General features: G+C 42.6%; 1 protein-coding gene and 1 pseudogene across 1 annotated transcript; both read left to right on the plus strand.

Annotated features, from left to right (window-relative positions):
* Window positions 1-17,775: 17,775 nt before the first annotated feature.
* LOC125932604 (28S ribosomal protein S21, mitochondrial-like) lies at window positions 17,776-18,190 on the plus strand. Its single transcript, XM_049644993.1, has one exon. The coding sequence runs from the start codon at window positions 17,804-17,806 to the stop codon at window positions 18,065-18,067; it is 264 nt and encodes an 87-aa protein (XP_049500950.1). The 5' UTR covers window positions 17,776-17,803; the 3' UTR covers window positions 18,068-18,190.
* A 13,511-nt stretch (window positions 18,191-31,701) lies between these two features.
* LOC125933101 (nitric oxide synthase-interacting protein-like) lies at window positions 31,702-57,858 on the plus strand (annotated as a pseudogene).
* Window positions 57,859-72,020: the final 14,162 nt, after the last annotated feature.

Consider the following 72,020-nt stretch of genomic DNA (forward strand, 5'->3'; position numbering starts at 1 on the left):
GTTTCTCTCTGCTTCTATTTTCTGAAATGGATTGTACAGAATTGGTATCATATATTTTTTAGGTATCTGGTAGAATTACCAGTGAATACATCTGGGCTTGGCACTTCCTGTTCTGGAAGGTTCTTAATGCTTGATTCAATTTCTTTAATAGATATAAACCTATTCAGATTACCTAGTTATCCTTGTGTGGGTGTTGGTAGATTGTGCCTTTCAAGGGTATGGTCCATTTCATCTAGGTTATCAAATTTGCAGCATAAAGTTGTTGATAGTGTTCCTTTATTACCCTCTAATATCTATGGATCAGTGGTTGTGGCCCATCTTTCATTTTTGAGATTAATAATTTGAGTCTTCTCTCTCTGTTTCTTAGGTAAAACATGGCTAAAAGCTTATAAACTGTATTGATCTTTTTAAAGAACCAGCTTTTAGTTTTGTTAGTCTTCTCTACTGAGTTTCCATTTTCAATCCAAGTTCTTAATTCTTATCTTCAACCAAAGAAGTGAAAGGCATTTTTATTTACTTTGATGAAATTACTATCCCTACTAACGCTAATCCCATAAAATCTACAGTCATTTTAAAACACAATAATTGGTAATCTGACGAATGGGACAATAATAACCATCAAAAGTAAAAACATTTCCCTGAGTGAGTGGGAAGCACTTCAGCTCATCCAGGGCGATTCTGACTCTCTTATTCTCCTCCCCTCACCCTCCCCACCCTCCACACACACAGGGTAAAAGCAGTGCCTGAACACTCTTTGATAAGCAAGGATGACTGGACACAGGGTAGTTCAATGAACTCTGTTTCATTGTTTTCTGATTATTGTTTGGCACACACAGGCGAAACTTAGCATGGGAGAATTCATCGCTCATAGTCCAAGACCGGACCATCAGACCTGGGAAGTGGTACTGTTCCGTCAGAATGTCCGGATTCAACTTTTCCAGAATCATGTGGAAGGTCGTAGGAAGAGGAGTAGTCAGCAAAGCCACTGTGGGGGCAGATGTGACACAGTCTGCAGATGTGTTGCAGGTGTGGGAGGAAGATGTGAATCTCAAATAGAGGCAAGCAGTTCTCATGACCAACCAAGTACTAAGTCCCAGATTTCTTACTTAACTGGTAAAACACAAATGTCGGAGAGCATCTTTGTGAGGAAAATGTTCTCTGGAGGAAAAGAAACTCTGGTCAAACGTGAACTCCCACAGGATGTGTGGGATCCAGGAAATGGGAAGCCTAAGGAACTCCGCTGCGACCAACTTAGTACTGTGGCAGACGGTCCCTGTTCCCTCAAGAAATATTTGATGATGGTGACAGTATCTGGAGAAATAGGCACTTCTCTACGGGGGCCATGAACTAGCATGAAATGAGCGTGGTCCCTTCACAGGTCGTTGGGGATGTCGGTGGACGGGAGACCAGGAAGATTCTGTGGCCTTCCATTCAATATGGTGGCTGCGTCATCAATGTGGATCCACGCCGGAGGGGTGGGGCATGGGATGGATCCTCAAGTCGGGCTCTCAGACTTGCCAGACTGTGATCCCTTTTGCCCTTAACGCCCAGAGCCCGTTGACCAACCACTGCTCTGATTGTGAAGTGCTGTGCAGGAAAACTACCATGGGCTGTTTCACTAAGCGTGTGGCCCACCTACTCATGCTCCCCCCCCGCCCCCAGGTGAAGAGGCTGCTTCTAAGGCAACAGAGCCCCTCTCTGTGGTCAAAAGAACAGCTGCTATCCTGACTCATCTCCCTGAAACATCCCCAGAAGACAGAATCCATTTCGGTTCTTCTTACCTTTTCTTCCCTCAGAGAGAGAGGTTCATGAATAAAGATTAAATTCTCTTTTCTCTCAGCTCCCTTTGGAGCTTACAGGAGATCGGATTCCAGTCAGCACATAAGTGTTTGCCACGAGACACCTTCTCTCTCAGGGAGAGAAAGGTCTCTTTTCCCAACCATTGTTTATAATTAATCAGCACTTGCACAGATTAAAATACTCTTTTGATACCGGATACACTGGACCCATTTTTTACTGCAATTTTTTTTCTCGGCAAGCATAGTTCTTCCCTATTTTACCAATGAAGAATTAAAGGTATTTGGGAGAAAACAGGAATCCCAGATCAAAGATTGAGAAGAGGCTTAAGACATGCTCAAAATCAATACGGGTAACGGCCTGATTGCTAGCTCTTCTGTGGGGCTCTCTTAGCTCTAGTATCTAATGATTAAATTGAATCCAATCTGAGCAGTTAGAAAAGGCCAGCTAGGAATGGGGAGAATTTGAGTTGCAGATCATTTTAAACTGAATTTTTCTTCCATATTATCTATCATCTCAGGAGCTTTTGGCTCATTACGTTGCTGAGCCTGTTCTAATGAAGGTGTCGTTTGCACATTCTTGTTTTTTGTAGGAAGGTGAATCGCTGACAATTCTTTAAAATACATTCTCAAGTGAAAACTTTCCCATCATGGTCTCGCTTATATCCTTAAAGTCACACGGGATAAGGCAAACCTCAGTCTGGCTGAATCATCCTGCCATTCCAGATTAGTGGTTCTGAATTAATGAAACTGTAGGGTGATTTGCAAAACTCGGCGTGCTAATAAATGTGTCTTAGTCCCAGTGGCGAGGCAACCATGCCCCCACTCCTTCACACTGTAACTAGGATTCTGCAGGGCTCTGGAGAGAACACGGGGTCAGCTCCCAGAAAATTCATGCAGAATTCTTCCAGCCACAAAAGGTGAGAGGAGATCGGAGGGAACACCAGTGCATCTTTCCAGTACACGTGCGAAATGCGGAGCTCAAGGAGGGGACCATCCCTTGTGTTCTATGGTGCTTCATGCACAAGGCTCTAGCATTTCTCTTCCAGAGCTTTTAGGCCGACCTGGTTCCCAGTGAATCATCTCCTACCCCATCTGTTCACACCTCAGACCTCCCCCACTCTCGGTGCTTGGTACCAGCTCTGTCCCAATTATTCCCCTCTCTTCCTTTGAGCTCTAGGCTCTTCTTAATAAATCTGGCTTCTAAACAGTCATGGTGTTCTTCCTGTTTCTTCTCCCTATTCCTCAGTCATTTGCACAGTAAAATGGGGAAACCGATATTTTCTCCAAGTGTCTGACAAGACTGTTGCAGGGATTAAAGGGGATAAGAGAAGTGTGAAGCGGTTCTTTTGTGTACAAGGGATTCTTTTGCTTCATCAGGTATTTATCTCACTGTGACACCTGGGAAGCCACATTTTCCAGTCACTGTACCTGCCTTATAGACAGGGGTGTGCCGGGGACAACTGTGTTTCTAGGAACGAGAGGCCTTCACGTGTAGCTTTTGTTGATTTCCAGGCATCAGTGAGTTCTCCAACTATAGTTGCTTGTAAGCTGCCAAGGTGAACTGCACAGACTGGTAGAGTTCCTCCTGAAAGTATCTGACAATCAATGCTCGGGAGCCTGTATGAGCCAGCTCCAGCTCACCCCTGGATATGGCCCAGATTTCAGGGTCATGAGCACCGAATGGTTTCACTGTCCAAAATCGTGACCTGCTCCAGCTTCCTCATCCCAGACCAACTCTGCTGCCTCCTCTGACAATGACCCTCATCATCCGGGGCTGCTCCTCTGGACACACTTGTCCCTTACCTACACCCCAGCTGCGTACACTGTGGCCTGGACAGGGTTGAGGGGTCAGGAGGAGGGGACCCTGCTCGGCTTGTGCCGGCTCACAAGGACACATCGTTAAGTAATGAGGAATCCTGAAGCCAGATGTGAAACCATTGGTAGCTTGAAACAGGCCACAGTGGGAGTGTTTGTACCAGAGGCAGTGGCAGATGCTAGAAAAATCAGAGCCTTCCCTCTACCGCCCCCAGAGTTAAGTTCGTCTCTCTGATTTACTGTGGCTCTCAGATCTCCGGCTTTAACCTCTAGAAAGAACTGAGCAAAGAGAACTACGATACAGAGCAAGTCTTCACTTGCCACAGAAGGCCACAAGCTCAGCCCCTCACACTGTCGGCTCTCCTCTCACTTGCCTTCCTGCCAGGAGGGAGGGGGCTCGCTCCTTTGTGGCCGGAAGGGCACGCAGTATCTCCGTGACTCAGATCTCTTGCAAAACTGATTCCAGCTGCCACATAAAGGAGGACGGGTTTCCTTTTTTGTAGTCTAACAGTGGCTCCTGAGTCCTCATTTCCTGGCACAACAGCGACTTCTTTCCAGGACAAATGATGGCGCGAAACATTCCCCCTCAGGAAAACTGAACCCACACCGAGGGCTGTTCTAACAAAGCAGCCCTGCAATAACCAGACCTCCTCCACACATGCCATCATGCTGGAGGCAGGCAGCCTGGGCAGCCCCATTCTGGGAACAGACTGGGCAGCACCTACTTTAGTACAAGTCCTTCGGAGTCTTTATAAAAGGTTTTTTTCAAAGAAGTCTCTGTCTTGTCTTACATAGTGTCACCAGATCATATATAGCTATTCGAGGCTTTGGACACATGGCTGTTGTGGTTTTACAATGCCACAATGGAACACAAGAAATATTATTACCCACAGAATGAGGCTTGGTGTCAAACATCACGGGCTCTGTGCGCCCCATGCACGATGGGAAACACGCAGGAAGAACAGGTGTGGAGCCCCGAGCCAGTTTTCACCATTTCTGGAAAGTAATCCAGGCTTGCAAGACACAGGAATTGCCCCTGTGATGGACTTCCATCCATCTCCCAACTCCTCTCTAGGTCATTCGATGGCAGCGTAAAATCTCACTATTAGACCTTCCGCCTTTCGCCCCTGCACTGAAGGCATCTACAAGGCAAAGCCGAACATACAGGCGTGCTTGCTCTCTGCAGTGATGAAAGAATCTGGGAGGAGGGAGGAAGGAGGAAAAGTGGAGGAAGGAATACATGAGGGAGAGCAATGTTTCCAAGGCCGAGAACATGTGAAAGGGAGGCGTGAAAGAGGAAGGAAAAGGCCATGAAGCAACTGGGGACCGAGTTGCAGAGCCGGGCAGAGGCGCTCAGATGCTGCCGCAGGTGGGTCCCCACCTCTGAGAGCAGCCGCCCCGGACGGTGGCCCTCAGGAGAGATATGCGGATGGGCTACGTGGCAGGAAGGGGCAGTGAAACCCGGAGAAGAACCAAGCAGGTAGGTAGGTGTCTTATGCTGGATTTTAACGATTGTGTCCAAGTGTCCTCTAACTTCTCATGCCCTGGGCCCGTTGGCCAGTTTAAATTAGCATGGCTACAATAAATTCTCCCAAATCATAAATGCTTATGTGGAAAGAGCCCCGGGCACCTCTCCCTAAAGGAGCCTAAAGTGTCTGCAAGTAATATCTATCTGACATCCCTTAAGGCACACAAAAGCAAAGCAAGCTGGGGCAATTATTGTTATTTTCCATTTTTCATTATGGAAACTGTGTCGTAAGAGTCTGGTGTATTGTGGAGGCAGGAGGAACAGGAATCTTGAATTACTGACCATTCATTCTACAACTTCTTGGCATTTCCTCCATGCCAACCGTGGGCCTCGTCACGTCCCATCTCACGACAGTGAACCACCTTGGGATGGAACACGGAATGGACGTGCGCTTTCCAAAGCCAGCGGCAGCCTTTGAAGCCAGCCCGCGAGAGCAGGTGGCAGGTGGGCGTCAACGTAGCTCTTCTTGCTGCCAAATCTAATGGTGCTGGTTAGGGGGGAGTTGGGAGGGCTGCGAGGCAGGGCATGAAACTCACCCAACAGAGACCCCTACCCCTTCACTGGAAAGAGCACCAAGTACGACCTTCCTAGGTCACTTCTATAAGGTAGGAAAACATGTTTTTTGTGGCCGTGGGGGGAGAGCTGCCTAGCAGGGACTCACAAAAGACTGTCCTCTCCCTGACAACCACGTTCTGGCCCAAACCAGTCCCGTGCGGCCTTCAGAGAGATACTAAGTAGAGTATCTGTATCTGGCCTCTTTGTAATGACTGTGGCTCCTCGACTAGGATGATGAGTCACTGTGCACAACTCATCCTGTTGGTAAGAGAGACCATCTCTGAATGTCCGTTCAGGCTCTACTAACCCCCCAGGTACCTGGGGACTATGATGCCAAAGAAGAGGGAGGAAGAAAAGTGAAGGGAACCACCATCCACTGACTGGACCCTATGCTTGCCACGTGTCTTACGTGGACCATTCATTTGGTCATTCACTCCACGGAGACTCCCCGCGCACCTCCCCTGCGTGAGGCCTGGGCTAAGTGAGGCAAGCAGGGGCACGGCGGCGCACGGCTCTGAGGAAAGTCGGGTTCAGAGAGAGTAAGCCTTGCGAGAGTCACGTCATTACCTAAATGGGTTTCCATGGGTCAGCATGGAGTCGAAACGTGGCCCCCAGGTTAACTTCTCAGGCCCTCTTCTTCCTCACAGGCTGCTCCTGCCTCTGAGAACACATCTACCAGAGCTCCTTCCTTCACGGAGAAATGAAATGAACCAGGCCTGAACGCATCTTACTCTGCAGTGTGCCTGCTGAGCGGCATTGATGCTCACCTGGGAGGTGACGGCTCTTGAGGGAATGCAGGGAGAGTGATGTCCCAGTCCTCGGGATGACATCACCGGTACAGGCACATATACTGCCATCTGGCCCATCGTATGTCTACGGCTTTCGCACGCGCAGGAAAAAGGAGACACCACGGAGTTAGAAATGCTTTAAGATTACCCCGATACCAACATCAAGAAGAGAAACTGCAGGAGCCCAAACGATGGGGTCAGTAAAGCAAGACTTACCAGCATCACGGAGCAACTGAGAGCAGTCACTCCTGCCCTGGTCTCTGAGGAGGGGGATCAGATGTCCCCACAGCACCGAAGTCCGTGACTCTGCCTGCCCTGGGAGACGGCCTAGGCTGCCGGTGGGAGGTTCTTAGCAGAGGAGCTGGGACCAGACGGCCTGTGTTCAAATTCTGAGGTCTCTGCTAGTCTGACCTTGAAGCTGAAGACTCCATGCTCCTGGTTCACCACTGTCAACCGAGGACAGTAAGAGCACCCAGCTCGCGGCCTAGTAGCTTAAGCAGCTAATGCATTTCAAGCACTGAGACAGTAAGCTCTCAGCAAATGCTGCTAACACTATTCTACTACTGCGAGCTCTTGCTACAATTAACTCTGACCTTTCACCCAGGGATTTGAACGTGAGAGCACAGACACTACCAATCCGACTGAGTCTTAGAACATAACCAAGTGTGTCTACAACTTTCTCTTCAAAAAAGTGCCACCAGTCTTTTCCTTTTAATTTTTTTAATGTTTTTTTTTTAATTTATTTTTGAGAGAGAGAAAGAGAGAAAGAGAGAGACAGAGCATGAGAGGGGGAGGTGCGGAGAGAGAGGGAGACACAGAATCTGAAGAAGGCTCCAGAGTCTGAGCTGTCAGCACAGAGCCTGATGTGGGGCTCAAAACTCGTTTACTGAAAGATCATGACCTGAACTGAAGTCGGAAGGAAGCTTAACTGACTGAGCCACCCAGGCCCCCCACCGACCAGTCTTTTCTAAAAGGCTTAGTCTAAATTATTAAGGTCACTGCTACTTTGTAAAGAAGTTTTGTTTTTTTTTTTTAACAAACCTGTGATATTGCAATTTACAATAAGAGATATACATTTGCTCTTGGTTTCTGGCATAGAACTCCTAAAACCCTAGGAGTTTCCTAAGTGATGGGAGCCAAAAGGTTTCCTCTGTTACGTTAATGAAGTGACTTCTGGAAAGTACCTAAGGATGGAGGCCTGTTGCCAGAGGAGCCAACCATGTGAATAGAGGGTGAGAACTTTCAGGCCCACCCCACCCCACTCCTGAGGAGGAGAAGAGGGAGGGGCTGGAGCTTCGAGCCGGCACCCATGACCAATGATTTAATCAATCGTGCCTCTGTACTGGAGCCCTCCATAAAAACTCAGAAGGAGAGTACTTGGGGAGTTGCTAGGTTGGTGAACACATGGGGATTTGGGGACGATGGCCCACTGGTAGAGGACATGGGGCTTCTGAGCACCCCCACTCCCAGACCTTGCCCTACGCATCTCCCCCATCTGGCTGTTTCTGAGTTGTACCATTTTCTAGCAAACCGATGATCCAGTAGGTAACACGTTTCTCTGATTTCTGTGAGATGTCCGAGCAAATTCATTGATCCCAAGCAGAGGGTTGTGGGGACTTCTGATTTCCAGCCGGTCAGTCAGAAGTACAAGTAACACCTGGACTTGGTACTGGAGTGTGAAGTCCAAGGAGGGGGTCATGGAAACTCTTTCTACATTGCTGGTCAGTCAGAAGCACAGGGAACCTGGGCTGGTGACTGGTGTCTGAAGGGGATGTGGGAAGCAGGCTTGTGGGACTGAGCCCGCGGCCGATGGGATCTGATGATGTCTCTGGGTCGACAGTGTCAGAACTGAGTTGACTCTCGACGTGCTGCTGGTATCTGAGAGGTGCTTGTTGGTGTCCAGAAGACCCCACCACATGTCAGAAGTGGTCTCAGAACGCTTTTAAAGTCTTGTAATACCGCCATATACTTAGGACGCCCTGGACTGTGGCCGGGCTGCCTTCAGTCCTCATTAAGGCCACATGAAAACAGCACCTGTGTCAGAGGTGAGTGTTGGAGGAGAAGCTGGCTGAGAATGAGATGATGATGATGACAAGAAATCAGATGAAACAATTCTATCGACCAGCCCAGAAAGGGGCTGGAGAGTATGAGTGCCACCAGGTGAGGAGGGGACACCGCGCTGGCATTTTAGACCTGGTGGAGATTGGTCCCCTCCTCTTGATCACCAATGATCAGGGCGGGTGCCCTGAACTGGCCCTCCATTCAGGTCCAATTTCGTAGATCCAATTTCTCAAAACCCCAGTCGTTGTTGTTGTTGTTGTTGTTACTGGATTTCTAATGGATGCTTTTTGGTAAACTGGTCACACTGCCCAATGCCTTTGCCCAATCACATCATTCGGTTCTTTAGAAAGTACCTGAAAAGACTGAGCCCAACGCAAGGCATTTCAGGAAGGACTCAGGACATAAGGAAAATACAGATGTTGTGGAGGGTGTAAGTCAGGTTCTCCAGAGGAAGAGGAGAATACAGAGACAGATATGTAAGAGGAGAATTACCATGAGGAATGGCTCACACAATTATGGGAACCAAGAAGTGCTATTATCTGTCATCAGAAAGTTGGAGACCCAGAAAAATCAGCGGTGTGATTCAGTCTGAGTCTGAAGGCCCCAGAATCAGGAGCACTGATGTCTGTAGGCAGGAGAAGACGGTAGTCCCAGCTGAAGAAGAGAGCGACAATTCGTCCTGCCTCTGCCTTCCTGTTCTATCAGGCCTTCTACGACGAGTCGGATGATGCACACCCACATTGGTGAGAATGAACCTACTTTACTTAGTCTACAGATTCAAATGCTAATCTCTTCCAGAAATACCCTCCCAGGCACACCCAGCAATCATGTTTTACCAGCAACGTGGAGATCCCTTCACTGAGTCAAGGTGATACATCCAAGTAGCCACCACATAGGTAGCGTGCTGCTCAAACGGCCAAAGGAGGCAGGACAGGGCCGGCCACCTGTATGGTGGCAAATGGCTTGGGGAAAGGTTTCTTTCTTTTCAAACCTCTGCTAAGTAATAAAAGGAGCAAGCCGTGCAGAGCACATGGGGGTGGATAAATCACACTGCAGCAAGGCAGGCACGGCCCATAAAGCGTGCCACCTTATGGCACGGGAGCCACTGCTAGCCTTGCTGACTTATTACTGCCCGTGCCAGGAGGCACTGAGGACGTGTGGCTGGGCCGCCTCTGAGGCAATAGATTCTGCGGCAAGTGACCCGTGGAGGAACAGAAACGCACAAACAGCCAGATGCGGAGTGTCAGGGTGGCTCCGACTGAACACAGATCTCACCTTCTCTATTCATATGTAACGTATAATCAGTTTGCCAGGCTGAAAGTTCCAGTGTGAAACAAGGTGCAAAATCATAGCTGGCTCTGGCCTTGGCACATTTTACTCAGAAGCAGGCTGTGTGGGATTCCGAATCGACGGGAAATTCAAAGAGAAGGGAACAAACTAGAATTTCTGCATCCCCGGGGCACCTGGGTGGCTCAGTTGGTTAAGCACCTGACTTTGGCTCGGGTCGTGATCTCGTGGTCTGTGAGTTCGAGCCTTGCATCCAGCTATGTGTGGACAGCCCAAAGCCTGGAGCCTGTTCCGGATTCTGTGTCTCCCTCTCTCTCTTTGCCCCTCCCCCACTCATGCGCATGCGCTCTCTCTCTCTCTCTCTCTCTCTGAAAAGTAAATAATTTTTAAAAATTAAAAAAGAGAACTTTTGCATCCCCATCTACATTATGTAAAGTTATGACTTTTATTTCTTTAAGGTGAAATAGTTTTAAAAAGATACAACGAAGCTCACACAAAATTTGACTATTCTTTAATGTTAAATTACAAGGTGTGGTTTTCCTGCTGTCCCGAAAATTTGAGACAAATAACAATTTGAAACATGCTCACCCCAGCAAGGAAAACAAAGTGCGCCTCGCTCTCAACACCTGTGTTGTGCTCTTGCAGAGCCACTAGAGGGGGCACACGCTAACTAACATGCCTTGTCCCCAGGCCCAGGCAGCTCTGAGGATGCTCGCAGTTACATTTGGGAGGACGGAACGTGCCTCCATCTTGGCATCTGTTCTGCAAAAATACTAAGCAAACTGGAACCGAACTCAATCGTAAGACTGGGGGAGAGTGTTTCCCATTAGAGTCTCCTTTGCTCCTGGAAACTCCAGGCACAACGAGTAGATACGAAGATGCAGTGCTTGCTCCTAGTTAAGGAGCTTTAGGGCAAGAGTATCCAGAAACACACACACCTCAACAAGGGCCTGTTTCCGACTCTCCTTCCCTGAGCAGGAGTAGGGGCTGTGAGTTCTTTGATGTCGGGTCCAGACAAGCACCCGTGGAGACAGGGGTGATATAGAAAGGGGGGTGTGCGTGCCTGCGTGTGTGTGTGTTTCTAGGGCAGGAAACAGATTCTGATTAGTCAAATTCTTTCCACTCTGTTCTACCAGATCAGGAGCTGGGAATCCTAATAACCTGAAAGAGTTTTCCAATGAGGGCAGCAGTAGGGAAGCCTTTTTTGTTTTTAATTTTTATTTTTTAAAATTTTTAAAAATTTTATTTATTTTGAGAGACGGAGCACGCACGCCTGCAAGCACGAGCAGGCACGGGGGAGGGGCAGAAAGAGGGAGAGAGAATCCCAAGCAGGCTCTGTGCTGTCAGTGCGGGGCCTGACGGGGCTCGATCTCACAAACTGCGAGACCATGACCTGAGCTGAAATCAAGAGTCAGACGCTTAACTGACTGAGCCACGCAGATGCCCGTTTTTCATTTTTATACGAGGTTCATAGGAAGTACTGTCCACACTTGTTTAGTGAAATTGATAAGTGGTTCATTTCTCCCCGGAAGATGACAGAACGTCTGAGTTACATTATCACTTTCTCATCTGTTTTCTAGTAAGGAGGATCCTCCCTTCTTTGGGCTCAAATTAGACTACAGAATACCTCAGAATTCCCTAAAAGGATTTTGATGGATTAAAGAAGGGAGCCTCAGAAAGTAACATTAAGGGGCAGTATGCATCCTGGAAGGAATTGTTTCATGTAGTCGTTACTTTTGGAGCTCTAACATGCCAGTTAGATACCGTGCCCGCCAGGAGCCAGGGGGCTGATAATTCAGTGGCACGGAAAGTGTTTTTTGGCACATGATAGACTCTCTGCAGATGTTTATGAAGTGGACGCATTAATGAAGAAGCGAATGAGTAACAGAGGGAAGTACAAGCTGAGGAAATCATGAAAAAAAGGGACACGTAAACCATCCTAGAGGGGTGGCTCGGGGACAGGAGATGCTGGGCGGGATTTGGGGAGGACATCTCAGAGAAGATCAGGCCTGAGCTGAGCCCTGTAAGACGGCTGAGAGGCAGGGGGTCAGGGAGTAAGAGGGGGCAGCAGGGCTGGGAAGGGGCATTCTGAGCACCAGGAGAAACACGTCCAGAGATGCTGAGCTATGGAAGGTGAATAAGCACACTGGAGAACTGCAGGCAGCTTAAGATGATGGGGCATGGAGTTCAGCTGGAGATTACTCAGGCCTCAAGTATAAAGTTAATTGTATCAATTAGGAGTGAAATATCAAAACTTATTAAATTATATTTTATTAATTAATTTTATCTTAAGTTATAGGTGATTTTGAAATGTGATCAGCATTAATAATAATAACAGCCAGCAGCTAAGCCCAGTACTAAATGCCTTCTACATAACACATTGAGTCCTTACGACAATACAAGGCAGGCTACTCTTATTTCTTATACCCATTTTACAAGGGAAGAAACCAAGACGCAGAGAATTTAAGAAACATGAACCAAGTCACGTGCACTAGACGTGTTACTAATAGGCACTTAAAGATACTTCAAGAACTCCAACAACCTGGAAGGACTGTATGACAAAGAGATGTTCCTATAGTCTTTCAGAAGCTTTCAAAGGTGAGATGACTGGGCCAATCATTTGCCCAAGTCCAGCCTCACTGGTATTTAGTTAGAGAAAAATTCTACGAGTCATTCCAAACAAAGAAGACCTTCAAATCTTACGTCAAGTCGTTTTCTGGAACCAGAGTCTTTAATGGTGGAGGTATAACATTACATATGACTTATTAACTCATTCGGAGTACTAACAGTACCAATTCAAAAGGTGGTATACCTAAAATTCTCAAGCACTCAAAGAACAGAGTTGGAAGAGAGAGGACTAATATTTAGATTTAGCGAAGCTGCTTAATTCTTAGCAAAAACATATACATTTATATAATATAAAATTAGACTTCCCAGCTCATACAATTAAAAGTGTTTCTAAATAAGCCAATGTTTAACTATTTAAAAAATGAGAAATAAATGATAGAATATGAGAAAATAGTAAATGTAAAAATTTATACAATCTTAAAGAAAACATATACACGTGAGGATTAATCAATTAATGAAAAATAGCTAAATTCCCTAGGTTAAAAAAAAATAGTCATTTTTTCCTCCCAGAGGCAGCATACAAATGGCCAACAGGCACAAGAAGAGGTGCTCAACATCACTAACCATCAGGGATTTGCAAAACCACAATGGGATACCAACTCACCTGCCTCACAATGATGTATCCCTTCTGCACGTGCTGGGAGTCTGAGTTGTTGCAGCCACTACGGAAAACAGGATGAAGGTTTCTCAGAAACAATAAAAGTGTAACTACCATATGATCTGGCAGTCCCATATCCCGTATTTCCTTACATCAAAAGGAAATATAATGACTATCTTGACAAGATATCTACACTTTCACGTTCAGTGTAGCATTATCCATCATAGCCAAGACAGGAAAACAATGTAAATGTCTACTGGCAGATGAACAGGTAAAGACAATGTGGTGTGTGTGTGTGTGTGTGTGTGTGTGTGTGTGTGTGTATGCATATGTGTGTATACATATATATATGCATGCAATATTACACGGCCCTAAAAAAAGGAAATCGTCCCATTTGTGACAACAGGGATGAACCTGGAGGGCATATACTAAGTGAAATAAGCCAGACACAGAAAGACAAATACTGCCGGGATCTCACGTATATGTGGAGGGAAAAGAAGAAATTGTGAGCGTGAGTGAGTGTGTGCGTGTGTATGTGTGTGTGTATGTGAACTCACAGCAACAGAGAGTAGAATGGTGGTTATCACTGGAGCGGGGGGAAGGGGAATGGAGAGTTACTGTTTAATGGGTACAAAGTTCCAGTTTTACAAAATGAAGAGAGTTCTGGAGATGGATGGTGCTAATGGTTATCATGTGAAGGACTTAATGATGCTGAACTATACATTTAAAAATGATTAAGACAGTAAATGTTATGTTACGCATATTTTAGCACAGCAAGAAAAAAATTGGTCAAAAAAATGGACGCAAAAAAACTTACTAATTCCTGCAGTCTGCAAAGAAAAACCCCCTTTTTATGCTGAGGTCCCCCAGTTTAAAGTCACTGAAGTCTTCACGTCCAGGAGCTCTGGGACTAAGTCACGTCACAGGTTTCACGTGGCAGAGAAGCTCGTTTGTTTTCTCTTGGAGTTAAATAATCTCAACTCAAATTTCATCTATTTGAAGTGCCTTGAAAATTCTCATTAAGTAATAATTTTTCATCTTATTCTTGCCTTTAACTTCACTGAATTTCAGGCCAATGTCTTGGATCAGCCGCTCATATTGGCATATCACCCACATATATCATTCCAGCTTTCCCTATAAAATGGCATTGCCATTTTAAAATTTCATTTTTATGGTATGCTCTTTGGAAGTCCCAGAACATTTTGGATGGGAGCAATTAAGAAATAAAGGTCCACACCACTCCCCCTCAGGCAATAAATCACTCACAGACTAATGTTACCCTTGTAAATGAGCCCACTGGCTAAGTTTAGTATCTCAAATTCAGTCTCTGCTTTAGGAAAGCTTATTGCATCTACGTCATAAACGGAGTTGATAATTTATACTGAAGTTATTTCTAGAAAAAGATTTAGAATGGCTTATGATCAAATATGTGTTTATGTATTTATACTTACACATACATTCAACAGGACATGCATTTTCATGGGGGTGATATCACCACCAAGGGGATGGAAACCAGTTCTTGGCAGGGGGGAGGTTAAAAAAAAAAATTAGGTATTAGAATAGTCTGTGGCCTTCCAAAGCTTCACTCTACCCAATAAAGTCGTATTCTTCAACATTTACTTTCTAGCGTTACACAGAAATTAAATGAATGAATATGTAAATAAATTCAACGTGTCCCTTTAGTGGGGGCAATAGCAGAAAAAGATTGAAACACTGCAACGGAACAATCGCATGGGAAGAGAGAAAGGAAGGTGAGACCCCACAGCTGACAAGGGAGTAGTTTGGTCCCCACCGCCGGTCAACAGGACGTGAGCAGTGCAGGGCAGGTGAGGCAGGTGAGGGCAGATTCCTGCACGCATTGCCTGGCTGCATATGAACCTGGGCCTCCCCTTTTACCTGCCGTGCCCTCCACTTGGTGTTCTGCCTCGATGAGGTTTCCCCACTCCAATTACACAGAAGTGTGAACACCAAGGCATGGTGGTAATAGAGCTCTGCTCACATACAAACATTCTGGCCATATTGCCCCCCGATCAAGGCCTTTGGGGGAATGTCTCTCCCAGATTTGCCAGGTGAAGGTATGTCTTCAGGTGGCTCTCCTCGTCTCATCTGCAAAGCCTCCCACGGGACCGTCACGCATTTCTGTCTCCAAGGGGCTTCCCCGACTTCTCTCACCAGCCTTGGCTGTTGCCAAACTCCCCTCACCCTCTTCCCCAAGCACAGCAGACCAGGCGGCCCTTCCAAACCCAGCCTGCATGTAACTACCACACAGTCATCCGGTCTGTCCCCTTGAGTTTCCTATCACGTCGTCTTTCCTTTCACTCCCCATCTGGGAGATCCAGCTTGGATGTCACCTCCTGTAGGAATCCTTACTCAGCGCCCCCCTCCCCCCCGGTCATCAATTTGTCATTATGTCTCCATTTGCTGGGCCCTTCTCACTCTGCTGGAGCACCTGTCACATTCTGCTCTCAGGCCTGTGTCACTACAGCCTTCCTCCCACTTATTCCAATTTTTCTGCAGGGATGACCAGGCCTTCTGGATGTTTCTATCCCCTTGAGTTTTGACTACAGGGTCAGGGGCTGAAAAAAACATTTAGTAAATTGATGGACCACTGTATTTTCTTTAAAGGGACATACTATGCTTTTAAAAAAAATGTTTAAATACTTTTACAAAATAGTCTTAGAAAAGAAAAGGTTGTAAAAAGAGTCTCTTTAAATGAAGTGGTTCCTCTGGGTCTGGAGATAATCAGCAACGTGACATGTGGTTTTCTATAAATTTCCACAAAGGAACCTATGAAACTGTATTTTTTTTTTCAAATCAGAAATGAATAAAGTTGAGTTTTGTTTCCAAAAAAAGGTGGGGGGGGGATGGTAGGTTCTGCACACAAACAGAAAACTCCTGGTCAGCCCAAGAGCACAAACAGGTTTCATCTCCAGGATCGCGTCTGAGTGGCTGGAGGGGTCTCTGTCACAGAAGCTCGAGAGGCTGGGGGAGGAGACGGGCTCAGGTGGATAGTGGTGGCCTGATGACAGACACATGGCCGTCATGGGCAGACACGCAGCACGAGCCCGGCTGACCTGCATGGGGCTGAGTGCTGCTGCCTCCACACGGCCCGGGCGGTGGGCTTCATGGAGGAGGCAGCGGCCTCAACTGGCACGCACATCTCATCTACAGGAGATCCGCTGGATGCAAAATCAGCAAGGCCTGTTGTGTGCCCGGCCTTGTGGTAGCAGGTTCGCAGCAATCTTTTTAACCTTCATCCTAATCCTATGAGATGACGTTTTTTATCACCACCTGACAGAGGAGAAACTCGAGGAATTAAGTAACCTTCTCAAGGTCACATCGTATGAAAATTGCAAAGCATGGACCAGAACCCAGGCCCGCCTGACCCCCCAGAGCCTGTGCTCATCCGCCACCACAACCTCATCTCCAGGGTGCTCAGGAGGGGGCCCTGCTGACCTAAGTAACTCTGCAGTAATAAAGAATCCCATGGGCCTACCAGGTAAGTGCGGCTTCAAAAGGCACTGCAAATAAACCCAACATCCACACACAAGAGCAGAACACCGGCTGTCCGGCACCTGATGTTTATTTTCCCAAAGGAAAGAAAGAAATCTCTAGCCTAAAGCAGTGATTTCTCCTTTCCCGTAGGCAAGACTGGGTACACAACAGCGTCTCCACGCTCTAGCAGGGGCGGTCTGTGGGTGCACTTCAGCCCTAACACTGATGCATGTTGAATCTGCCGTCGCACCTTCCAAAACAGAGGAAAGCAAGGGGCAGGAAGGACTTTCAGGGTGAGAGAAATGCTGTGTAACTGCAGTGCGTTGGTGACCACCTGACTCTACGGAGTTTCCAAACTCATTGAATTTAACACTTAAAAAGTGGGTGATTTTATTGTGTGTAAATCATACCTCAATGAAGCTGCTAGAAACAGAAGTATAGAATCCCCAACGGATTCCAGCAGCACAGAGAGCCGTTCACATGGGGTGCGGGGAACCAGGTCAGTAGTTCAACCGCACGTGGCTTCCGTGGTCGGTACTCGTGGCCTGTTTCCTGGCCTCTCTTCTCAAAATCTAGACAAAACACAGCAGAAGGCAACATGGCAGAATTGGCTCCACTTTGCACGTCCCCAGTAGATGTGGACCACCCAGGTTCAGGCGGTTATTTTTAAGCTCCTGTCGATGAGATTCTACATATTTAAATGGGTAACAATTATTTGTGTTTTTATACTCTGAGATATGAATGAGGACCACTTACATGTCCATCCCTTTAAGAAAATCATGCAGGAGGGGCGCCGCTGGGGTGGCTCAGTTGGCTAAGCACCCAACTCTTGATTTCAGCTTGGGTCATGATCCGAGGTTGTGGGATTGAGCCCCACATTGGGCTCCGTGGTGAGCATGGAACCTGCTTAAGATTCTCTCTCCCTCTCCCTCTGCCCTTCTCCCAGCTCACGCTCTCTCTAAAAAAAAAAAAAAAAAAAAAAAAAAAAAAGAAAGAGAAAAGAAAGGAAATTATGCAGGAAATAACAAGCTATTTCTAAGAAGTTGAGAAGGAACCAGTCACATGTGGAGGCCGGACCAGGAGAGTCAGAGAGGATTAGGACTCTCATAGGAGAAATCAGCACCTCTGTGTTTGTGAGACTATATCTAACCCCCTTTTGGTCTTTTTTAAAAACAGGTATAACTGGTTCCTGGAGGCTGGTTCTGGAGGGCGTGGGATCCTGCAGAGTGAGGATTTAAACCCCAAGGTGATGGCAAAACATCCGAAGTTCATTGCCAGGACTGTGATGGTACAGGAAGGAAATGTGGAAGGTGCATACAGGACCCTAAACAGAATTCTCACCATGGATGGGCTCATTGAGGACATTAAGCGACGGCAGTACTATGAAAAGCCTTGTCGCCGACGACAGAGGGAAAGCTATGAAACCTGCCGGCGGATCTACAACATGGAAATGGCTCGCAAGATCAACTTCTTGATGCGAAAGAATCGGGCAGACCCACGGCAGGGCTGCTGAGGCCTGTGGATTGTAGGCCCAGTATGAAAATCCCTCTCCAGCTGTCTCCTTCCTATCTCAAACCTCATTTTTTCTCCCCCTTTTTATAATAATAAACTCAATCACATATAAAAAATAAATAAATAAAAACAGGTATAACTAATGTACATTATGTTAGCATCAGGTGTACAATACGATGATTCAATATTTGTATCTGTTGTTAAATGACCACAAATAAGTCTAGTTAACATCTGTCACCACGTATAGCTGACAGGTTTTTTCTTTCTTGTGATGAGAACTTTGAAGATCTACTCTTAGCGACAAACATGCAATACAGTATTGTTAATTAGAGCTGCCGTGCTTACATTACCTCCAAGGAATACTTATTTTATGACCAGAAGTTTGTGCCTTTTGACCCCCTTCACCCGTTTCACTCCCACTGCCTCCCCTGGCAACCACCCACCTGTTCTCTGTGTTTCTGAGTTTTGGATTCAGGGAGTCTATTTTTGGTTTCACTTTTCTGAACAATAAATAGGAGATATGATAATGCCTTTATGATATTATAAGTCTAAAGGCCAATGGAATGTTCTGCCAGCCCCAAAGCTATTTCAGTGGTAAACAAGGCACCCACACATTCTGGGGCGGGCGGGGGGCTGGATTATCTACGTTTTGATCTCTATCAGTCACCGGGACATAAACTTTTCGAAGCAGCCTTGACTCTCAGAAGTGAAATGGCTCTCTACGGATAATTACTTTTCTTCCTTCAAACGCCACAGCCCTCTTTCAGCAACTGTGGGTTTGCTGAACATGTAAGTTAAGCCTGCATGATGCTCAAGTTGCTTGATTTGACGAAACCAAAAATATCCTTTAAAACATTTAAAAATAAGTACAAATGTGTCTGTGGTAAGAGGGTTATACACTCAGTTAGAACATGAATTCTTCATACCATTTCCAGCCACGCGAGGAGAGTGATTGAAAAATTCAGGACAAGCAACGTGCCTGCTGTCAGTGGCACAGCCTCCGAGCAGGCGTGTGGGGGGGGGGGGAGCACACAGACACGGCTGAGTTCTCGCACACTCTGACTTACCGTTGTGTAAAGGGGGTGTGTTGCACCCGACGCTGGGAGTCAGGAGAGTTAAAGGCCGACTGCCAGCTCATCGTGCATTTGGCTCTCCTGTTTATCGGGACGGCGTGTGATCATTACCGTAGAGGTAGCCATTAGTCATGAACTACTTATGTGCCAGGCATGACTGAGGCAAAAAGACACCTAGGAAGCCCAAAAATGAAGTTGAGAGGTAAGATGCACATATGGGACATTTAAATACTGCTACCACCGTCAAGCCTAGCTTTCAGAAGCCACTCAGGCTCGTCCTGACACTTGCAGGGCCCGGGGCCAGGGCACAAACAGAGGCTACGTGCCAGATGACTAGAATATCTAACGGTTGGAAACCAAGTCAGCAAACTCAAATATGTCCTCTCATCCCACCTCGCCACATACACCTTCATAATGATCCGAAGACCAGGCTGGTAGTGAACGTGCTCAGAAGCCTGGGCTGGCAGACGATGGGGCAGGGAAAACTGGCCCCTGGCCCACCCTTTCCTCTTCCCAGCCTTGGTTCCATCCTGCCCTGTAAGGTCCTTACGTGCATACGTGGACCATCCCCCCCGCCCCCGCAACACAGCCATGCTCTGTCAACACGCCCTTGTACACAATTGCCCCTTGGGCCTGAGCACTTCTGGGACAATGGATCTAGGACAGAAGTCCAAGCAGATCCCGTCACCCCATGGGGTTGGGAACGTTTGGCCAGAGAATTCCCAGGTTGCAAAAACACAGAGCACAGTCCGGGGGGGATGGCCTGGAGTCCTAGAGGCCCCGCAGACTTCTCATTCCAACCTAAGAGGCACAGCCAAGAGGAAAGGGTCTCTATACCCTGGGACTCAGGTCAGGGGCTCCTCTTATCTGGACATAAACGTGGTCCCAGAGTCTCTGACAACAATGCTCTAATCTGTTCTATTTAGACACTGTAGACTCAGGGACTAGAGACAAGTGGGCAGTAGTGCCTATTTGGTCAAAGGATTTCAGAAGACAGAAAGAATAGCGACCCCAAGTGTTAAGAGATGGTAACCATCACAATGCATGGGCTTTCTTAAAATGCTATACGTTTTCTCCCAGCAGGTCAGGACTGGAAAGTGGGTCCCAATCCACCCTTCTAGAGACAGCAGATCAATTCCAGTATCGGGAATGGTTTTCTACAAACTCTGGGAAGACACTGAAACCAAAGATTAAGGGTTCGTTTGCTTACTGATTGGAGAAACATTTACTGAGGATGAGACCCTGCTCTAAGCTTAGAAGATGCAATGGTGGACAGAACAGGCAAGAGTCCTGCCCTCACGGGGCCTAAATTCCAGTGGGGGGATAGGCAAGAACACAGGAATAAGCAAATCCATTTCCACGTTGTGGCAGATTCTGTGATTGAAACAAAACAGGGAGAGACTAGAGGATGGGGAAGGTGTGTGTGTGTGTGTGTGTGTGTGTGTGTGTGTGTGTGTGTGTGTGTAGGGATGGCTGTTTTACTTAGGTCAATGAGGAAGTTAAAGTGCTCTGTGACCATCAATGACAGATCCTGCCGATCGAGTGGTCAAACTCCACAGTGGATCAGGTCTCTTCTGGGGTAAAGGTGAGTCTGGGGAGCAAAGGGGTTCCATTCTGAATGGAAATCCCAGCTGCCCCTAAGAAGCTGCATGTCCCAGAATATGTCACTCGATCTTGCCTTGCCTCATTAAAGAATTTGTAAATGGAGAAAAGGGTGGTGTCCACATTGTAGAATTATTATTATGAACCCTAAGTGAGATCATACTTCTCAAGTGAATAAGCCCAGTGCAGGCCACGCTGTAGGCAGCTGTCAGTAATAAATTATATCATATTACTGGTAGTTCAAATAAGCTTGATGGCCAGAAGGTTTTTGTCTCATATGAAGTACGGTGAGGCTCAACTTCCTGGAAAAAGACACACAGTAAAATACGGCACACCTGCCTGTCAGGTGGAGGAGGTCCCTTGGGAGCCTCAGATGGCAAGCACAGTGATGACAGCGGGGGACAGTTAGACCACAGCCACCGCAGCTCATGAGGGTTCTGCAGAGACTTCCCTTCACCTTTCTGGGGAGTGTTTCGATTCCCCTTAGAATAAAAGGATAAACTGGATTGGGGTTTTCACATTTGAGCCACAGGAAGATCAAAGGAGCTCCAGGTCAGGCCACTTGGGAGATTTGGATTCAGTAGGTCTGAGGTGGAGACGAGGAAACACATTTTTACTAAGCACCCACGTAATTCTATTATGGGTGGTCTCCTGACCCCGCTTTGAGTGACACTGAGCCGGATGATGATCTTCTGTCTTGTGTGGCACCTTTTATGACCACCTAACCCAAATTCGGCTTGAGAGTCTGCTCACATCAAAGGATCAGATGACTGTAAACTTGAGCAGGCTCAGGAGTTGGCCTGGCCCTAAACTTCACAAACGCCCACACGGCTTCAATGGCTGACTGGATAGATTAATATATGCAAACTGCCTTGGGCACCATGGGAGGAGGCATCATGTCAACATGGAAATACAGAAATGCATGTTTGTTACAAGCTCCGAGGGCCTCAAAGGAAAGGGGAGCTGTGTAAATGCAAATCAGTATTGTGTTTGTATTGTAATTTTTAGCAGCTCTGAGGAAAGCAAACCTTAGTGCTTCAGTTAGGCTCCTGGGAATCTCATCTTGACAGGGTAGGAACAGTCAGTTTCTATCAAGCACATGCTCCCCAAAATGTTAAATAATGGCTCTGGTAGCAACAATTTTGGAGAATGTTATTATTCTGTCTCTAATTTAAATGGTCCTTTTTGCATAACAACAAAATAAAATTATCAAATAAACACCACCACAAACAGAAACAAAAGACAACACAAGCAGCCAGGAGAGCTTCATTCACATCTGTCGCTAAGCTGTTAGGTGACCTTGGCTTTGTGAGACTCAGTTTCTCCATTTACAGCGGTGTCACCCCGTTCCGCTAACGTGTGGATCAAGTGAGGTCATGGCTACGGAACCACTCTGGACATGGTGGAGCACTTCACTTCCTTCGTATCACCCTAAAGAACAGCATCTCCCACGGTATCTCTGAGGCTCCCCCAGCACAGTCAAGACTATGCTTTCCAGGATGCTAGGAGAGTTTAGGATGGCTGCAAGTGAGCACAGAGGGTCTTTGGAGCAGGAAATTGTGTCCCGAGGCAGCTGTATGAAGAGAGGGGGGCAGAGATGGCATGATTCTGCCTACAACTGAGGATATCATCAGTCCAGAGTTTCTGTATGATTCAAACCACAGGGCGTAAGTAAGAAGAAACATTTGAGGCAGACCATCTGTGAAATCTCATCAGATGCCGGGGAGGGGAAGGACAGCCAAAGGTGAGACACGTCCAAAAGGCAGAAGTGTGGCCACTGCTGTTATTGACATGCACAGAGTCATTATCTTAGTCCGACCTAATTTCCCTGCTGATTTTTTGGCCTCTCGTTCCATGTGGTCCTCTTAGATGTATTTCTAGGTTATGCTGCACTTGCCAACTGTGGATGCTCCAGATGAGTCCCTCACCTTTCAGGCCCCCATCATGGGCTCTGCCTCGAAGCTGGTGACGTCCACATGCAATTGTCTGAACCTCCACGGCCAACTGATGCATGCACCTTTTGTGGTCTTTGTTCCAGCATCCCTCTGTGATGAACACCCTGGCTTATCTATCTGACCCAGCCTCCATGCCAGTCTTCTCTCTCTTCTTCCTCATCATGATGCATTTCCCCAACGCTTCACGGGAAGTTAACCTTTTTCTCGCTCTCGCTCTGCTTTCTGCCTCTGCACCTTGTATCACAAATCGTAACAACAGAATGCAACAATTCAAACACAAATCCAAGGTGATAGGAGATTTAACAGAAATTCTTTGTAAAGCAGAAAAAATATGAAAATAACAGAACCCTTGGAAATGAGTCCTTCAAAATGCTTTCTTAAACTAGAACAAGTTTACCACAAAGAGGGATTCCAGAAGTGGAGTATCTCAGGAGGAGAGAACCAGGGGTGGAGCTGTGCGGCACAGGGTCTAGGTCCAGGCTCTCTCTGCCCTGTCGTCACGAGTCTGGGCCAAACAAGAGAGGGTGTTTCTTTGCCAAGTGGCTAAAGCACACAGACAACGCACACTTGGCAAATTATTTGACATTCTGTGCCTCCAGTTCCCCAAATATAAAATGGGGTGAATAACAGTATTTATCTCACTGGGGTTCTTGTAAGTATTGAATAAATATGTAAAGTGCTTAGAAGCTTAGAACAATGTTTTCACATTCCAAGGGTTTTGTAAATTACTAGCTATGCGTCTCGCAGAAAATCCTTTTTTAAAAAACTTTGTATTATGTAAAATTTCAAATGTAAACAGAATTGGGACAAAAAGGTATAATGAACCCGTACGTGCACATCTCTCAGCTTTGACAATAATCAACTCATCGCCAGTGTGATTTTCTGTTCCCCAACTATTCTGTCTGCCTTCCCCTTCAGATTATCTTGATGCAAATCCTAGATATTATACTAATCTATCTTTTGATATTTCAGTATGGCTCTCTAAAAGATAAGATTTGTTTAAAAAAAAAAAACAGAACCTACCCACAAAGCCATTTTCATACCTAAAAAATATCAATACTTTCTAAAGAAAATACTTGATAGGCCTCATTCATTCCCTTTACACTTCAGCATATAGAGCATACACTCACAATATTCGAGAATTACAATTAATTGATTTTTAATTTTTTCTTGTTTAACAATTTGGTTGAGACTCCTACAATGCAAGGGAGTTCTGTTCCTCTGAAAATTAAAAAGAACCAAAGTTTTCTTTTAAACGCTTAATACATTCTGAGAAGCACATTTTCAGGGACCATTAACAATAATTGTACTTTTTCTCTTGGTTCTAAGAAAGCTTAATTGATATTACCAATTGCATTCTTGAGGATATCATAACATATTATATACTCTACAATGGAATTCTTTTACATATATATGTGTGTGTGTGTATACACACACACACACACACATATATATATATATATATATATATATATATATATACACACACATATCTACAAGACAGACTTCAGTTCTAGAAATGTGACCATTATCTATTCCATATCTTTAAAAGCGTATTATTACTACAACTCCTGGAGTTATTATATTACCAGACAGGAGGAGAGCAGAATGGAAAATGCCAGACATTCCATGGCACCAACCACAGTATCACCTGCAGAAGCCTAGCCAACTACAAGACTTCCATTGTATTTGGCTAAATGGCTTGCTGTAAGTGTTACATCCTGCTAAGAACAACAGTGATCTTTTTAGATGCAAGCAATATGATCTATGGCTTTGTTCTTTTGACAATGACTTGTGTCATCTAACCATGCACGCGTGCGCATGCGCGCGCACACACACACACACACACACACACACACACACTTCAACAGGCATCATCAGTTTATAAGCCATCCAGGCTTCCACTGTGACCAACAGATGTTAATACACTCAAGGCTGCAAGTGTCTTTCTATTCATGCTTGCTTTATTTTGTCTTCGTCTACAGTTGACGGCTGCTTCTGAGTTAAGGCTGTGACCCTATAAGGCACAACGGAGACGAAGTGGAAAAGAGTGGCTGGCCCAGAGCAGTCAGAAAAAGGAGTGCACTCTGGTTTTGGGTACTTATGGAAAGGTATCTTAAGTGCTTGCTATAAAAAAAAAAAAAAAAAAAAAAAAAAAAAAAAAAAAAACCCACACAAAAAAACTGGACCAAACCCTGTGCTCTTATGATTAATTGAATAGTGAAGATAGTTAATAATCTGGAACTAAAAGTTTCATTTGCTGGGAATATAATTAGGGGTGAACATTTAGGGAAGATTTTTTAAAGGAATTTTTTAAAATATTAATAAGGACAAATTGCTACTGAACTTAGCCATTACTCTATGTCAACTTCCTTCTTTATGATTCTTTACTTCCTTTATTTAGGTCAAAAAAGTAAAAAAAAAAAAAAATGTATTAGCACACAGCCAATTACAGCATGAATGGGAAAGTTAATATATTAATGTCTATAAAGCACGTTTTCTACCTCAAAATTACAAAACAGTCTAACTTGCTTTTCTTCTGAGTATAAATTCACTAAAAAATTCACTAAAAAAATACACTGCAACAGTTTCAGGAAATAAATGCAGAAACCTTAAATTTAAAAAAAAGACTTGTCAGATTGCTTTCACATTAATGCTTCTTGGGCAATAAATAAGATTCTGGATAGGATTGTGCAATTACAGACACAGTGAGAATCAAAACTGGTTTGGGGTTAATTAGGAAAAGAGTTAAGCAGTCTGGGTTTTAGGGGAGCTTTTTAAGAGTACTTACGTATAACTGGAGAAGGGATTTCCATCACTTATATAGAGCAAGCAGGGCCATTACCTTGCATTTTACAAGTACCATACTCACCTTTTCAGGGGCAACATAATTCAACTGTATTTCGAACACATTAAAGAGAAACTAGCTTTGAAGAAAGATAAATAAAAATGTCCATGACTTAAAAGTCACTGGCATCAAACTGGAAATGGCAGTTCTTGTTATACAGTCCTCTTAATGCTACTATTCTGCTTTTTCTCTTATACAAAATAGTACATTTGTGAAGAAAGTGTACACTATTTAGAAACACATAAGGCAAAAACTAAAATGATCTATAATCCAACCATTCAGGAAGAATAGTTAAAACACTGTTAATATTTTGGTGCATTTCCTTAAAAATAAAGATATTGGTATAACAACGCAAAATTGAGATCTACTTTATTTTCAGTTCTGTATCCAATTTTTTGTGTTTAGCTTTATACTATGATCGTTCTTTCATTATCAGGTATGTTTCTTAGCAGCTTGATTTTTAATTGCTATATGACATACCATCATGGGGACAGACTATAATTTCTTTAAAGCGTCTCCTGTTTTTGAAAACATAGGTCTCCTATTTTGATTTTATAAATGATAAAATTAATGTCTTATATTAAAAGCAGTGACCAAATCTTGTCAATTATAGCTATTAATTACCTTTCAAAACCATCCGTTGTTCTACATTCTCATTGTTACTGCCATATTTCTCTCACTTAGAGCAATAACTCTCTAGTTTCTTTGCCCTCATGCTTTCTCTCCCCAAGTCCATTTTCTACAGTTCAAAGTAATTCTATCTTTCATTTTTGTTTAAATTACAGAATTTGATAATATACTACGTTAGCAAGGATACAAGAAAGCTGGCACTCTTATTTATTGCCAGTGAGAATCTAAACAGGTACATGTTTTAAGGAGGGATATTTGGCCTATCTATAGACATTATGAATTACAAGTTATAAATTCAAAATGTAATCTTTCAAGTATGTATTGTGCACAATTAGAAATGTATTGTGCAGATCAGTTAATTAATCTATGACAACTGAGGCAAGGATATACAATGGGAAAAAGACAGTCTCTTCAGTAAAGGGTGTTGGGAAAACTGGACAGCTACATGCAAAAGAATGAAATTGGACCACTTTCTTATACCATACACAAAAATAAATTCAAAATGGATTAAAGACCGAATGTGTCCTGAAACCATAAAACTCCTAGAAGAAAACATAGGCAGTAGACTCTTGGGACATCGACCTTAGTAATCTGTTTCTGGATCTGTCTTCTCAGACAAAAGAAACAAAATCAAAAGTAAGTAATTGGGACTACATCCAACTAAGAAGTTTTTGCACAGCAAAGGAAACTATCAAAAAAAAAAACAAACCAAAACAAAACAAAACAAAACAAAAAACGAGAAGGCATCCTACTGAATGGGAGAAGATATTTGCAAATAATATATCTGATAAGTAGTTAATATCCAAAATATAAAAGAACTTGTACAACTCAATATCAAAAAACAACAAATAATCCAATTAAAAAATGGGCACAGGACCTGAATAGACATTTTCCCAAAGAAGAACAGATGGCCAAAGAAATGAATGAAAAGATGCTCAGCATTATAAGCCATCAGAGAAATGCAAATCAAAACCACAACGAGATATCACCTCACACCTGTCAGAATGGCTACATTCAAAAATAGAAGAAACAACAAGTGTTGGCAAGGATGTGAAGAAAAGGGAACCCTCATGCACTGTTGGTGGGAATGGAAATTGGTGTGGTCATTGTGGAAAACAGCATGAAAGTTCCTCAAAAATCAAAAAGAAAACTATAATATGACTCAGCAACCCCACTACTGGGTAATTACCACCAAAAATGAAAACACTAATTTGAAAAGATATACTCACCTTTATGAATATTTTACATTATATACAATAGCCAAGACATGGACTCAACGTAAGTGTTCAACAACAAGTGAACGGATAAAGAAAATGTGGTGTGTATACACACAATGGGATATTAACCATACAAAAGGATGAGATCTTGGCATCTGTGACAACATAAATGGATCTGGAGGGTATTACGCTAAGTGAAGTAAGTCAAACGGAGACACGTAAGTACTGTGTGCTTTTACCTTTTATGTGGAATCTAAAAAACAAAACAAACAGAAATGGACTCATAAATACAGAGAACAAACTGCTGATTGCCAGAGGAGAGGCGGGTGGGAGGATAGGCAAAACAGATGAAGGGGAGTAAGAGGTACAAACTTGCAGTTAGAAAACAAGTAAGTCACAGGGAAGAGAAGTACAGCATAGGGAACATAATCAATATCATTGTCATAACACTGTATTGCGATAGATGGTAATAGCACTTCTCGTGCTGATCATTTCATAATATAAATAATTGTCAAATCACAATGTTGTACCCCTAAGACTACCATAATACTGTATGTCAACTATACTTCAATTAAAAATAAAAAAATACATTTATGCAGATATACACACATACAACAGATGAAATGAGTTTATATGAAGTTTTTCATTATTTTTTTTGGAATACAATATCGGAACCAATCTAAAAGGTTATCATTGGGGGGGGCACCTGGGTTGCTCAGTCAGTTAAGCATCCGACTTTGGCTCAGGTCATGACCTCACAGTTCATGGGTTCAAGCCCCATGTTGGGCTCTGTGCTGACAGCACAGAGCCTGGAGCCTGACTCTGATTCTGTGTCCCCCTCTCTCTCTGCCCCTCCCCTGCTCACTCTGTCTCTGTCTCTCAAAAATAAACAAACATTATTTACACTTGTAATTCAATACTTGGGTTTGTCAAATCTGAATGTTTTGCTGTGGACATAGTTTAATTTTCCTGCCCACCCTCCTTGACCCCAAAACTCAATGGTACTGGCTGAGGTAGCTGGAGCTTATAAGTCAGGGTTCCAAAAAGAAGGAAGTACATGCAGAAAGAACTACAGAAATCTGTGTAACATTCCCTTGCATCTTTAGGTAGATATTATTCCTTACAAGCACAGGGCAAAGCTTGGGAGAAAACAGCTAGGGGCATGTGAGTTGGATGGGGGTTTTTAAGGTCTTACAATTCTAGGAGATACTAAAGTTCAAAATAGTCTCAGTAAAGAGACCTTGCTGAACATCCTGGCTGTTCTGTTGAGACCAAGTAAAGGCTATGCCTAGCCCTAGAGTAAGGGCTATTCTAGAACTTCTGTAACAAAGCCCCAAAACAGACTACTGTAGGATCACACCAATGTGCAAACGGACTGCCTGCCAGAAACCTCAACACTTTTTATAGGAAGACAACAAAATCCAGGCTCTCGACAATGCAGCATTCCTAAAACCCAGCCTACAAGAAAAAAATAACTAGCAATGAAGAAAATGTGACTACTAATAGGAAAAATATAGAAACATACAGAGATAACACATTTGTTGGAATTAGAGGTCAGAACTTTAGAGTCCACTGAATTTTGATCTCTGTTTTCTCTACCAACTGCTGTTTTATGCTCAGACTCTAGTTCCCAGGTCATCCTTCCAGACTCAGAGTGGAAAGGCAGGGTGAATGTGCGATTTGCGGAGTTTCCCTTGTCTCAAGGATCACAGTACTTGTCCAATGTCCATGAACATCTCCTTCGTTTTATCCAATTTGCCAAGTGGGAGCATAAGTTTCATAGCCATTACTTTGTTGTTCACAGCATTAATGTAATTAGCACTGTTTGAATTGCTAGCAAATTTGGGCATGGATTTCAAATATTTATTATTTAGGTATCCTTTTTTGTGAAATGTTTGATTCTTTTTTTCCATTATTTTCCTGAATTGTTTGCCCTCCTCCTGACTTCTATGAATTTTTTCATGTATTTTGGAAACTAATATTTTAATTGAAAAATAATTTTTTTTTTTTATTTTTTAATGTTTATTTTATTTTTGAGAAAGAGACACAGAGCATGAGCTGGGGAAGAGCAGAGAGAGGGAGACCAGAACCTGAAGCAGGCCCCAGCTGAGCTGTCAGCACAGAGCTGGACTCAGGACTTGAACCCACGAACTGCAAGATCATGACTTGAGCTGAAGTCAGATGCTTAACCAACTAGGCCACTCAGGTGCCCCCCAAAATAATTTCTTATCTAAAGACAGTAATACGGTCTTCTATGATTTTTTTCCTAAAATTTCAATGTCTTGCTATTCATATTTACAACTTCACTCTACAGAACGGATTTGACATGTTGTAAAGTTGAAAATTTTCACTTTAAACATAAGGATAAACATTTCAACATGCACGGGACCATTTGTTACTTTTCTACTTTGTTCCATTATCTACTTTTTTTATCCCCATGCCAATGACACATCCCATTAGCTACTTTAGCTTTATAACCTGTTGTGATATCTTATAGGACAAGTTTTATCACAGGGCATCTTTTTCAAAATTGTCCTTACTCTCCTTAAGCGTTTTCTTTTCCACATAGTCTTGAGAACCACTTGCCATGTTCAGGAATTACTTCACTCTATAAAGATATGAAAAAACTAAAAACTTCTATATATACCAAAAAGGATATAGCATTAAAAATGAATATAAGTTGTAGTAAACTCTAGGATTCTGTATTCTAAAAATAAATACTCTGATGAGACAAATGTTTGATTTTTTTCCTACCCTCCCAGTCCCCAGGAGTAGAGGGTGGAAATGGTGACCTAGTCTGGGCTTTTTTTTTTTTTTTTTTAATTCTTGCTACTGCAACACCTGTTCACACCCCTCCCCAGCTTTACGCGCCATCCCCTTCGAAGGCTAGCCTACTAAATGGTAAAACTGTTGTTCAGCCTGCGTCCCTGGAGCCTGCCTCACGCTGACGTCTGAACAGCATTTGGCTCTGCCTTCCCTTATGGTTTTTCAGGTAGAATCCAGTTAGTCTCTGCCTTCCCCACAGTTCCCAGTGAGCTCCGCACAGAGAAAAACAAAGAGGCAAGTTTCAGGACAAATGTATAACATGGAAAATGATTAAGGTTTTACTTTATAATAATTAGTTCTTTCCTCCAAATTAGACTTCCTTTGATTTGGCCAGAAAGTGCAGTTTGGAAGTTAAAGAGTAACTTAATCAAATCTCCCGGGAATGAAGTCGGCACATTCATCTAGAATTACAAATGAAGAAACCGAGGTGCATCACCCATGCTAAGGGAATTCTGGCAACGCGGTAATTATCCACGCACAGTAACACTACTGGACTAATGTATTATTCCAGCATATAAATTCTTAGAGGACCAGCAGTTCACGTGCCCTGGTTAATAATACTAGGGACACAGGCGCTAAAGAAAAACCCAAATCAACACAAGTAACACATAATGAGAGCACAGATGTTTTTTAAAAAAGATGCTCCAGGGGCGCCTGGGTGGCGCAGTCGGTTAAGCGTCCGACTTCAGCCAGGTCACGATCTCGCGGTCCGTGAGTTCGAGCCCCGCGTCAGGCTCTGGGCTGATGGCTCGGAGCCTGGAGCCTGTTTCCGATTCTGTGTCTCCCTCTCTCTCTGCCCCTCCCCCATTCATGCTCTGTCTCTCTCTGTCCCAAAAATAAATAAAAAACGTTGAAAAAAAAATTAAAAAAAAAAATAAAAAAGATGCTCCAAATGCACATTATAAAAATTCAAAACAGGAGAACACCAATTAAGTTCAAGTCTTTGCTGGGACTATATCTGATTACAAGCTGTCACGTATTTCCTGGCCGAACTTTTGCATAAATGCTCTTCATTTCCCCTAATGAAGCTGTGGAAATAGATAATTATATTGTGAAACTGAAAAAATAAAACCTTTAAAAACGATCACCTTGCAATTCAATCCGTCTGTCATCAGCTTAAGGACAGGTAATCAAGAGTGTTTGACGAGGAAAGAGAAGAGGGGTTTGCATGGCTACTAGATAAGCAGGAAGCCACACTCCGATGGAAGGTGATCTAGATCTCAAAGGACCTGCCGGGGGTCCTCAGATGATCTTCTGGGGAAACCTTTGCAACTGTATTCAAATTGTTATGTCTGTGCAACAATTTTAACTTGTGTGTGTCAAACCGGCAAATGATTCATGTGCTTCTGGGGTTGAACGTTCACCAACGGTCCTCATAGGAAGGGTTAAGCCTGGAGTAGAGATGAGGGGTTGTGGGGGCGGGGGGGAAGCTGGGCAGACAGAAGTTCTGCTCAACCCTGACCAGGACCGGGGTGCAGAGTACAATGCAGTTCCCTGCCCTCACTGTCACTACTGAAAGCCTGGGCCACTTTCCAGTGACTACACTGAAGGGCACACCTCTGCGCCCTGTCCTTGTCCCTCACGCTGCCATTTGCATGCACTCCTGCCAGCTTGCAGCCACCACGACTGGCATGTCTGGGGCATTTTCTGGACCATCGGAACCCATGCTGCCCTCCGACATGGTGAGCCTAAGCACTAGGGGATTCACCTCCCTGGGAACAGCCTTTGACCAGTGACTCCTGAGAGTTGGTATATAAATACTCCAGCTTCCTCACCCCTCGGCTGGGATAATTCTGAGTTGTGTGCCTTATACCACTTCCCAGAAGTCCCCCCAAGGGATTAAGCCCCTGAAACCAATTTCTCTCTTTTATGGCCTAGGTCTCCAGTGGGGCATCTAGGCTTTTCTTCCAGCAGGAACCTGTTAAATAACAAAAATTCAAACGAGTCAATGTGAAGATCTGATTGGCTTTATGAAGTCATCCATGAATCAGGCAGCGTCCCATCTAGCAAGGAGAGGGGAGCTTGGAGGAGTTGAACAGAATGGAAGGTTTTCAGAAGGAAGGGCAAGCAAGGAGTTATTAGCAAAAGAAAAGAAAAGCTCATTTCCCTTAGAGAGAAGGGCAGGGGTTTTATCATGCAGATCACCTCTGCTTCTTTTGGAGGGCCCACATGACAGATGAGCTCTTTGGTGATCAGAAAATTCTGAACTGATGGATTAAGACCACATTTCTGGGGGAGGTTGAAACTAAAATTAGGTTAGGTGTTAAGTCACGATTTGCTAAGTCGGCCTAAGTGACGCCATTCTGGGCCTGCGGTTTTCTTTTCAATACACCAAAATCTTCTGCTTTCTGGGCCACAGCTACTTTACCCACTGGAGGCATCTCTGCTCTTGTGGAAAGAGCTGCATTTGCATACAAAACATTGGGGATTTTTGTCTCACTCCAGCTCTGTGACTCTCTGCAGATCATTCAACCTAACCTGGTTTGCTCATCAGTAAAATGTTCAAAATTAACAAAATTTTAGCTATCCAACAGGATAGCGATGTGGATTAAGAGAGGTGGATGCTTAGGACAGTATCTTGTTAATGAAGCCTACTGAGAGAGTATTTTTCACTGATCATGTTAGCAAAGATGAAAATGTCTGAGAATGCTCTGTGCTGGGGGGGGGAACAGAACTCACATACATACATTGCCACTGGCGATGTAAATTGTTATCATTTCCCTGAAGGAACATTTGGCAAGCATTTTCAAAATTATGAAGACAACTTCGGCTCAGGTCATGATCTCACGGTCCGTGAGTTCGAGCCCCGCGTTGGGCTCTGTGCTGACAGCTCAGAGCCTGGAGCCCGTTTCAGATTCTGTGTCTCCCTCTCTCTCTGACCCTCCCCCATTCATGCTCTGTCTCTCTCTGTCTCAAAAATAAATAAACGTTAAAAAAAAATTTTAAAAAAAAATTATGAAGACACATGCCCTTTAACCTGGCAATTCCACTCACCAGAATGTGTCCTCAGAGATATTCATACACGTGTGCAAAATGACTGTGTACATGAGCACACACATACACAGAAGATGTGAACGTTAATCACAGCATGGTTTATGATAGAAAAATACACGAAACAACCTAAATAGTCATCCAGATAGGACAGGTTAAATAAGTCACAGTTCAGTGACTCTGTAAAATTCCACACAATCATTAAAAAGAGCAAATCAGTTCCATATACCCTGATACAGAATCATCTCTGAAAAACTTAATAAATGGGGGGAAAAAACAGAACAATGTGTACAATTTGCGATGGTCCGCGTAAAAATATGTGCAAACCTCTGGAAAAATGTACAAGACGCTGTTGGAGAGGAGAAGCACAGAGCTGGAGGACCAGGGAGCTGAGGGGGTCTTATCTTCTTTTGGTACCATTTTGCACCTTTTGAATCTCATGCCGTGCATGTTACCTATCCAAATAGTGTTAATTAAAAAAAAATAAAAATAAACTAGAAAACTCATGTGAAACATGCAATATTATGAGATCTAATAGTGAGTGTGAATAAAAACTGACACTAGTGTTTGCCAAGCAAAATGCTGCAGCATCAGATCCTGGGTAACCTTGTGCAAAAGGCTGCCAGGCTCCAGGGACAGCTCAGACTCCACCCCTAGATGGCACCATGATGCTCTTGAGGTCCTGACACACATTCACTGCAGTCTCCTCCCTGGGCCTTAGCTGTGGGGCTGGAGCGACCTGGTTTCCTCTTAGAATGCGGAACCTGGCGGGTGGCCAGCTGGTTAGCATAATATCAAACATTCTCCTCATTTCCACAGCCTGTGTTGCCTTTACACTCAGACACAGCCTGCTGCCTGGATGCATTTGTAGCGACGCCTTCATGAGTTCCAGAACCAGATGTGTTTGTATTTACTCCTGCTCTGTATTTGCATATGTTTGTTTTCCTCCCATTTGGGCTCATTAGGGTGCCTGGGAATCCTGCGCCTGTGCACTCGGGCTGGGCATCTCGGTGGGTGAGTTACTTCAGGGAATGTTTTCATGCTGGGCTCAGGCTCTCGAACAGTCTTAATGGTGCTGAAATGCACCTATCTGGGCTTCCTTTCAGATTAAGAACACCTGTGGAGGTGCCAGAGGCATTGCTGGATTTAAGCCCACTTAGTCTGTTTGGGTTGCTATCTCCAATCACCACGGACCAGGTGGACCAGGTGGCTTAAACAATTTATTTCTCACAGCTCCAGAGGCTGGAAGTCCGAGATCAAGGTGCCAGCAGATCCCGTGTCTGGTGAGGCCCTGCTTCCTTGTTTGCAGATGGCTGTCTTGCTGTGTCCTTACCAGGCAGAGAGGAAGTTAAGCTCTCCTATCTGTTGTTAGAAGGGCACAAATCCCATTACAGGGGCTCCAGCCTCGTGACTTAATCCCCTCCCAAAGGCCCCACCTCCCAACACCATCCCACTGGATGGTGTTTCAACATACGGTATTTCAACATATGATATGATAGGTTTCAACATATGAATATGCGGTGGCGGGCAGGGATGCAAATATGCTGTTCATACACTGACCTACAGGCCAGCAGGGGATTCAAAGAAATCCTTCCACAAAGATCAGCCATGACACAGTTGTTACTCTGAGTACGTACACTGGTGAAGTGATGACCTTAAGGGTCACAAAGCGTGGCATGCTAAATCCCAGGGGCATTACAGGCCAGAGTTCCTCAATCCTATTGGACCCCCTGCTCCCTTCTTCTGACAAATAAATTGTAACAACCTCCTTAGTATTTGGAAATGAAATCTGTAAATAATATTACCGCCTACGCACAGAATTTCAATACAACAAAGCACTAGAACAGCAATATAAGCTAAACTAGAAGGAGAGTCACTTGACGTAAAAGGGTACGTCTTTCCACATGTAAACGCTCAGGTGCGACCACACTAGAGGACGTGTTGCAGCATCTGGCTCGTCTATGTTGAGTCACCAGCAAAGCAGCAGCTACGCGCATGATGTGATGGCGTGTGTTATCCTAGCGACTCACACGTCCGGAGAACAATGGCAGAAGCAACAGAATTTTCTGAAACCGGAAACAGAGAAGAGTTCAGGTTTCTACACCAAAGGAGATTTGACATATAAAGCGGACTTACGTAAGCATAGATCAGGTGTTCACGGAAAATCATGCAGGATGTGTGGGACAATTCTTTATCGGGCATGACTATCCCACGCATTGAAGGAGTTTTAGCATTCTTGGCCTACATCTAAATGCCAAATATCTACCTGACTATTGCTACAACACGCTGATGGAGCCAGACTTCTTTGGGCTCTGCCTGGCCCCGAGAATCTCCCCCAACTGGCTTCTAAGACCCTCTGGCTCTCCACTCGTAGAGGAACACATGTGATTCACAGTATCACTGCAAAACATACACATTACCTGGAAGTGCCACCAGCATGGCATGAATTCGTATACTGTATACATTAGCCGCTATATGACAGCATGCATTCCCGAGGTCACAGAAATTGGACAACAGGGTCCACACCTTAAGTCTGAAACCCTGCAGACAGGGAGCAGGTCCAGACGTGATGGTGAATACACACAACTAGCACAAAGGGGTATTTGGGCACCTGTCTTCAAACTTCTTTTGCCTGTGCCTGTGCCTGAAACACGTTTAAAATCTATCACCCCTCGGGTGTCTGGGTGGCTCAGTAGGTGGAGCGTCCGACTTCGGCTCAGGTCATGATCTCACGGTCTGTGAGTTCGAGCCCCGTGTCGGGCTCTGTGCTGACAGCTCAGAGCCTGGAGCCTGCTTCCGATTCTGTGTCTCCCTCTCTCTGACCCTCCCCCGTTCATGCTCTGTCTCTCTCTCTGTCTCAAAAATAAATAAACATTAAAAGCTAAAAATTAAAAAAAAAATCTGTCACCCTGCATGTTGTGAGGTTGACAACAAATTTTTTTTTAAGTTTACATGCTTGCAAAGATGATAATTTCTGGAGTATTATACATACAGGCATTTTAAGAAACAATCATTACATTTATCTTTTATATCTTATGGAATCTAAATACCAAAGTGGTTTGATACCATCCCAATGTTTTCTATTTTATTATAGAAATTTCCAAACATACAGGAGGGTTGAAACAATGTTACACTGATGACCCGTATACCCACCACCTAGACTCAACAACTAAAATTTCAGTACTTATTATATCTCTCCATCTCTCCATCACTCTAACCACAAATCCATCTTATTTTCATGCTTTTCAAAGTAAGTTGAGGACATCAGACGTTCCTCCTCAAAACACTCCAGCATGCGTATCATTCATCAGAATTCCGTATTTCCTTACAGATTTTTTCTTTTGAGTTAAATTGACATGAATAGGGTATATATTTTAATATATAATAAATAATCTTTTATCACTTGAACCTCGAACCCCTATAAAGATACAGTATATTAACTTCACTTCGGAAAGACTCCTTGTATGTCCTCCCAGTAACTTCCATCCCCATTCCCTCAAAGTTCTGATTTTTTTTTCTTAACGATACAATATTTTGCCTATACTAGAACTTCATATAAAGGGACTCTTACAGGAAGTACACTTTCACTCAGCAAGTTTCTGACGTTCATCCACATTGCTGCGTGTATCAGTAGCCCGTTCCATTTCACAGCTGAGTAGTACTCCATAGCATGAATTTACAACAATTCTGCTTTTGAGGGACACTGCAACTGTTTCTAGCTTGGAGCTGTTACAAATAAAGCTGCTATGAATATCCTTGCACAAGCTTTTTTGTGGACCTATACTCTCACTTCTCTTGGGTAAAACCAAAGGTAGAATTTGGAATACGTGAAGATTTGTAAAAAAACCCAAAGGGCCTGTACCATTTGACACTCCCAATGACCATGTATGAGAGTTCTGTGTGTTGTTGATTTATGTTAGCCGTTTTGGTGAGTGTATGGTGTCATCCTGTTGACGTTTTATTTTGCATTTCTTTAGCGACCTAAGGATGTTAAACACTCTTAATTGCTGGAACTGTATAGTAAGTCTTGAAATCAGGTAATGTAATTCTTCCAATCGTTCTTTTTCAAAATTGTTTTGCTATTTTCAGCCCTTTACATTTCCATATAAACTTGAGAATTCGGTTTGTGGACTTTTACACCAAATGTCTGTTGGGATTTTGGCTGGGATTGCACTGAAACTACAGATCAACTTGAGAATAACTGATATCCATTATGGCATTAACAGTATTAAGTCTTCTAATTCAGAAATATGCTACATTTGCCATTAGTTCAGTTCCTTTTCATTTCTCTCAACAATGCTTCATAGTCTTCAGTGCACATCTTTTGTTAAATTTATTCCTAAGTCATTTAATATGTAATTCTTTCAAAGACAGTTTTTCATTTTATTTCTCAGTTCTTTTGCTATTGGTATATAAAAGTACATTTAACCTCGAGTCCTACAAACTTGTTAAAGTCATTTATTGGTTCTATTTGTTTTGTAAATATCTTAAGACTCTTCTGTGTAAACAATGATGCCATATGCAAACAGAGACACTTTTACTTCTTCCCTTCTTACTTTCATGTCTTTATTTTTCTTACATTATCACACCAACTTGAACCTGTAATGCATCACTGAATAGGAGTGGTCAGAGGGGGCATCCTTGATTTGTCTCCAATCTTAGGTTAAAGGGTTCAATTGTTTTACCATGTGAAAAGATTTCAATCTAAAAATGGTCTTGAAGGATATGAAATGAAGAATCTCACACACGAGCCCTCAGAAGAACAGAACTTAACAAGGGAGACTCATTTCCCGAAAATGCCTGATTTACAGAATACCAAGACTTATCTCTTGACCAATGAGCATCCACCAAGAATCTCTCCCCATCCTCAAGCCAAGGAATTTACTGCTTGGACTCTGGCTGGACTTCCCCCTTTCTGCACTCCTGTCCCATAAATACAGCCCACCCCAAACCCTCAGCAGAACCGCCTGGCAGCTCATTACAGCACGCATTTCCCAAAATGCAATTCCTCTGCTATTCTTGAATAAACTTAATTTCTGGTAATTCAAGCTGGTCTCAGTTTATCTTTATCTAGGATGATGACCATTAGGTATGATGTTAGCTGTACATTTTTATAGATGATGTTTAATAGAATGAGAACGGTCTCCTGCTTTCCCAGTTTGTGGGGCACTTACATCATGAAAGGATGTTGAATTTTGCTCATTATTTTTACTGCATCCCTTGAAATATGATTTTCCTCCTTTATTCTAGTAAGAGAGTAAATTATATTAATTTTTGAATGTCAAACCAACTTTCTATACTTAAGGTAAACCTTACATGGTAAGGATGTATTATCCTTTTTATATTCTGATTTGACTTGGTAATTTTTTTCTTTAGTGTTCCTTCTCGGTTCCTGAGTAACAATGGTCTGTAAGTTTATTTTTCTTTTCTACTATTCTTTGTGATGGTTTGTCAAGTTTTGGTATTTGGTATTGGTATGCTAGTATCATAAAATGGGATGGAAAACGTTCCTCTGTTTTGTTGAAAGAGGTTTTATACGATTGGCACCATTTTCTCCTTAAATGTTTGACAGAATTTAGTAGTGAGAAACTCTTGACCTGTAGTCTTCTTTGTAGGAAGTTTCTTGATAATTCAATTTCTCTTTCTTCACATTTACTATTTAAGTTTTTTCCTTCATCACGGTAAATTTTAGCTTTTGAGGAATTTGTCCATTTCATCTAATTTGTCGAATTGTTGATTTAAAACTGTTTATAATATTCTTTTAATTTATTTTAATGTCTGTAGGATCTGTAATGACTTCTCTTTCATTCCCAATATTGGTGATTTGCATTCTTTCTTTCTCTCTTTTTTTTTTTTTTTCCTAAGTCAATCTTGTTTTGAGTTCATCAATTTTGCTTATCTTTTCAAAGAACCATCTTTTGGCTTTGTTTATTTTATATCTTCTACTATGTTGATTTCTGCTATTTATTACTGCTTTCCCTGAACATACTTTGGGTTTACATTGCTCTTCTTTTTCTAGTTTCTTCAGTTGGAACTTTAGGTTATCCACTTGATGCTTATCTGCACAGTATTTAAAAAAGAAACCTTGTTTCTTGAGGAAATTTTGCCATGCAGAGGGTTTCCTTCCTTTTATCAAAACAAAATTGTGTTAGTCTAACTGGACTGTAGTCTCCCTTTAACAGATGTATGAATATAAAAGGGACTTAATTAATGAAATTATTCAATCTACACTTAACCTACAATATACATTGTGAGTGAACAAACTAGAATAGGTATTCTTTAATTAAAAAATTATTTATATAGGGGTGCCTGGGTGGCTCGGTCGGTTAAGCTTCCAACTTTGGCTCAGGTCATGATCTCACGGTTTGAGAGTTCACCTTTTTTTAAAAAGAAAAGGTGCCATTTGGACAACTAGCTAGAAAAGAATAAAACTGAACCACTTTCTTACACCATACACAAAAATAAACTCAAAATGGATTAAAGACCTTAAATGGGAGACCTGAAACAATAAAAACCCTAGAAGAGAGCATAAACAGTAATTTCTCTAACATCGGCCATAGCAACATTTTTCTAGATATGTCTCCTGAGGCAAGGGAAACAAAAGAAAAAATAAACTATTGGGACTATACCAAAATAAAAAGCTTCTGCACAGCAAGGCAAACCATGGACGAAACAAAAAGGCAATCTACTGAATGGAAGAAGGTATTTGGCAATGATCTATCCCATAAGGGGTTAATATCCAAAATATATAAAGAACTTACACTACTTAATGCCAAAATACACACACACACACACACACACAAACAATAAAAAATCTGATTAAAAATGGGCAAAGGACCTGAATAGACATTTTTCCAAAGAAGACATCCAGATAGCCGACAGACACATAAAAGACGCACAGTATCGCTCATCATCAGGGAAATACAAATCAAACCCACAATCACCTCATACCTGTCAGAAGGCTAGAAACAAAAGATAAGAAATAACAAGTGTTGGCAAGGATGTGGAGTAAAAGGAACTTCTGTGTTGGTAACATAAGCTGGTGCAGCTACCGTGGAAAACAGTGTAGGGATTCCTCAAAAAATTTAAAATAGAAATACCATGACTCAGTAACTCCACTACTGGGTATTTGCCCAAAGAAAATGAAAACACTAATTTAAAAGGATATATGCACCCCTATGTTTATTGCAATATTATTTACAACGGCCGAGATATGGAAGCAGCCCAAGCGTCCATCAATAGGCGAATGGAGAAAGATGTGGTATATAAACCATGGAATATTACTCAGCCATACAAAAGGATGAGATCTTGGCATTTGTGCCAACATGGGCGGATCTAGAGGATATAATTCTAAGTGAAGTCAGTCAGAGAAAGGTAAATACTACATAATTCCACTTACATGTGGAATCTAAAAAACAAAACAAATAAATAAACAAACAAAAAGCAGAATTACACCTATACACAAACTGACAGTTGCCGGTGGGAGGGAAGTAGGGGGATGGGCAAATGGCTGAAGGGCAGTGGGAGATACAGGCTTCTGATTTTGGAATGGGTAAGTCACAGGGATAAAAGTACAACACAGGGAGTATGATAAGTGGTCTCAAAAGAGCACTGTATGGCGAACATATGGTAGCTAACTTGTGATGAACATAGCATAATGTATAAACTTGTCAAATCACTGTGTTGTACACCTGAAATGATGCAACATTGTGTCAACTATCCTTCAATAAATAAATAAATAAACGAAGTAAAAATAAATTTAAAAAATAGAGAAGGTGACATTAACTTTGCCAATTTTGATACCTGCCATTAACACGTGTTTATGATTTGGTGAAGTAAACGGCAACACCCTAGCTAAAATTCACTTCAAAATATCTATAAATAATACTCTGAACACATTCGCTCAGATCACCAAGCACTGGCCGTATTTTTAAGTAATAATACATTCAAATTTCAAAAAATAGGGCCCATATCTCCATTTAGACTTTGAGGATTCTTCCATTTGATCAATTCACTCTAATTTTAAGAACTGCATATAAAATATAATAGTAGTCACCATTTGGTGAGTGCCTTTACATATATTGTTGCTAAGCCTGCCAACAGGCTTATCAAGTAGGTATTACTGTTTCGAATTGAAAGGTATAGAAACTGAAATTCACAGAGATTAATAGGCTTTTCTGAGGTTCAACAGCTTTGCCAATAGGGAATATGCTATTTAAAAGCATCTCTGATTTGGTTAAGAAAGAGGCTGGCTGGGGATGGTGGAGCAGGAGGACACTAAGCTTGCCTCGTCCACAGATACAGCTAGATAACACTCACATCGGCGTAAGTAACCCACAAAATGAGTCCAACTATGGCAGAACTTCCACACATGGAAGAAGGTCGGAAGGGTGAAGATGCTGTCTGGGAGCAAAACAGACTGAGGCTATCTGCAGTGGGGAGGGAGCTGGTGGCACAGGGAAGAAAGGAAAGCAGACTTTTACGCCAGGGAGACCACGAACAGGGGGGACAAATCCCCATAATATTTGCCTGTGAAAGTGAGAAGGGCCTAATTTTGTGAGTTCTTAAAAGCAGTGGGACTTAATCTTGGAATTTTAAAAATCAGTGGGCGAGGCTCTAGGAGAGCCTGGAGAGCGGAGGGTGGGGGCATTAGAAGTGGAATCCGTGCCCTTAAGGACAGAGCAGGAAAAAGGGCCTGTGTAGATCAAGCATAGAACCAACAGTGGGAAAACCGCTGGGGGCGGATGGAGGGAGAGTGATCTGATTGCTTCAGAACACAGCCTGGAGAGACAGGGAGCCTGAGGAGACCCCTCCAGGAACAAAGGAGCTGGCAGGTGCCATTTACCTCTCCCCCAAAATAAATAACAGCCACCTGCAGGAACCATCACGGTGTGACACTCCTTAAGTAACTTGCTTACACCAAGCCGCCACCCCATGCTTAGGTAGCTCTGCCCCTCCTAGTCACTCTCGCCTTAGTCCCACAGCAAACCCTGCCCACACCAAAACTCTTAACCCGCAGGGTATATGGAACCTCAGTCCCGACGGCAGTAGGGGCAGGTCTCATTCTGCAAGAGAACCACTGTACATCTTGTTAAAACACGCCCCACCCCTGCAAGGGATCAAACACTGCCCACAGTAGTCATGGAGAGCCTCTGTAGATAACTGGACTGAAGGAAAAAGGCCAAGGTCTCAAAAGCAGAGAACAAGCACACATAGGAGACACTCTCTGAAGCACCAGGCCCTGGAGAACAGGGGACACTGCACAGCAGTGCACTACAGGACCTCTCCTTCATAAAACGATTACCACTAAGAGCAAGAGAAGTAGCTGACCCTCCCAACACAGAGAAACAGACACAAAAAATCAGACAAAATGAGACAAGGAAGTATCTCCCAAATGAAAGAAGCAAACCACAGCAAGAGACCAAAGTGAAACAGATATAAAGACTATGCCTGATAATTTAAAATAATGGTCATACAGACAATGACTGGACTTGAGAAAAGAATGGAGAACATCAGTGAGACCCTTAACACAGATAAAAAAGAACTAATCAGATTCACGAACACAATAAATGAAATGAAAGATACACTTGAAGGAATAAACAGCAGATCAGATAAAGCTGAGAAATGAATTAACAACCTGGAAGACAGACAATGGAAAGTAACCAAGCTAAGCAAAAGAGAAAAAAGAAAATTATGCAAACTGAGAACAGTCTTAGGAAACTCAGTGACTCCATCAAACGTAACAAGGGATCTTACGTTTTGCATTATAGGAACCTCAGAAAAAGAAAGTGAAAAAAAGAGCAGGAAAATTATTTGACAAAATAATAGCTGAAAAATTGCCCAATCTGGGGAAGGAAGCAGGTACCAGATCCAGAAGGCACAAAGATCCCTCCCCCCACAATTCAACCCAAGGAGATCCACATCAAGACACACAGTATTAAAATGGAAAAAAAAAAATAGAGATAAAGAAAAAAATTGTTAAAGCAGCAAAAGAAAAAAAAAAAAAAAGACAGTTACATACAAGGGAAACCCCCATAAGGCTAGCAGATTTTTCAACAGAAACTTTCCAGTCCAGAAGGGAGAGGCTTAATAGTTTCAAAGTGCTGAATGGGATCTTCCGTCAAGAATACTCTATCCAGGGGGCGCCTGGGTGGCTCAGTCGGTTAAGCGTCCGACTTTGGCTCAGGTCATGATCTCGCGGTCCGTGAGTTAGAGCCCTGCGTCGGGCACTGTGCTGACTTCTCAGAGCCTGGGGCCTGTTTTGGATTCTGTGTCTCCCTCTCTCTCTGCCCCTCCCCTGTTCATGCTCTGTCTCAAAAATAAATAAACGTTAAAAAAAAAAAAAAAAAGAATACTCTATCCAGCAAGGCTATCATTCAGAATAGAGAGATAAAGAGTTACTCAGATAAACAAACAACAAACAAAACACTAAAGGAATTCATGACCAGCCCTAGAAGAAATATTAAAAGGGACTCTGGGTGGAAAACAAAGACCATAAAGGGAGAGTATGAAAAGTAAAATACAAAAGCAGTAAAATAACTATTTATGCAAAAATCAGTCAAGGGATTCATAAAATAAAGGGATGTAAAATATGACACTATATACCTAAAATGTGGGAGGAGTAAAGAACAATTTCAACTTAAGCAACCATCAACTTAATATAGGCAGCTATATGCTGAAGATGTTATACACAAATCTAATGATAACTACAAAAACCAGTAATAAATGTGCAAAGAATAAAGTGAGAAGAATCCAATATATCACTAAAGAAAACCAAAAAACTATAAAAGAGAGTAAGAGAAGGAAGATCAGAGAAAATCTATAGAAACAACCACAAAACAAGAAACAAAATGGCAATTAATATGTATCTACCAATAATTACTTTAATGTAAATGGACTAAACACTCCAATCGAAAGACATAAGGTGACAGTGGATTAAAAAAAAGACCCATCTATATGCTACCTATAAGAGACTCATTTCAGACTAAAAGACAGCTGAAGATTGAAAGTGAGTGTATGGAGAAACATTTATTGTGCAAATAGATACCAAAAGAAAGCTGAGGTAATAATACTTACATCTGCCAAAATAGACTTTAAAACAAAGACTGTAACAAGAGACAAAGGAGAACACTATGTAAAAATAAAGAGGACAATCTGACAATATAACGATTATAAATATTTATGCACTTAACACAATAGCACCCAAATACATAAAACAGTTAACAACAAACATAAAATAATTTGTCATCAATAGTAATACAATAATAGTGCAGGACTTTAACATCTCACTCAAAGCCATGGACATACCATCCAAACAGAAAATCAAAGAGGAAAACAGTGGCTTTCAATGACACACTGGAGCAGGTACATTTAACAGACATACTCAACATTCCATCCTAAAACAGCAGAATACATATTCTTTTCAAGTACACATGGAACATTCTTCAGAATAGATGACTTATTAGGCCACAAACCAAGCCTCAACAAAATTTAAAATATCAGAGTTATACCATGCATCTTTTCTGACCATAATGTTATGAAACTATAAATCAATGACAAGAAAAAATGTAGAATGAGCACAAATACATGGAGGTTAAATAACATGCTACTAAACAATACATGGGTCAAGCAGAAATTAAAGAAGAAAGCAGAAATTACACGGAAACAAAGGAAAATGAAAACACAATGGTCCAAAACCTTTGGAATATAGCAAAAGTGGTTCCAAGAGGGAAGTCTATACGTCAAAAGCAAGAAAAAATCTCAAACAACCTAACAAATAAAACCCAAAGAAGGAAATAATAAATATTAGAGAAGTAATTGATATAGAAAAAAAAAAACCCAATACAACAGATCAATGAAACCAAAGAAAGCTGGTTCTTTGAAAAGATCAACAAAACTGATAAACCTCTAGTAAGACGAAAGAAAGAAGGAAAGACAGACAGACAGAAAGAAAGAAAACCCAAATAATCTTCCTAATGAAAGATGAGAATAACAACTGACACCACAGCAATACAAAGAATTATAACAGAATATTATGAAACCCTATATGCCAACAAAGTGTACAACTCAGAAGAAGTAGATAAATTCCTGGAACCATATAACTTACCAAAACTAAAATAGGAAGAAATAGAAAATTTGAACCGATCAATTATCAACAATGAAACGGAATCAGTAATCAAAAGCTCCCAAAAAACAACAGTCCAGGACCAGGCGGCTTCACAAATAAATTCTACTCAACATTTAAAGAAGAGTTAATATTATTCTTCTCAAACTATTCCAAAAAAATACAAGAGGAAGGAAAACTTCCAAATTCATTCTATGAGGCCAGCATTACTTTGACACCAAAACCAGATAAAGACATCACACACAAAAAAGATAACTACAGGCCAACATCTCTCTTGAATATAGATTCAAAAATCCTCAACACAATATTAGCAAACTGAATCCACCAATACGTTAAAAAAATCATACATCACAATCAAGTGGGATTTATTCCCGGGATGCAAAGATGGTTCAATATTCTCAAAGAACAATCAATGTGATATGTGACATCAATTAGAGAAATGATAAAAAATATATATATGATCATTTCAATAGATGCAGAAAAAGCATTTGACAAAGTACAACATCCATTCATGATAAAAACACTCTGAAAAGTAGGTCTAGAGGGAATATAGTTCAACATAATAAAGGCCTTATATAAAAAATCCACAGCTAACATCATACTCAATGGTGAAAACCTGAGAGCTTTTCCCTTAAGGTCAGGAACAAGACAAGGATGTCCACTCTCACCACTTTTATTCAACATTGTATTAGAAGTCCAAGCCATAGCACTCAGACAACATAAAGAAATAAAAGGCAACCAAATTGGTGAGGAAAAAGTAAAACTCTACTTGCATATCATAGGATATTATATAGAGAGCACCTTAAAGACTCCACCAAAAAACTACTAGAACCGATAAATGAATTCATTAAACTCACAGGATACAAAATCAATATAACAGAAATCTGCTGCATGCACATACACTAATAATGAAGCAGCAAAGAGTGAAAGGAAGACAACCATCCCATTTATAACTGCACCCAAAACAATGAAATACCTAGTAACATGCTTATCCAAAGAGGTGAAAGGCTTGTACTCTAAAAATTATAAAAATGCCAATGAAAGAAATTAAAGACAACACAATGAAATGGAAAGATATTCCAAGCTCGTGGGAATTGTGAAATGTCTATATCACCCAAAGCAATCTACAGATTTAATGCACTCCCTATCAAGATACCAAAGAATTTTTCATAGAACTGGAACAGTCCTAAAATTTGTATGGAACTACAAATGACCTCATATAGCCAAAGCAATCTTGAAAAAGGAAAACAAAACTGGAGGTATCATAATTCCAGATTTCAAGTTATATTACAAAGCCATAGTAATGAAAACAGTATGGTACTGACATAAAAACAGAAACATAGATCTATGGAATAGAACAGGAAATTTAGAAATAAACCCACAATCATCTGATCACTTAATCCTCAACAAAGCAGGAAAGAATATTCAATGGGGAAAAAGGCAGTGTCTTCAAACAATGGTGTTGGGAAAACCAGTTACCTATAAAAGAATGAGACTGGACTTCTTTCTTTCACCATACACAAAAATAAATTCAAAATGGATTAAAGACCTAAATGTGAGACCTGAAACCATAAAAATCCTAGAAGAAAGTAAAAGCAGTAACTCTCTGACCTCAGCCAGAGTAACATTTTTCTAGATATGTCTCCTCAGGCAAAGGAAATAGAAGCAAAAATAAATTATTGGGACTATCAAAATAAAAAGCTTCTACATGGTGAACGAAAGGAACAAACAAGAACTAAAATGCAACCTACTGAATGAGAGAAGATATTTGCAAATGACACACCTGATAAAGGGTTAGAATCATATATATATATATATATATATAACTGATACAACTCAATGCCTCAAAAACAAATAATCCATTTAAAAAATGGGCAGAAGACATGAACAGACATTTCTCCAAAGAAGACATACCAAGGGCCAGCAGATATATGAAAAGATGCTCAACATCACACATTATCAGGGAAATGCAAATCAAAACTACAATGAGATACCACTTCACACCTGTCATAATGGCTAAAATAAAAAACACAAGAAACAAGTGTTGGCCAGGATGTGGAGAAAAAGGAACACTTGTGCACTGCTGGTGGGAATGCAATCTGGTGCAGCCACTGTGGAAAACAGAAGTTCCTCAAAAAGTTAAAAATAGAACTATCCAATGACCCAGGAATCTACACTACTGGGTATTTACCCAAAAAATACAAAAACACTAAGTCAAATGGATATATGCACCCCTGTTTATTGCAGCATTATTTATAATAGCCAATCTATGGAAGCATCCCAAGTGTCCATCAGTAGATGAATGGATAAAGTGGTACATGTATATACACAAGAGTGTTATTCAGCCATAAAAAGGAGTGAAATCTTGCCATTTGCAACAACATGGATAGAGCTACAGAGTGTGCTAAGCAAAATAAGTCAGTCAGAGAAAGACAAATACCATATGATCTCAGTCATACGTGGAACTTAAGAAACAAAACAAATTAGCAAAAGAAAAAAAGAGACAGAGAAAAAGAGACAAATCAAGAAACAGACTCTTAACTATGGAGAACAAACTGATGGTTACCAGAGGGGAGGTGAGTGGGAGTTGGGGGAAATAGGGAATGGGGATTAGAAAGTACATTTATTATGATATAAAATAAATTTAAAAATAAAAAGTTAGAGCAACCCTACCAAGGGTTTATAAAGGGTTTAAAACCATCTTACCAAGAGCTTCAGATTCCAGCTGATTTTCTATCATGGCACAAAGTTCAGGGATGGATCATCCAGGGCAAGTGCAACTGCTCAAAAATGCCATCAAGTATTTGGGTTCCGCCTATTCTAAACAATAAAATGGCAAGATTTAGCTTTTGGCCTTTATGATCATCGTTAAAATACAGCTGCTGTAACTCTAGCACTGAATCCAAGTTACAGGCAGAAAAAGGAAGGAAGGAAAAGGACGAGAACATTTCTTCATGAGGCTTTGCCCTTTCAGGATAAAAACACAAAGCAAAGTAGAAATAGAGGGAAATTTTCTCAGCCTAGTAAAAAGTATAAGACCCACAGCAATGGTGAAATACTAAATGTTTTCTCCTTAGGAAAAAGACGACGTTTGCTCTTACCACTGCCACTCAATATTGTACTGGACATTCTTTGTAGGCCAATAAAATAAAATAAAATAAATAAATAACAAAGATACCATAGAAAGGCATGAAATTGGCAAGAAAAAATTAAAACTATCTCAATTTGGAGATGACCGGATATTGAATATAGAAAATCCTAAGGAATCTACTAAAAATCTATTAGAATAAGTAAGTTCTAGTAGGAAAGATGGTAGGAAATAAGATAAACATAAAAATAAATTTTATTTCTATACACTTGCAATGAACCTGAAAATGAAATTAAGAAAAAACTGCATTTATAGTCACATCAAAAAATATGTAAGAATAAATTTAGTAAGTGTAAAACCTGTACATCGAAAACCAAAAAATGCTGGGGTGCCTGGATGGCTCAGTTGGTTAAGCATCCGACTCGTGATTTTGGCTCAAGTCATGATCTCACGGTTTGTGAGTTTGAGCCCCCATCAGGCTCTGCGCTGACAGTGCTGAACCTGCTTGGGATTCCCTCTCTCTTTCTCTCTCTCTCAAAATAACTAAAAATGAGGAAAAAGCAAAAAAGAAAACCACAAAATGTTGAAAGACAATGAAGAAGAGCTAAAAAAAAAAAAAAGGAAAGCATCCCATGTGCTTGGATCAGAAGACTTAATACAGTTAAGATGACAGTACTTTCCAAATTTATCTACAGATTCAAAACAATTTGAAGTTGTTAAAAACTCAGCTGCCTTTTCTTTTATTTTTTTTTTTGAAGAAATAGACAAGCTGATCTGAAAATTCATATAGAAATTCAAGGGACCCAGAAAAGCCAAAACTGTCTTTAAAACTAAGAACAAAGTTGGTGGGCTCAAATTCTCCGATTCTGAAACTTACAACAAAGCTACAGTTACCAAGGCTACAAGGTGTGACCTAAGGACAGACATACAGACCACTGTAATAGACTTCAGAGTCCACAATATACCCTCACATTTACAGTCAACAGATTTTCAACAAGGATGCCAAGACAATTCAATGGTGAAAGAATAGTCTTTTAAACAAATGGTGCTGGGACAAGTGAATATCTACGTAAAAATGAAAGATGAGGGGCGCCTGGGTGGCTCAGTCGGTTGAGCGTCCGACTTCAGCTCGGGTCACGATCTCACAGTCCGTGAGTTCGAGCCCCGCGTCGGGCTCTGTGCTGATAGCTCAGAGCCCGGGGCCTGTTTCAGATTCTGTGTCTCCCTCTCTCTCTGCCCCTCCCCCGTTCAGGCTCTGTCTCTCTCTGTCTCAAAAATAAATAAACGTTAAAAAAAAATTTTTTTTTTTAAATAAAAAGGAAAGATGAAGTTGGACCCTTCTCCCGCAGCACACACATAACTCAAAATGGATTATAGATGTCAATGTAAGAGATAAAACTATAAAACCCTTACAAGAAATGTAAGAGTAAATCTTTATGATCTTGGGTTGGGAAAAAGCACAAGTAACCAAAAGCAAAAGTAACAAAATCAGACTTCAGAAAAAATGTGAAATTAGACTTTATAAAAATGTAAAACTTTTGTGCTGCAAATGATACAAAGAAAGTGAAACCCAAACCCCAGAACGATAGCAAATATTTGCCAACTATGTATCTGATAAGAGATTTATAGCCAGAGTATGTGAAAAACTTACCAAACTCAGTAACAAAAAATAACCCAATTAAAAATGGGTAATGGATTTTAACACACGTTTCTCCAAAGAAGGTATACTAATAGTTGATAAGCACACACAAAAGTGCTCACTACCGATAGTCAATAAGGAACCACACAAATCAAAAACATAATTGGATTTCATTTCATTCCAATTTGGAGGGCTACAATCGAAAAAACAGACAACAGTGTTGGCACGGATGTGGAGAAATGGGAACCCATACGTTGCTGGTGGAAACGTAAAATGCTGCAGCTGCTGTGGGAAAGAGTTTGGCAGTTCCTCAAAAAGTAAAACACAGAGGAACCGTGTGACCCAGAAATTCCACTCCCAGGTATATGCCCCAGAGAACTTGCATTTATTCCCATTGTTAGGAGCAAATTATTAGGTTGCATCAAACATTCCGTGTCTCAAAACCTTTAGGAACCAGACATCAACTTGGAGTGTGATGGTTTGTGGATTTAGTTCTGATGAATATAGAATTTTGTCAAAGGAGGTTTATTTAAAATAAACACTGAACATTTTTTTTCACGTGCCTTATGATTTTAGCTCCATTTTATGGCTTTTGCTCTGACGCATTAAGCCTCTAGCAAGTGCAAGCAGACCTGAGCTTCACTCTTCAATTTTTCTCTAGGCTATTATCACTTAGTATTTTATAGCATCGAAGACATCACAATGTCTCTGCTTTGAGAGAATTTGCTCTTCCTACAGACATAGAGCTATAATGAGATGCCGTGCCTACTGCTATTTCTTCTAATCCCTGAAACTACGATAGCGTGATTTATGTTTATTTTAATCTCCTCTCCACTTGGACTAGATGCAGAATGGAAGTAATTGAAAATGCAGTCAATGAAAAACAGACCAGCAGGATGCCTCATCTTTGGCTGAGTTTTGCCTAGTATGACAACGCAGGTTCATTCTCAAAGTTCTGAGCCAGCTTGAGGCCTCTCTTGGAAATGGCCAATCTCATTCGGGCAAATAAAAGATAAAGTGAGGTCATAACAAAGGTTGCTGCAAAACAGCGCCCAGACTGCCACAAACTTAGAGTATGAGATCGGAATCGGATGTTCTTGTCCCTTAGTTGATGCTGCATTAGTCAAAGACCTTAAGTCATTTTCTATCTTGAAGGGCTTTGGGACAAATGGACATAAAAAACTGTCAGTCATTCAGGACTCTCCTTCTGTGCTTGTTTCTGGATCTCTCCCAGGGACAGATTTCACAGATACACAATTTGGGTCAACAAAACTGTTGAGTCATACTTTTCTCTAGATTGCAGAGAGGAATCTAATTTTTTTCTAGGAAAACCTCAAGGAAAAAGAAGGAGCTTAGAAAGTGATTTCCACAATAACGTTTTGAGAAGACAGAGTCAATGCTTGCTATTAGAGAAAGTTTATTTCTAATGACCTCATCTCGAAGTAAACCCCTGTAAGCACAGGTTCTGGCAGCCTATGTGGGTGTCGGGCTGCACAAAGAATGGCTGGGCCCGGGGTTTTTGTTCGTCTTCCCGTCTGGCTTCCAGCTAAATAACAGCACACAGCCAGCTCTCCAATGGTGGTCTATTACTCCCCATATGGGCACCTCGCCACTCCAGACAGAAAAGGCCAGGACAGACAAGACAGAGAGAGCAGCTGGGATATGAAAGATGCCCGAGTCTGTGGCTTGTCCTTCCTAGGGTGTGTGCGCATGTGCACAAGTGTGCACACGTTCCATGTGGATCTCTCATTTCCTAGTGACGTCAATACTCTCGACAGTCAGTGCGGTACTGTTGCTTTCTGGCTGTGCAATCTCTCCCTCCTTCCACTACGGCATTCCATCCAGGTTTGATCCAGCCACGCTGCACCTTTTTATTACATGCTGGGAAAACAATCTAATTAAACCCCATCGCTACACTGGGTTTTAAATTTTGTGACTCCAGAAGGCCTTTTCTTCCTTATTTATCCTCCCAGCTGCTGATTCCTGGGAAGTAGAGTTATCTGCAATCACGTTAAGTTCTAGAAGAAGATTTTGTTGAGGGGAAGGAGGAACAGAGAGTCAGCTAGGTATTTCCTCAATTTCTGGGGGGCCTGGATTATTCTAAGTACTGAGAGGTATAAGATGATCAGAAAAACAGGGGTTTACTTGGAGTCTATGAAGCCAACGCTTCATTTTTAAAATTTTTATTATGGCAGCACTGCCCCTTCTGGGCATCAATTTTTGTATCAGGCAGTTATTTCTATGTAACAAACCACCACCAAAATTAGTGGAGTGAAAGGAACCATCGTTTAGTGAGTTCACGAGTGTGTGTGCACGATTGGATAGTTCTGGTGATCCGGGCCATGCTGGGCCGGTCTCAGCTGGACCTGCTCCTGTATTTTTGGTCAGCTGCTGGCACAGCTGGAGCTGACAGGTCAAGGTAGGCCTCGTGGAAAGGCTCATCTGCACACCGTGTGCTCGCACCCTCCAAACCGGCCCAAACTTGCTCACGTGGCAGCTGGTCAGAGCTGTGTGGGAGCCAGCGGAAGTACACAACGCCTTTCGAGAGCTAACTTGGAACTGGCACATGAGTTCTGCTGCGTTTTTATTGGTCAGGGCAAGAGACAATTCTAGCCCAGAGTCAAGGGGTGCAGAAATAAGCTCTTCACGGTGTAGAGAAAGAAACAATTACAGCCATTGCAACGGGCGAGGTGGTGGCAAATTATTTCCAAATTTTGCAGATACCTAGCTTGCTCTAAGGATATTTTATGAAGGTCTTTCATTTCCAAATATTTAGAATTACAGCAAGTTAATCACTGACATCTTCAAGTCGGTGTGGCTTAAGGAAAAGCTCAAGCACAACTTCGGGTAGCTCAAACTGTTGGGAACATATAGCTCTATCAGCTTCTTTCTGCATTGTGTGCATAGAATATTTTTAAATTTTTCCTTGTGGTTTCTTCTTTGACCCCTGGGCTTTGTAGAAAGGTGTTAATATGTTGGTTATCCTAATGCTACTGAGTTCTAACCTAATTCTGTTATAGTCAAAGCACATACTCTCAGGGGAGAGTAAATGATTTTTAGGAAAGATGCATGGGCCCTCAGAAGAAGAGATGGGAGGTATGACAGTTTAGGACATGGTTTGTCTGGGTGTGGTGTTGACTTCTAGTTTCCTCTCCTGTTACAGGAGTTGATCTTTTCTGGTTGATGAAACTCCCCAAGGAGGACCTAGGGCAATTGAGTTCCTTGTGGAGCATCTGTCTTTCGGCAGATAAGCTTCTCTCTGCATTTGCTATTTTTCAGTTGCCTACAGTTCAAAATAATCAATATACCAAAGCAGCCTATTTTGGGGTGACAAGTCCTGAACTCGTACGATCACATTTTGGAGCGGCATTTTATACTACCCCTCACATGCTACCACATTAGTATATTTTGTTGTCCTGCCTGGATTTGGAATTTGCCTTTACAAGTGCGGTGACTCACTGCTACTTAAGGTCAGTCCAAAAGAAAAAAGTGCTTGTTTGGAGATAAAAATAAAAAGTCCCAATTTGGCAGTGAGATGATGGAGTTCAAAAATATTACCTTGATTCTATTTTAAAAAGTGAACGAAGCAGCAAAAATATGACCATTCCTTTACTTCTGGCATCATGTTTATAAACTCAGCTTTGAAGATTTTTTAATATGCATTTTGAAGAGAAAAGCACATTAAATATACCTTCAATTGAAAAGCAAATCTCGGGGCGCCTGGGTGGCGCAGTCGGTTAAGCGTCCGACTTCAGCCAGGTCACGATCTCGCAGTCCGTGAGTTCGAGCCCCGCGTCAGGCTCTGGGCTGATGGCTCGGAGCCTGGAGCCTGTTTCCGATTCTGTGTCTCCCTCTCTCTCTGCCCCTCCCCCGTTCATGCTCTGTCTCTCTCTGTCCCAAAAATAAATTAAAAAAAAAAAAAAAAAAGAAAAGCAAATCTTAAGTTTTCAGGGGGAAAAGGTTGATAAAAGAAATTACTGAACGACCTACATCGTTAATAAGAGCTCTGCTGGGGTGCCTGGGTGGTTCAGTCAGTTGAGCATCCGACTATTGATTTCGGCTCAGGTCACGATCCCAGGGTCGTGGAAGTGAGCCCCGTGTCAGGCTCCATGCTGAGCCTGGAGCCTGCTTGAGATTCTCTCCACCCACCCTGTGCCTCTCCCTCACTCAACATGTGCATGCTCTCTCTCTCTCTAAAATAATAATAAAAAAAAAAATTAACAAGAGCTCTGTTGGCATGCAAAGTATATGTACAATATCATTTACCTCAAGTGTAATACACTAGAATAAGAACCAGCAAAGTTATATAATTTAATATGACCCTAATTAACTGGAATCACATTCTGGAATTAAGTCAAAGAGAAACAGCTAAAGATAAAGTGTTTCTCTTTACTCACAAAAGAAAAACAAGGGGCCTCCAAAGAGATTTGGCTAATATTTGTCAAATGTCAGAGTCAGATACTATTTTAAGAGCTTTACATGAATTAACTTGTTTTATTCTCACAACAACCTTGTGACTTAGGAACTATTATCACCTCCATTTTATAGGTGAGAATGTTAGAATACACAAGACTGCAAGAGGCCATAGCTAAATGTGACAGGGCCAGGATGCAAACCCAAACGATCTAGATCAAGATTCCAAATGTGGTATCTACACTCCATCTGTGGTTTTTTTTTTTTTAATTTTTTTTTAACGTTTATTTATTTTTGAGACAGAGAGAGACAGAGCATGAACGGGGGAGGGGCAGAGAGAGAGGGAGACACAGAATCGGAAACAGGCTCCAGGCTCTGAGCCATCAGCCCAGAGCCCGACGCGGGGCTTGAACTCACGGACTGTGAGATCGTGACCTGAGCTGAAGTCGGACGCTTAACCGACCGAGCCACCCAGGCGCCCCCTCCATCTGTGTTTTAAATTGAATCACAGGTTCAGACTTCCAATAAAAACATATTTGACTATCTTCCTATAAACAACAATTATAAATGCTGTATAAAATACTGAAGACAATACCTGAAGGCACTGATGAGCAAAGAAAGCAAGCTGACGATGGACGGCATACAATCAAACCAGGGACCCACTTCTGTGAAATGCACATTTATTCAGCCTTTCCCCTGAAGACACTTCTAAGTCGGCATAACCTTTAACAGAGCTCAAGTAGAAAGATTCAGCTGTATGGGCCTGAGGAGACAGGAGATGGAAATTGGGGGGGCGGAGGGGAGAAATCCTGGAACAGAAAAATTATAGTAAGGGGAGCCCCAATCCTTGGCTGTACCTGAACTACACATGTGTGAGGTGAATCAAAGAATTTACTCTGAAAGGCTGAGACGGCTGCATAGAGATTTCAGCAATGCCCCAGACTGAGCAGATGGAGTTTGGGTTTGAGTCCAGCTCTAGTGGAGGCATGGAAAACACATCTTGCTTTCACTGGACACCAGAGGGCCATGATTTAGGAGTAAAGATCATATCTCAGGAGCAGTTTTCCCTACCCTACCATGAAAAACAAGAAAGAGACCTACTCTAACAAAGCCTAAGCCCAAGAGCCTACACAAGACCAAAAGCCTCTACAAGTCTATCAGTAAGATAGACCCTATGCTGGACTATAAAACAAGTCCCAGTAATTCCAATGGACTGAAATCATATAGAGTATAGTCTCTGACTACACCAGAATTAAGTTAGAAATCAGTACCATTAGGACAACCAACGTATCTCCAAATATTTGGAAACCAAATGATACCTTTTGACAAAGGCAAGAAAACAGGAACTCACAAGAAACTTTTTTTAAATAGTCCATGCAAATAATGCAAAAGAAAGCTGATGTAACTATACTAACACCAAACTTTGTAGGCTTCAAGACAATGAGGGGCCTTGAATAATAATGAAAGGTTGAACTGAATTGAATAATGAAAGTCAAGTGGCATATTTTGCTACCTTTCCGAACCCTTTCCTCCAAATTTCAGGAACAGAGCAAGTATACTGAAGTATACTTCTCTTCAAATTGTACTGGAGATCTTAGTACAATAAGGCAAGGGAATAAATGACAGACCTTAAAATCAGAAAACAGAGGTAAAGCTGTGATTATCCACAGATGACCTAATGATGTATGCACACAAGGAGTCTATGAACCAGCCACTACAATAAGTGAATGTAGCAAGCTTGATATTGATATGAGGTCATGATATGAGGTCAATATACAAAAGTCTATTGCACCTCTACGTAATAGGTGTAAACAAAACAAAATTTAAAAATAGTTTCGCTCATAAGAATGCAAAGAATTTAACTTAGGAATAAATTTAACAAAGCAAGTGTAAGACTTAAATGCTAAAAACTACGATGAGTTGCTGAAAGTTTTTTTAAAGCTCTGAATAAACGGACATATATAACACATTCCTGGATTGAAAGACAGTATTTTTAATATGCCCGTTTCCCCCAAATCTATAGTTCCACACAATCCCATTCTTAACACCCAGTAGCTTCTTTGTAGGTACTGGTAATCTCACTGTAAAATTTATATGGAGATGACAAGGTCCAAGATTAGCCAAACCAAATCAATCTTGAAAAAGAACTCTGATCTCAACATTCGTTATAATCTACAGTATTTAAGATAGTTTAAGAGTGGTACTGGTGTAAAAATAAAGTCCAGCAATAGACACACAGAGATTCCAAAATAATTTTCAACAAAGACACCAAAGCAATTCATTAAAGAAAGGTCTTTTCAACAAATGGAATAACTAAATAAACATAGAAAAACATGAACCGTGCCTCCTACTTTACGCTAAAACACAAAGATTCATTTGGGGTGGATCACACACATAAACATAAAGCCACGAAGTTTCTGAAAGAAAGCACGGCATAGATACAGTTGAAGAAGCAACGAAGGGACAAGGAGTCGTTTGTGAGGGAGGCATTATGGCAAGACCTGCAGGGTGAGGACTGCCTGCCCCTACAGTGAGAAAAAAGCCACAGGCTGCAGGACCCAGAACATTCCAGCAAGCCCTCAAGATGTCGAGGGCTGCCACCTGTGTGCGCAGCCCCGCCACGACCGCTCGTCGCCCCCAGATGGCTACCTGCGTGAGCGCGAGGCAATCCTGGCGTACACTTCGCACCAGAAGGAGACCACGGCGAAGATGAGGATCCAGGAGCAGCCGGGGGCTGGGCGTGAGGTGCAGAAACAGCCGCGGCGGCCACGGCGCAGGGGCAAGTGCACGGCTTCCCGGAAGAGGACGCGGCCACCGTGCACACTGAGCTGCACACTGAGCTCAACCTTTCATGCCCAAGGCCGCCTGGGGAACAGGCCCAGAAGACGCCTGAGCCGGGCAACTGCAGGTCCCGCAGGACAAAGACAAAGCACTGCCCAGCTTCCGGATCCCGTCCCTGACCCCCACCCAAGCCAAGACCGCCAAGCTGGGAAGCCGACGAGCACCGCCACTGTCCCTACGGCGCATGTCAGATCTCATGGCGCATGCGCCCCACGCCGTTCGCCGCCTTCATGGATCGCGTGAGGCTCATCAAGCTCAGCCCGCGCCACGTGTGTGCCGTGACCCGCGACAGCTTGGGAGGTGCCGTGCCTCACGCCGTTGCTCTGGCCTTCTGCGGTCGTGGTCACCCTGGAGCGCAGGATGAAGCTGATGGCGGAGGACGTGGTGGACCCGGTGAACCGGGAGAAGCTTCTGGATCAGAACACCGGCATGCTGCAGCGGGTGGCACGGGCTTCACGGGCTCGGGAGTATCGGCGCAGGTAGAGAAACCCAAGCTGGTGATGCAGGCCTGGTGCACCTGACACCAAGTAAATGGGCTCGAACGTGGAAGAAAAATATTAAAGATGACAGAGCATCTGTGCAACCTTAGGGGAGCAAAGATTTCATGATTATAATTGCTAAAGAAAATAAATTATAATTTATTAAAATATATTTTTTAAAGGTGCCATTAAGAAAATGATAGGTATGTGTGTGTGTGTGTGTGTGTGTGTGTGTGGTGCCTGGGTGGCTCAGTCAGTTAAGTCTCTGACTTCCGGTCATGCTCTTAGGGTTGATGGGTTGGAGCCCTGCCTCTGGCTTAGTGCTGATAGCTCAGAGCTTGAAGCCTGCTTTGTTTTCTGTCTCCCTCTCTCTCTCTCTCTTTGCTTCCTTCTCTCTCTCTCTCTCTCTCTCTCTCTCTCAAAAAAAAAATAAATAAATAAATAAACATTAAAAAAAAAAAAAAATGATAGGTGAGACCCAGACTGAAAAATATGTTTGTGACACATTATATCTGACATATGTAACTGGAATATATAAAGAACTACTGTAAGTCAATATTAAGCAAGGAGACACACTGAGCACTGAGTAATATATAGAAATGATGAATCACTATGTTGTACACCTAAAACGAATATAACAGTGTATGTTTACTAGAATTAAAATAAAAACAAGAAGGTCAAAAAATAACAAATAAAAAAAACCAACCCAATAAAAATTGAGCACTCCACAGAAGAATGTGAATATGTCTATAAGGGTAAGAAAAGATGCTCAGAATTATTAGTTTTCATCAAGAGGCTGAGATGATACTACCCAACCACTAGCAGGGCAAAAGAAAGAAATCGAAACCAGGCCATTTCAGAAGTTGGTAGTATGGAGATTGAGCAAAAATGGAATTCTTGTACACTACTGGCTGGAGTGTAAATAGCACAACCACTTGGAAATGTTGGAAATTTGCACACACACACACACACACACACACACACAAAAGTTAAACATGCATCTAACCTATAGCCCAGCAATTCCACTCTTGTGTGTTTCTTCAAAAGAGAGACAGGTCCCTGAAAAGACTTGTACAAGAATGTTCATAGCAGCTTTGTTCATGATAGCCCCAGATTAGAAAACACCTGAAGGAACATCAAGTGAATAGGTTTCATGTGGAATTCTACTCAACAATGAAAAGGAATGAACTACTAACACAGCATGGACGAATCTCACAAACGTTACACCACATGTAAGAAACCAGACCAAAAAAAAAAAAAAAAAGTCCATGTTTGATTCAATTCATACAAAAATATTAGATCAGGCAAGACTAAACTACATTGTTACAAGGCAGAACAGCAACTGACTCCAGTGAGCGAACTGACTGCAGACTGGTAAGGAAGTTGTCCAGGTAGGGGAAATGTTTTTGTCTTCACAGTGTAGTGACTGTGCAGGTGTATGCATGTGGCAAAATTCGCTGGTACAACATGGGTGCGTGTTATTATATTTCAATTAGACCCTTAAGCATTGTATGTATAAGAACTAAATTGCTAAGAACCGTTGCTTGTGCCATATTCTCTGTCTTGCAACATAAGTGCACTCAATGGCTTGAGAAGAACAGGACGTCAACCCCCCGAAGTGACAGGTATTTTGGTGTTCAGAGAGAGGACAGCGCCTCCAGAACATTCACATACTAGGCTTCTACCACAGCCCATCAGCAACACTGTTATTTGTCATTCAGCAGTTCAGCTCCACCATCACTCTGATGTGCTAGATTTATTATCTGTCTCCCAAGAAGGTCAAAGCTCTGCTGACAATGGTTTCCCTGATGTCACAAAACCCAGAGCTGAATCCTGAAACATGCATCTAAATCTCTCACCTGCCATTAGCCCTTTTCTCTCCTCTACATGTTCCAAGTTAGCCCTTAGGAGGCTAGATTCTCGCTGTCTATTGTAATTCTAGGTGGCTATAAGGACACTCCAGGGATTTCTGGAACTAACTCTGCATTCCATGACAAGGTCACCTTGGAAAATAATTCTCTAAGTGAGTAGATACATATACAAACAATAAATAACATCCTTCCAAACCAAAGAACATTGGGTTACAAATTTTTAATATTAGCATGATCTTGTATTGGCAGTGACCTAATTGCAGACTATATGTAATCTCTAAACTTTCTTCCCACAACCAAGTATCCATTACAAAGAAAAATCGAAATCACGATGATTTTCAAGTTTTAAGTTTTGACCATTAATATTCCCTGGAGATAACAATGTTTCTGCACACTTCCGGTCTACCTTTTTTTACACTTAATTAATTAATTTCTGGTCAAAAAACACTTCCATATGAAAAAAAAAATAAGTCCATTCTTATTTTAAAGTCAATCATTGATCATGTATGGCAAATGTAGCTATCATCAGCTGTTTTCATACAACCAGTGGACCAAGTAGGATGAGTTCAAGGATGGGGATCGGGAAACATGGGCTCCAGTGTTGACTATACCATGCAGTAATGATTGAGGGCCAAGTTACAACCTATTTGAATCTCAAATTCTGCAAATATAACATGGAAGAGTTGGACGAAATGTTCTGAGTCCTCCCTCTTTGCCTAGTAAAAAACTTTGGTGACCATGTAAACCGTGGAGGGGAATTATCTAATTTCAAACTCTTATAGCTAGAAAATCTTCCAAGGGCTTGGATGGGGTGGGGAGGAGAGGAATACAGAAATGACAGGGGGCAGAGAAACATTGTATCGTTCCTGGCTCTGCTGGCTTATCACTTCTGTCGCTCTGTGAGAGGAGAGCTCTGTTTTGCCCACACCTGTATTCCCACCGTTAAAGCAGTGCCTGGCACCGTGTAGACATTCAATACACATCTTAGTGATTGTTAAATATTTATCAAAATAGGGCATGAAGCTCATCAGTGAGGGCAGACACCCTATCTGTCTTCTTCATTCCTGTACCCTGATGCCTAGAATATACATGGTGTATAACAGGATGTATAATATTAATGTATAACATTAACATGAGTGGGGAAAATAAATGAAAATATTATCTCTCACAGAAGTGTTAGCCAGGGAGCAAGAGTTCAAAATGCCAGAATCCTCCTGGAATGGTTTTAATATCCAGGTCAAGGGCAATTCCCACTATACCTAGCTTCTTGAACAGTCCTGGAGAGCTTTTTGTAATATCTCCTTTGACGGAATCCCTGGTGGGCATATCTGAGATCAGAAAGGCAGGCGTCAGGGTGCCTGGGTGGCTCAGTCGGTTAAGCGTCCAACTTTGGCTCAGGCTATGATCTCATGGTTCATGAGTTCGAGCCCCACATTGGGCTCTAACAGCTCAGAGCCTGGAGCCTGCTTCAGATTCTGTGTGTGTGTCTCTCTCTTCCCCTCCCCGGCTCTCACTCTGTTTCTCTCTCTCTCAAAAACAAAATAAACATTGGCACAAGAACAGACACTCAGATCAATGGAATAGAATAGACAACCCAGAAATGGACCCACAAATGTATGGGCAACTAATCTTTGACAAAGCAGGAAAGAATATCCAATGGGATAAAGACAGTCTCTTCAGCAAGTGGTGCTGGGAAAACTGGACAGCAACATGCAGAAGAATGAACCTGGACCACTTTCTTACACCATACACAGAAATAAATTCAAAGTGGATGAAAGACCTCAATGTAAGACAGAAAGCAATCAAAATCCTCAAGGAGAAAGCAGGCAAAAACCTCTTTGATCTTGCCCACAGCAATTTCTTACTCAACACGTCTCTGGAGGCAAGGGAAACAGAAGCAAAAATGAACTACTGGGACCTCATCAAAATAAAAAGCTTCTGCACAGCGAAGGAAACAATCAGCAAAACTAAAAGGCAACTGACAGAATGGGAGAAGATATTTGCAAATGACCTATCAGGTAAATGGTTAGTATCCAAAATCTACAAAGAACTTACCAAACACCACCCAAAAAACAAATAATCCAGTGAAGAAATGGGCAAAACACATGAATAGACACTTCTCCAAAGAAGACATCCAGATGCCCAACCGACACATGAAAAAATGCTCCACATCACTCATCATCAGGGAAATACAAATCAAAACCACAATGAGATACCACCTTACCCCTGTCAGAATGGCTAACATTAACAACTCAGGCAACAACAGATGTTGGCAAGGATGTGGAGAAAGAGGATCTCTTTTGCATTGTTGGCGGGAATGCAAACTGGTGCAGCCACTCTGGAAAACAGTATGGAGGTGTCTCAAAAAAGTAAAATAGAACTACCCTATGACCCAGCAATTGCACTACTAGGCATTTATCCAAGGGATACAGGTGTGCTGTTTCGAAGGGACACATGCACCCCCATGTTTATAGTAGCACTATCAACAATAGCCAAAGTATGGAAAGAGCCCAAATGTCCATCAATGGATGAATGGAGAAAGAAGGTGTGGTATATATATACAATGGAGTATTACTCGGCAATCAAAAAGAATGGAATCTTTCCATTTGCAACTACGTGGATGGAACTGGAGGGTATTATGCTAAGTGAAATTAGTCAGAGAAAGACAAAAATCATATGACTTCACTCACATGAGGACTTTAAGAGACAAAACAGATGAACATAAGGGAAGGGAAACAAAAATAATATAAAAACAGGGAGGGGGACAAAACAAAGAGACTCATAAATATGGAGAACAAACTGAGGGTTGCTGGAGGTCTAACATAGCCCTAGGAAAGACCGTCATGAGCCTGGCCTCAGGGAACCAATCAAAAAGAGAGCTTTTGAGATGTTCAAGTTCAGAAGGGTGACAACACGTGTCTCCTTGTAACCTGCTTCTTTTCAACAGTGAGAATCTCTATGTTTTAGACATCCGACCTTTATACACGTGAGAAAGGAAATACAGAGATGAAAATATCTAAATCGATATATAGATGTATAATATATATATTTACCAAACTTACAAAAATGAAAAACTCTTTGCTACAGTTTTCATACCATGCTAAATGAAGCCACTTTAGAGAAAATGGGGTTTTGCTGTTCCTGAATTGGTCACCATCTGACAGCCCCGTGGCAGTGCATGGTGTTGTCACTGTAGATTTGCTTATCAATCCCCAGCTGACAGAGGCACTTACTGCTTACATCAGTTAGGAAAAGATGACATTTATGTTAACAGCCTGTCAGGAAAAGATTAAGAGAGATGTTGATCACCTGTTAGAGAAGTTACCGTCAGAAGTTGTTTGTTTGTTTAAAATTTTTTAATGTTTATTTATTTTTGAGAGAGAGCATGATATTTTCGAGAGAGAGAGCATGAGTGGACAAGGGGCAGAGAGAGAGAGAGAGACACAGAATCTGAAGCAGGCTCCAGGCTCTGAGCTGTCAGCACAGAGCCCAGTACGGGGCTCAAACTCACAAACCATGATAGGACCTGAGCCGAAGTTGGACACTTAACCGACCAAACCAATCAGGCTCCCTTGTTTGTTTGTTTGTTTGTTTTAACTTTGTATCTAATTTACCCATCTCCTTTAGGTATTCTTTTCTCAACTGAGTATATAAATCCCCTTTTTCCTGTTGGCTCAGCCATAGGTCAGTAAAATCAGACCTCAATGGTGCCTATCAAATCTATTCACTTGAATTTTGCCTTACCATATGGAAGGCAGGCTTAATTTCTGATCTAGATAAGAGCTGTGACAGTGGCAGAATGACCCTTCTTGACACTCCCTTCCCTCTTCCCGTGGAGGAACTGTTGCCAAGGACAGGAATGGGCATTTGCGACTGCAGTCACTTCTCCCTTCAACGGAGGGCTGCCTGTGGCTCAGAAGCCATGGAGCAGGTGGCAAGGGTACAGGGCCAAGAGGAAGGGGTTACTGGGCCATCGAGGGTAGACACATAGAGAGCTTGCAGGCAGCTGACAGATATTTTGAAATATGACCTGAGAGCATTCTCCATTCCTGTGTACGTGCAAGCTCACATAACAATTTAGTATAAAGGAACAATCTACCCCTATGGCCACTGGCTAACAAAAGCAAGATCCACCTGTGTCACTTTTGCAGCCCTGAGGCTGTCCCTGCACCGACACCGGGGCAGCCTCCCTTGCGGGGGCGGGGGGGGGGGAGAGGACAAGATCCAAACAAGAACAAAGGAATTAATGGTCACCTTGTGACTCCCAGAAATGCTCCTGAAGCCCTCTTCAAAAACAACAGTTGCAAAAAGCTAGAGCTAGACTTTTCTGGGTGAAAAGGGGATTTGCAGATCCTAGTGAGGCCAGGCTTCTTAGAGTCTGGGTTTATACAATAAACCGTAGGTAATGAGGATGAGGACAAAATGCAAGTGAATTTCCCTGGCTCAAAGGAAGACATGGAAACTCTTCCTGGGCTGGAAAAGGATGCGGCAGAGACCCTCAAATGAATCTAAGTAGGTGTGTGAACAGAAGGGGTTGGCAGGAAACAGATAAAGAACACTTGATGAGGGGCACCTGGGTGGCTCAGTCGGTTGAGCACCCGACTCTTGATTTCAGCTCAGCTCGTGATCTCACGGTTTGTGAGTTCGAGCCCTACCTCGGGCTCTGTGCTGACCGTGTGAAGTCTGTCTGCTTGTGATTCCTTCTCCCTCTCTCTCTGCACCCCCTCTCAAAATAAATAAATAAACTTAAAAAAAAAAGGGACACTTGATGAGACTTGCCTCCTGTTTCCTGTTTGGATGTCTTGAAAGAGAAGCATCTCAGAAGGAGCCCCAATCTTATGACGGGTTGAGACAGTGTTATAGGAATGGCAGCAGGATAGTTGCAGAGAAAAAAGGCCTAAGACAGCACGTCCCCTAGACCCTGTGCCTGCCTTGAGGGAGATGCAGATATTTCTGCATATGCAGTGGGGATCACGGGACAGTAGAGGGGGCTAGGCACTAGAAGGAACGTGGGCTGGTAAGAAGACATTGCAGGGTATGGCAGGGACAGGGACCTCAGCAGCAGGTGCTGGCATCTGCCTGGGGCCAGGTGGGACCAGGGAGGTCCATAGCACAGGCAGTGGGACTAGAGACCTGCCTTACAAAGATCAAGCATGATAGCCCAGCCAGTGCGGTCAACAGGACCCAGGTGACAGCACAAGAGCGGAACGTTCTGCATGCAGACACAACCTGGGAGACTGGAGGAAGGCAGAACAGAAATCGCAGAGAAACTGAACTTCAGTTTGATCAAGTTCAAAGCCTGAAAATCTTGAACCTTTAACCTAAAAGAAACAAAACCTCCCTGAACAGGCAGAATTAAGTGGAGACTTCAGTCCTCAGTCGACTTCATTTTCAGAAAACAAAGTTCTTCCCTCCATATGTGATAATCCACACAGTAATTCACTTGCAGAATCACAAGATACTGGAAACCTTGGTCCAAGGTCATTCTTATAAATATGAGATCTAACTGCTGACTGTGCACAGACCCCCTAAAACATCTTCTGACTCTCAAGACAACAGCCAAGAGCAAACTCTCTTATTTAAAAGACTCACATTGGATAAAAAAGCTTATTTCAGACTAGATATCTCTATTCACCTTTAAGTGTTTATTACTTATGGCAGCCACGAGGCACACCATTAACCCCCAGAGCTCTCGTTCCTTGAAAATGCAGGCAATAAATTTTAAAATATTTTGCTCATACATGGAGTGTGATGATTTTTCTTCTGTGATTTTTTTTTTTTTTGAGTTCTAGACCTTCTCTTAACCTCCAAGGAGAGGTGTGGGCTCTCTAACAAGGGGCCAGAGTGTGAGGAGTGGAAAGGAAGCCAGGAGAGAGCTGGTGATGGGTTTGCCAGGATGAGAGTCCCTGATGTTGCTTTCTTCTTCATGCAAGCTTAAAAGAAGAGAAATAAGGAGAGTGCTTCCCTCTGGACCTGATGATTTAAGACTGGGCCAGTTTTATCTTGTGAGGAGTAACTCAGCTTGGGGCCACCCTCACTGCATAGCCTTCCCTGGCCCCCCGGAGGCCAGCTGAGTGCCCTCTCTCTCTGTGTCACCCTGTTACAATGGCCCAGGATGATGCTCTGTTCGTCTACTCTTCTAGCGGGGACAGTAATGTTTGGGTTAATAACCTTTGGTGATAATCCCAGTGCCTTTTACACTGCACAAAACACAGTCAGAACTTAATAACTATGAACGATACGGAGGAAGGGAGGAAGAAAGGAATGAACCAGTGGAGCGAGGGAGAGAGGGAGGAAGCAAAGAAAGGAAAGAGGATGGAAGAAAGGAGAACAAAAGAGGACAATAATGACAGACAAAAGATTTCAAGAGAAAATGGAAAAGTTATAGCGGGAGCCTTAGGGCATTTTGCCAGACTGATCCTGAGACTTCTTCTGGCCCGACAGGACTTGGAATTCTCTGGGGCAAGCCAGGACCTCTATTGCACTCCCCTTGCTAAAATTCTCTTTGGCTCCGCACTTTGCCAAAGTTGAATGGGATAGCATCCATTTTTTATTTTTTTTTTCAGTTGCCCCTCCTTGTGTGGCATTTTCCATAGCGGAGTTATCCTGGGTCCCACAGACAGCAGAATCAATGTCTGCCCGATCTGTATGACCTCGTATGTGAAGGTGATCTTTTTTTAGGTGACAGAAGTACAAAGAGAGACTGAGCCATAGGCAATTTGGCCCGCTAAATATAGAGTGGCACTTTTAAAAATGCAATCTTGGCTGCTCCAAGTGTCTGAAAAGACCTGCCAGTCACTGCCAAGGGCAAAGGACCGGGTTTGCTGGGCTATATGAGGATCCAAGGACCTATACAGAATCAGAACACATCATTAATAACAAATCCATGGATAATGACCACAGCTGATTAGGGCAGTCCACCGTGTAACCGGTTTTATCACTGTTTCCCCGAAGCCCTGGAAGCAGGCTAGCGTGGCTGACCTAGCTTTATAAAACAAAGTAAGCCTGGGAGCCCCTGTCATGGTGATCCTGTGAGTATGAAAGCATCTCGAGGGAAGGGGGTGTTGCCATAAGAAGAGAAACCGTCACACGAAATAAGAACACTGTTACAACATGATAGGTCACAGCCAAGAAAGAGCAGAATGGTTCTAATGGCGCTCGATTGCCTGGAAGCCGGAAAGCGGATTCTTCACTGGGCTTAGCTATTCTGGGTCATCATCTATCACTCTGCACGGTCCTTTTAAGTGAAGGCAGAAACTGGAAGTTGACAAGAGAGTTACTTCTCTCCAATTTGCCACTTTTACCTCCTATGCCTCTGACCCCAAAAGCTGGGGAAAACTAGCGGCTGAGAAGAAGCCGAGGGGGCGAGCTTCCTCAGTTGGGCCAGTTGGGCATGAGGATAAAGGGAACAGCTTGACTGGGAATGACATGGTGTCCAAGCATCTTCGCCAAGATAGACATAGCTTACTTATCATACAACTAAAAAACGTATGCTATGCTTGCCTCAGTGTACTAAATATTCTGTGAATCAGATAGAATTCTCTAGAAAAGGCAAGGGTTCCCCATGGCCTCATCTTTGGCATCTGGAAGCCTCAGTTCAACCCCATGTCCATCACTCATTGTCAGCGTCACACTGGGCAGGTTACTGAACCTCTATGCAATAGAAGAGGCAATAATAATCTTCATTCCTAGAGTTGTTCTGAAGACTAAGTGAATTAATAACATGTAAAGGGTTCAGAAATTTCCCAGCACATAGTAGATGGTTCATAAACAGCTGTTATTATAGTACAGGGAGCAGAGGAGAGTTTAAGTAGAAACAGAGGCACATTTAGACAGAGACAGGCACACAGGGAAATGGCATTTGCAGCAGTCTCCTGTGACCAGAGGCCAGGGCCACTGTCCAGAAGTGCCCTAGCCTCCCTCAGGCAGACGCTATCAGATTCTGAGGGGCGCCCGTGTCCTGGGTGTGCTTGGCAAATCCTTCCTCTTCTTTGCGTGAACAGAACAGACTATCTCATGTACTGAACCATAACTTGCCATCAGCTGGTTCCTTCCTCCTGGAGAACGTCAAGGTGCCGTGTGGGCAAGCTAGAGCATGACGGTGTGTAGGAGCCTAAAGACTGCCCAGAAGGGATGGGAGCAGGTACCTGCCAGGTTTCTGACTATGGACCAAGCATCAAAAATTTTGAGCAGTTTTCATAAGCATGTCCCAAGTGCTTCCCTTGTATCATCAGGATCCTGATGATAGCGGATCAGAGGGGCCCTGGTAAGGCGGGAGGTGGGAGGTAGGAGATGAGTCTGGCCCTACAGTTGAGCCCCTAGCTGAAGCCCTGTGCACTGTTGGCCAGATGGAGTTGAAAGGATTCATGTCCCATTTGGGGGGGGGGGGGGGCTGGTTGTTTCCGTCCTTCCCACTGTGCCTTCTAGAAAGAAAATCAGATCAAAGCAGGGAGTTAATGGTCCCTCCAGGCAGAGAGGCTCTTTTCACTCTGGGGAAAAGGCATCTGGAAAGGTAGGATAAGGAGCCTGAATAGAATTACAAACACAGGAACCTTGAGGACATCCATTCATTCACTGAACAAATACTTCTTTAGTGCTGACCTTTCAAAAAGATCTGGGATAGGTCCTCCTGTGGTTTGGATGTTCTTTGACAAGATACTGAACATCTAAAAACAGTCACCTGTAAAGGCACGGGAGGGGACCTCTCCATCCTCCATGATAGTATCTCTGGGGAAGGCTCCTTGGAATTGGTTCTTTAGCACGTGGAATTTCCATTTTATAAGCTTAGTTGCTTAGAAGTACGTCTACACCAAGCACCGTAGGCATCCCAGCCAGATAGAAGGATCCACTGATAGTAGACTCAAAGTAACCCTGTCAATCAGGCAATTTCTCCTGCCATATCTCTGAAGTTTACTCAGCTCCCCCTTGAGGGAGGATCAGAGAAAAGAAGGGAGAGGTCCTCAACACTGTTTAAGAACTGAATTGTCACCTACTCCTCCCTTAACACAAAGTCTCAACTCTCTAGGAAACTCAATGATTAAGGGAAGGTGACAGATATGCTAAGGAGCCAGCTTTGCTGCTACTGGGAGCAGTGGTCATCATGGCAAGATACTTTCTTTAAAAATTATTTTTTTAACGTTTATTTATTTTTGAGAGAGAGAGAGAGACAGAGAGAGAGAGAGAGACAGAGAGAGAGAGACAGAGCACGAGCAGGGGAGGGGCAGAGAGAGAGAAGGAGACACAGAATCTGAAGCAGGCTCCAGGCTCTGAGCTGTTAGAGCCCAATGTGGGGCTCGAACTCATGAACCGTGAGATCATGACCTGAGCTGAAGTCGGACACTTAAACGACTGAGCTATCCAGGCACCCCAAGATACTTTATTTTAAAAATTAAATTGTGTTTGTCTTCCCTATACCTACCCCCCCCCCCCACCTTCCCCAATCAAGTAAGCAGCCAGGCTTTAGAATTTTTTGTCTCAGAGGCTCAGTCACCTTGGATAGGAAGACAGCCTGAAGTCAACACTGTCTCCTCTGGTGTTGCTGGGTGTGCCTGAGGAGGGCTGACTGAAATGCTTTTAAGAAGCAAAATAACAAGGAATAGACAGTGAAGATCTTCGCAGGTCTTCTGGTAATAGCTCTAAAAGGGGAAAAAGCATCTGGGGAGAAGGGATGGTCCCCAGGAGAAATTAGATCCAGTTATAGGTCTCACAATTTTACCAGAGACCCTGCCTCTCGGAGCCTAGCTGGGAAGTGGCAAAGCCTTCAGATAAGAAAGGATCATGTAGAGCAGATCAAGGGTGAGGCAGGGCCCACAGCCTCCGCAAGGCGGGCCTGGGGGAAGACCAGACAAATGACGGGGCCAGGTAACCCTGCAAAATACTAGACTGAGTGTGGGTGCAGCTCCAATCATCGCTGAGATTGGATTCCCCTCCTGGGATTGGGCTTGGGGCAGCCACGTGGGACGTGGCAGTCTTGGAAGTCAAAGGTACTTGATGTTAAGAAGATGAAGTTTTCTGCACACCTGATAGACGCACAAAATAGCCACACGATCGATTTCATGATTCCTTGCTGGGACCTGCATCAGAGCGGCCTGTCCTGCCTGCTGCCCATGGCTCTTGTCACTGGAGACACTTCCTGTTTCATTCACTAAGTGAATGTATTTAACATGTTTTCTCTTTCCCCACCTTTTGAAAATTGGAAAATTGTATTTATTTATTTTATTGGTGGTGGGGGGAGGCAGAGAGAGTGAGAGAGTGAGAGTGAGAGAGAGAGAGAGAGAGAGAGAGACAGGGAGAATCTTAAGCAAGTTCCATGCTCAGCATGCAGCCCGACTCGGGGCTAGATCCCATGACCGTGGGATGCTGATCTGAGCCGAAATCAAGAGTCAGATGCTCAACTGACTGAAGCACCCAGGCACCCTCCCACCAAAAAATTTTTAATTTTAAATTTTACTCGAATAAATACACATAACATAAAAGGTACCACCTTAAACATTTACAAAACTGAAACACCGTCCCCATTAAGCAGTAACTTCATTCTCCCATCCCCTCCCGCTCTTGGCAACCACTCATCTCGTTCTGTCTCTATAAATTTGCTTATCCTAGGTACCTCATATACGTGCAATCTAACAGTACTTATCCTCTCGTGTCTGGCTTATTTCACTTAGCATAATTAGTCTTTGCGGTCCATCCGTGTTGTAGGATGTGTCAGAATTTTCTTCTCCTTAAAGGCTGAAAGATATTCCTTTGCTTGTATATGCTGCGATTTGTTTATCCATTCATTGCTGATGGACATTTGAGTCATTTCCATCTTTTGGTTATTGTGAATAATACTAAGAACCTGAGTGTTCAGATACCTTTTTGAGACCTTGCTTTCAGTTCTTTTGTGTATATATCCAGAAGTTGCCGGATCATATGGTAATTCTATGTTGAATTTTTTGAGGGACCGCCATACTGTTTTCTGAAGCAGCTGCACCATTTCACAATCCTGCCAACAGTGCATAAGTGTTTCATTTTCTCCACATCCTCAGCAACACTTGTTTTCAGTTTTTTTGATAACAGGCATTGTAACGGGTGTGAGGGGGTATCTCATTGCATTTCCCTAATGATTAGTGATGTCGAGCATTTTTTCATGTGTTTTGTTGGCCATCTGTGTACCTTTGGAGAAAGGTCTGTTCAAATGCTTTGCCCATTTTTTAATGGGGTTGTTTGTTTTTGTTGTTGTTGCTGAGTAATACAACTCATTTTGATAGCTGTCTTGTCCTGAGATTCTTCTTTTTCTAAAATTTTTTGTTTGTTTTGCTTTATTTAATGTTTTATTTGTTTTTGAGAGAGAGAGAGAGAGAGAGAGAGAGAGAGAGCAAGCACGAGCAGGGAAGGGGGAGAGAGAGGGAGAGAGAGGATCAGAAGCAGGCTCTGCGATATCAGTGCACAGCCTGACATGGGGCTCAAACTCACGAACTGTGAGATCATGACCTGAGCCAAAGTTGAATGCTTAACTGACTGAGCCACCCAGGCACCTGTCCTGAGATTCTTCTTATCAAAGATGGCACTATAACTGTTATTCAATATAGTATCGGGAGTCCTAGCCTCAGCAGTCAGACAACACAAAGGAATAAAAGGCATCCAAATTGGCAAGGAGGAAGTAAAACATTCACTCTTCACAGACACATGGTATACTCTGTATGGAAAACCAAAAAATTCCACCAAAAAACTGCTAGAACTGGTACATGAATTCAGCAAAGTTGCAGGATATAAAATCAATGCACAGAAATTGGTTGTATTTCCATACACCAATAATGAAGCAATAGAAAGAGAAATCAGGGAATCTATCCCATTTACAATTGTACTAAAACCCATAAAATATCTAGGAATAAACTTAACCAAAGAAGTGAAAAATCTATACACGGAAAACTATAGAAAGCTTATGAAAGAAATTGAAGAAGACACATAAAAAAAATGGAAAAACATTCCATGCTCATGGATTAGAAGAACAAATATTGTTAAAATGTCAAAACTACCCAAAGCAATCTACATATTCAATGCAATCCCTGTTAAAACAACACCAGCATTCTTCACAGAGCTAGAACAAACAATCCTAAACTTCGTATGGAACCAGAAAAGACCCTGAATAGCCAAGGAAATCCTGAAAAAGAAAACCAAAGCTGGACGTATCACAATCCTGGACTTCAAAATGTATTACAAAGATGTAATCATCAAGACAGTATGGTACCGGCACAAAAACAGACACTCAGATTAACAGAACAGAATAGAGAACCCAGAAATGGACCGACAAACATATGGCCAACTAATCTTTTTTTTTTTTTTTCAACGTTTTTTTTTTTTTTTTTTTTTTTTTTT

Source organism: Panthera uncia, chromosome D2, assembly GCF_023721935.1.
Source record: "Panthera uncia isolate 11264 chromosome D2, Puncia_PCG_1.0, whole genome shotgun sequence".
NCBI classification, from domain to species: domain Eukaryota; kingdom Metazoa; phylum Chordata; class Mammalia; order Carnivora; family Felidae; genus Panthera; species Panthera uncia.

Bases quoted from the DNA above. Each gene is read 5' to 3' on its own strand.
- LOC125932604 (XM_049644993.1), top strand. From the start codon at position 17,804: ATGGCAAAACATCCGAAGTTCATTGCCAGGACTGTGATGGTACAGGAA.